The sequence below is a fragment of the Pinus tabuliformis genome, chromosome 9 (genome assembly GCF_031772625.1).
Source record: "Pinus tabuliformis cultivar Carrire ecotype Pingquan chromosome 9, CPIR1, whole genome shotgun sequence".
Classification (NCBI taxonomy): Eukaryota; Viridiplantae; Streptophyta; class Pinopsida; order Pinales; family Pinaceae; genus Pinus; species Pinus tabuliformis.
In genome coordinates, this window is record NC_142307.1 from 568030150 (window position 1) to 568102238 (window position 72089).

Genomic DNA, 72089 nt, shown 5'->3' on the forward strand with positions numbered 1-72089 from the left:
ATTTGTGGGTAGGATTGCTTCTTTTCCATATACAAGATTAAACGGAGAAGTTCTAATAGAAGCTTTCTATGTTATCCTATCAGCCCATAATGCAAACACTAGGGATTTGTGCCAATTTCTCTGATTTTTTTCGATAGTTCGCTTGATGATTTTAATCAGATTCTTATTAGTGGATTTCGCTAAACCATTTCCTTGGGGATAGTAATTAGCAGAATATTTTAACTTAAATCCTCTTTTAATAACGAAATCGAACATAGCATTGCCTGAAAAGTAAGATGCATTATAAAAAACAAGAGCATTTGGAACACCAAACCTGGTAATAATGAATTGATCTATGAATTCAGTGATTGCTTCAGAATTTGTTTTCTTTAAAGGGATTGCCTCAACCCACTTTGTAAAGTAATCGGTAGCAGTAAGGATATACTTATGCTGTTTGGAAGATGCTGGAGTAATCTCCCCAATGATATCCAATCCCCATTGCTCAAATGGTTGTTCAATATTGATTGGTTGCAGAGGGAAAGCTGATTTACGTTGTCTTCCACTAGAAGTTTGGCAATTGAGACATTTCCTTACATACTCGTGGGCATCTTTAAACAAAGTAGGCCAATAGTAACCAGCATGAATAATTTTGTGAGCTGTTGTGTCAGCTTCGAAATGTCCTCCTGCTGGTCCATCATGTAACTCCTGCAAAACCTTTTGGGCTTCAGGTTTCTCAAGGCATCTTAACAATATAGAATCATAATTTTGCCTAAAAAGCACGTCATCAATAATTGTAAAATTTTTCGCTTTTAACCTAATGGCACTTTTGTTTTTTTAAGACAAATTCGGAGGTGCATAACCATTCTTTAAATAAAAAATTAAATCTGCATATTGAGATCCAGAATCAGTAACACTTATCTGATTGATTTCTTGTGTTTGATCTGTATCGCTTGATTCTGGAATGTTGGATGCTCCTGCCAATATCCTGCAAAAACCTTGACCCCTAACAATCTTTGCTGGCCTAATTTCTAAGTCATACTCTTGAAGCACTGTGACCCAATTTGCCCTTTTTTCACCCAACTCTTTTTGGATTAATAGTTGCCTAACTGCCGGGAAAGGAACTATCACTTTTGTGTGGGTTTTCAAAAGGAAGGGTCTATAATGTTTGACTGCTTTAAAAACAGCAAAGGCTTGTTTTTCTACATCGGAGTAGTTCAATTCGGCACCCTGAAGATTTGAGCTAAAGAATGAAATGGGTGCTTCCAAATTGTGAGCATTTAGCTGCGTGAGAACTGCAGCATAAGACACGTCGGATGCAATGGTATACAATGTAAAATGATTAGAAAAATTTGTAGTATTCAAGGCTGGGGCATTGATTATTGATTGCTTGATTATATCAAAAGCTTGCTTTTCTGCTGATCCCCACTTGAAGACTGAATTCTTCTTGATCATTGTCTGAAGTGGTAATATAATTTGAGAAAAATCTGGAACAAATCATTTAACAAAATTGATCTGGCCTAAAAATGACTGCATCGACTTTTTATTGTGTGGGAAAGGGATTTCAGAGATTTCCTTGATCTGATCAGGATTGATATAAATGCCATCTTTCGATACAATAAAACCTAAGAGTTTTCCTTGATCAAGAGCAAAGAAAGACTTTTTAGGATTTAGAGAAATACCATATCTTTTGCAGCGCTGAAAGATTTGATTTAGATCATGCAAATGATTATACCTCTTCTTAGAGAATACAGTAATATCGTCTAAATAGATGACTACTGTTCGATTAATCAACCCTCTAAAGGCTATATCCATAGCTCTCTGGAATGTCGCTCCTGCATTTATAAGTCCGAAAGGCATTTTCTGATATGCATATGTTCCCCATTTTGTTCTGAATGTGGTTTTAAGTTGGTCATCAGGATGAACCAGAACTTGGTTATATCCTGAGAATCCGTCAAGAAAGGACATCAATTCAGAGCCTGCTACTGATTGGAGTATTTGCTCCATAGTAGGTAACGGGAAGTTATCTTTCAAGCTCGCTTTGTTTAAATTTCTGAAATCGATACAAATTCGAATGTCGCCATTTTTCTTTCTAACTGGCACCATATTAGAGACCCAGTTCGAGTGTCGGACAGGAAAAATAATCTTGGCTTTCAAGAGCTTGTTAAGTTTCGACTTTATCTGACCCTCTAAATTTGGATGTATTTTCCTTAACTTCTGCTGAATCGGTTTCTGATCAGGAAGCATAGGAATGGTATGCTGGATAACAGATGTATCATATGTCTTCAAATCATCATACTTCCAAGCAAAGACCTGTTTGTTTTTTCTTAACAGTTTAATAAATGCTTCCTTTTCTTCCAAGGAAAGTCCTAATCCTAAATTAATGTTTTGAGGAGCATGATCAGTACCTAGATTTATCAATTCAAACCTAAGGGTAGAACTTTGGAGCTTTGCATTGATTACAGGTTTAAACCTATCTTTGATATCATAAAGATCTTCGAGCTTTACCACTGGTTTAGGAATTGAATTTTCCTGAGGTGTTCTTTCATTTGTAGATCATGGTCATTTTCCTCAATAATTTGATCTTCATAGGACTTTTCAGAAGTTAGAAATTGTAAAATATCTTTATCATGGTTAAATACTCTCCAATTAGTGACATTGTCGGGAATTGAAGGCCTAAAAAGTAATTCTACAGAAAATCTATCAGGGCTGTAGTCTTCAGAAGGTAGAAGCTTGGAAGCTACATTGGCTAGTAGGTCGGCTGCCGAGTTTTGCGACCTAGGAATGGAGGAAATGTTAAATGCTGAAAAGTGTGAGGTAAGATCCTGTACTAGCGATTGATAATGCTTGAGGTGATTTGAAAGACAATGAATTGCATTCCTTACTTGTTTAAAAATAATTTCCGAATCACCGAATACTTTTAGATATTGCACTTTAAGGCCGATTGCTTTATATAATCCCTGGATCAAAGCTTCATATTCGGCTGTGTTGTTAGTGCATTCAAATTCTAACCTACAAGACAGCATTGTCTTTTCTCCTTGTGGACTAACCAAAATGAACCTGCTCCTGAGCCCTCACTGGACTTAGAGCCATCAAAATATAAAGACCAAAGTAAAGAAGTATTAACAAAAGTATTTACATTTTCTTCAGCATCATTAAAACATCTAGACTTATCAGTTTGTGAAAAATTTTCAATCTGAGATGTAAAATGATTGACTGAAAAAGGAGATGGTTGGGCAACAAAGTTGCCAAAAAATGACTCTGACGAATAATTCCCCAGAATGTTGTTGTTGAATGCTACAGGTTGGTTTTCTTGCTCAAATTCAGTAACTGTGTGGGTCATGTGCTTCTCTCGATCGATCCTTATTTGATTTGGCTTTCCCTTGTAGGGAAGCCACATATGTGACCAATCGGTGGAAATATACCCATGCAATTTCTCGGACCAATCCCTACTCAGAATTAAACCGTAAAATTCAGGTATATCAGCTATTAAGATGTCAATCCTCTGTACAACTCTAGGATCGGCAGACAACCTGATAGTTACAGAATTAATTTCTCCTACAACCTGTACTTTGGTCCTGTCCAACTGTACAATATGAATAGCAGACTTCTGGGGTTCAATGTTCAGTTTAGAGCAAACTGAAGCTGGCATTATGTTGGATGATGCCCCTGAGTCAATTAAACAGTTGTGCAGGTTTCTGTTATAAATCTCATAGGTTAGCAGGAAGGGTAGAGTATGAGAATTCGATCTATCCCCAATTAGAACTGAATCGGTAGCTTCAACCATACCTGGAGGAGGTTGGCCTGAATCATTAGCAGCTTTTGCACTGGGAAGGGGTGTAGAGGGAACAACATTCAATTCTTTAAGAAGTAATTTTTGCTGATGTTTTAATTTACTAAGTTCAAACATAGTTATGTTTGCTTTAGTTTTCTTCATGTCATCAACAATGTTATATTCCATTGAATCGGATACCACTAATGTTTTGGATGTTGAAGGAGAATTAGAAGTTGAAGGCTGGTTTTGGGGAACTACTACAGGTGATTTCTTTAGAGGAAGTTTTTCCTTTGTTGTGGTAGCACCTGCACTCCTTTTCTTTGAAGTTGCCTGAGCAGGTTCAGGAGTACTTTTACTTCTTGTAGTGACCGGGAAGGCTTCTTCTTCATTATCGGTATCAGAGTTAGGGAGTATAAAATCCCACATTCCGTGGCATTCAGCTACTTCTTCTTCATCATCAGTTTCTGAGGTTGTTTCCTCTTCCTCTTCTTCTTGCTCTGAATCTGCGTTAGATATAACATTCGGTGGCTTTGTTTCAGTTTTCTTATAAGTCCTAAATGGTCTTTTGTTTGAGGTTTCGGCCACCTGCTTCTTTATTTCAACCATTTCGTTCGACAAAGTTTTCAGGACCTTTTGCAAACCCTCCATGTCGTATGGGTCTTTTGGGGTTTTCTTCTTAGAATCGTCTTTAAATGAGACTTTTTTGGCTTTTCTGTCTTCCAAAGCAGCTTTCTTCTCTAGAGCATTGATGCGCTTTTCCACAACAAGTGCTTCTCTCATGTTTTCAGCTAAGGTAGGTTTCCCAGCCCTGTCTACAAAAATGGCTATATTGGCAGGTAGGGCGGTAATATACCATTCGCTTCGAATTTGTTCACTTGGTTTGGAAGCTGTAGGTATTTTATTCAGGAGTTTATTAAATCTAGCATTAAATTCCTTTATTGGTTCCCTATGATCTATTCTCAGATTGGAGAGGTCGTTTATTAAAGTAGCTAAGGACCTATCATCTCCATATTTGGTAAGAAACTGCTCTTGGCAAGTGTTCCAACTGGTAATTGAACCAGAGGGTAAGGAAAAATACCAGGATCCCGCTGATCCTTGCAAGGTATAAGGGAAGAGTCTTACAACAACATCTTGTTCTGTCACTCCTTTCAAGTTAACTGCTAACATAAAATTATTAATGTGTTCTTCAGCCTGGGTCCCGTCATCTGGATTAAATTTAGGTAGCCATTTTTCAGGAGCATCTGGTAAAGGATGCAATGGTGCAGGCATGTTGACTGCACCTGGCTTGGTCCATGGGTCTGCCATTATAATAGCAGCAGTAGTTGATACTACTGTTGGAATTCCAGATGTTTGGGAAGAAATTAACGCTGAGGAGTGAGCGGGTTGGGATGTTGAGGCTTCTAATCCCTGGTGAACGACAATATGTAATGGGGAAGTGGATGGTTGACTTTGCAGAGGGGAAGATGCAATGGAAGATGTAGATGAAAGCTCTCCACTATCAGATCCTTTAGTAATTTTCTTCGCCTTTTTCCTTTTGGGTAAAGGGAACTCAGTGGGTTCAATACCGAGTTTTTCGCTCTGAAGTCTGGTGAGAGGATGAGTTAAATTGAACTGCGAAGTCGCACTCCTTTGTGATACCTCAGATTTCTGTGGTGAAATCGAGAAGCTCTGAAGTTTATGGATTAGAGACTGGACTTCAGGTGATTCAAGACTTAATAGTTCTGGAGTATGGTGGGTTTGAGCAGTGGTAGTTGATTCCCCTTCTCCTTGTTTAGATACTGGCGAACCAGTATGTAAATGGGGAGATCTAGGGGATACGGAGGGAGAATTACTCTTGGAATGGCTTATAGGTTTTGACTTATGTGCCATTCACAGTTGAGGCCCTCTTTCTAGCGCCAAAAATGATGATGCCTCGAAAATCGCTGCAACAACATCGGGGATAACCACCCGGTCCAGACCTTAGTACAGCTCCTTTTCCGTTTGGAATAGTGGCTCCGACTGGGGATAATGGGACCAGTTTCCCACAAGTGGATAAATGGGATGGATGGATGATTATAAACTACGCTAGTGACGAGCGAATAACTAAAACTATCAGCAAGAATATAATAACTGTGATCTATCCCGGGAACTTATTGAGCTCTAAAGCGTGGCGTTAGGTGGTCTGTGTCTAAAGACAGGCATATAGATGACTCCATCTTTAAGGCATAGATGTTAATTCATTCAAGATTGCTGTGTCTAAATAGTTAAACAAAGCGATTAAAACAAATTACCACACTTTATCATTTATATCATTGTCACATGCATGATTGAAAGGAAAGGCACATCATAAAACATCCAATAGTGGAATGAATAAGGATATGCTGTTACAGCGCATGCATATAATCAACAATAGCAAAAATAATCACACAACAATTCATATAAAAGGAATGAATTCAGACATAGATAGAAATACCATATGAGCTGCGTGACACTCCCAAATATCAATCGCTATGTCGCAGTTCTTCTTTCGACTCAGAAAACATCCCCAACAAAAGACAGTAGTGCGCAATTTCATAAAGAAACTTCCTTGTCAAATTAACAACGATTGGTCGAGCTTCATGAAACAATATAGGCTGAAGCACAGTAGTGCAAACTTCAGTCTTTAAGTCTATTACAAAATTTTACGACCCTTTCCAAAACAATGAAAGGGTCTATAAATACTAAACTAATCGAAATATCTAATAAACAGAAATCCTACATAATTGGCATCAATAAATATTGATCGTATTTCCTGGAGCGATCTGGCAATCGGCGACATGATTCATCAGGTAGGCTGCTTGCCTTTAAACCTGAGCTGACTTGTCGCAAGCATTGGCTCTACTTCAGGTGGTTTGTTGAGAAGCGAACTGAGCTGGGCAGCATAGGTGGCATCCTGAATGTCGGGAATTATACACCCGATTGCATCTGTTAAACACTTAAGGGCAGCTCTCTGTGTGTGTGGCTTAATCAGGAAAAGCCAATATGCATCGAAGGTCAAACTGTTAACCCCAGCGATTAATCTCCCCTTTTCCTCCAAGTCAGGATAACACATTTGCTCCAGCAGGTTTTTTGTTGTTATCTTTCCAGGCGTACATTGGGAGATCATATTTCCCAAGTAGAGAGTGTTGTTAACCAGATCAACTAGGTTGCTGGAGGTTGATTTACACCTTGAAGCTGCCCTTTCTGCTTTCATTACCTGTGTGTGCCATTCTGTAAAAAGTATGTCTTTATATGTTTCTGAAATCTTGGGCAAATTTGCTTCTCTCCCTTGATCAGAATCTTGCCAGTCAAGATATCCACTTATGATCTCATCGGCCTGGTCTAACTCATTCCTGGCCTTCTCTACCTGCTGATTAATGGATGTAGTTAACTCACACAATGGCTCTGCTTCAGTGAGTTGTTGACAAAGGAGCCTAATTTGTGATATCAGTGCATTGTTTATTAGTGATGCTTCCTTTCTGAACTCATCCACCTGTGGAGCGCCTTTGATTATTTCAAGTTGCGATGACAATTGAGCGATTTACTCATCCTTTGTTTTCATCATCAGCTCATTTGCTGTCCTCAATTGTGCCAATGCTTCCGACAATTCCTTTTGTTTCTGGATCGCGCTTTGGTCGATCCTCTGCCTCTCTGTTTGCAATTGCTGGGTTAATGAATTGTTCGTTTGCTGTTGTGCCAGCAACTGCTCTTCTGCTTGTGCTGCCCTCTGTTTTGCCTCGGTCACTTCTGCCTGTAGTGCAAAAATTTCTTGATCCTTAGTCTTCAGTAGAAGACTTACCTCTGATGCCTTATCAATAGTCGCTGCAGAATAGGCACCTACATATTGTGACAGCTTTGTTAGGTGATCGGAGGGGTCCAATTCCTCCTTCCATACTACATTACCTGTGACTGTTTGCTCTGGAAAGATAGAAGGTTGATCAGTCCTTCGTCTTTTCCTTGATCGTTTTACAACTGCTCTATGCCTTGGGCTGTAGAAAACATCCAAGGGAGGAATATATTCCACCTCGAGAACGATTTGATCGGAAGGGTCTTTAGGAATCACCTCAACATCCTTAGAAGTGGGTGGGCTGCTGGTTCCGCTTAGAACCTGAGGAGAAGTGATGTCCTATGTGTCATTTGTTTTGGAGGTGTCCGTATCTTTTGAACATTCCAATCCACTGATGATGGAATGAAACTTCTGCCATTCCTGGAATAATTTGGGGTCTATGGTAGTGTCCATATTGACATCGGTGGTGGTCTGTTTCTCCTTTTCGGCTTGGGACTCGCTCCGCTCTTTTTCCTGTTCTTTCCTCTGCTGCTCCTCTTGCTCTCTCCTCTGTTTTTCTTCTTGTTCCCTTTTCTGCCTATCTGCCAGTTCTTTTTTCTGTTTCTCCTCTTGTTCCATTTGTGCTCTCTGCTGTTTTTCTGCTTGTTCTTTCTTTTGCCTTTCCTCCTGTTGCTTCTTCTGATCTTTTGTTATAACAGGAGGCTGGCTTGACTGTTGCCGACCAGGCTCGCTTGAAGATGTCGCTGGGGTTGTTGCCAGTAAATCTAGAGGCAGAGTTTGCAACCTCTGCTCTCTAAGTTTATTGAACTCAGTTAACCCTTCATCATTATATTTCAGTCGAGCGAGTTCTTTAGCTTGACCTATTGTTTCGACTGAAACGAATAGGTCGTCAAACCAATCCTCTTGATGGTCAAATTTTGTTAATTTGGCCTGTTCCAATGCAGCATAGGCAGTTTGCTTTGGATCATATAGCCTATTTGGGATAGTGGCCAGGGTTAAGGACTGAATCTTTGTGGCTTCCTTTTCTGCATGTTTGAGATCATGCAGAGTATAGACACCAATTCTCAAGGGAAAAGAGGGCCAGCCCCTCTTCTTTTCTTTCTTGAGAGTCTGTGTAGTACTCTCTGCCATAATTTGATAGGCGATTTCTCTTGCTAGCAGTTTATCTGGAATATACAAAGGGAGAACATGCGGATTGGCTTGGCTGCCGAAAACCCTAATGTAGGTAAATATCTCTTCTCCAAACCAACTCGCTACCGCCGGTAAATCAAAGGAAGCTAGATAGGAGATTTTGGGAATGGGCTTATCAAAATAGAATAATGAAAGGGAACCATAAAGCCATTGCAGATTTGGTACAAATGGTGCTTGTAAGAAGATTTCCACAATTTCTGGTGGTATATATGAATGGGTGAGGGGTCTTGGGCAGTCCACCTCCAACCAAGGACGGGAAACTCAGAATTGAAACATAATGTATCTAAAATATATGCACTGTAATAAAACATGGGAATTTTCCTTTCAGTGACAACATAATTTTTTCTAAAATCACAAACAGCTACAGCTAGCTTATCTGAGAGAATAGTAGCCCAATCCATAATTATGTTGTTTACTGCTGCTTCCATTAGAGGAACCATCTCTATGGTAAAGTTAGCAGAGTCATGTAATCCCCATAGCCTACACATCATTATTCCCGCATAACAATAGGGGGAAGCCAAAGAATCGACTGAGTACTTACCGGAAGACTCGTGCTTGTGTTTGGCTGGATTCCGCCTCCAATCCCGGATGGGTTCGGATTCCACTTCATTATCACTTGCAAATTTCTCCAGGAACGTCTTTTTATACACTTTCTCTGGCTCAGGAAAATGATACATTTGCCTTAGATGCTCTGGCTTGAACGATCCAAAAATCATCCCATCTCTGGTGCTAAAAGTTCTGTCGAGGATTGGAATTTACTCAATTGCCCATCGCACAATGTCTGTGTAGGGGAGAATCTTTTCTCTGGCCGCTATCCTGTGAAGGAAAGAGTCGGCTAAATCTTTGAGAGTGCAATCAGACTTGCGAGTAGGATCCGTAGTAGCTTCCGTCACTGTCTTTTCTGGTTGTTCGGTTTCAATCAAATTGTACGTGCCTTTCCATGTAGCTCTGGTAAGACCCGTGCATGTAGTATCTGATATTAAGCCCTTCTTTTTATCTGTGGCAGCTTGTCCTGTAACTGATGTAGTGGAGGTGCTTGCGGTCTTCTTTGATTTCTTCCCCATCTTGTTTGAGTTTTCTCTTTCGGATGGATTCTGCATAGAGAGACAAATGTGTGTAATACAGAGACAGCAATGAAAATTTGCAAGTGATGGGAACATAAGCATAGATGCGTGATAAGGGATTAGCCTTTAAAAATGGGCGCGGACACAATCCATGGAAAGATTTTAAGAATTATGATTTCATTGATTGGCCGTTTAAAACCTGCTACTCCTTAAATGCTTATTACACCGTTATCCGGCTGAATGACTCCCTTAAGCATGCAATGGATATTTTGGCGGTTGAGCGTAGGTGATCGTTAATCGAAGGGGAAAAACTTTAAATACGAATACATCACCTTATCCCTGCATTTAACGGCTTTTTCGAAATCCGCACTCTATCGATCGGATATCAATAATACTTTAGATCTTCAAGCTATGCCTTTTGAAATTCCGATCGCCGATAGCGATATCGCATTGCTTTAGGAGAATAGGTATTATATAATCATAAGCATAGGATCCTCCCGAATGCCAATTGCAACGTCACATCGGATTAGTGTGAAGAAATATAACAAGGTGCATTTAGAGTGAATTGCCGATTCCCCGATCGCCGATATCGCATCGCATCGGGGGTATGACCTGGGTGCCTTAATGATGTGCACGGGATGTTGCCGACTGCCGATTGCGCAATTGCATCGGATCGGAGTAAATGACTTAAGATGGCTTTGACCGCATACGAAGTATTGCCGATAGCCGATCGCCGATATCGCGTTGCGTCGGAGCTTATGTTATGTGCGTTTTTAAGATGTGTATGGAGTATTGCCAATCGCCGATAGCGAAATCGCATCGGCGGAGACCAATGTGACACTTATATGTGTTTTCTATGTCATTGCGATATGCAATCTTGCGATCGCTTTATCGCAATAATAAAAGATTGTTTTATTTGTTGAAAAATAGTTGTTTGAAAGGCTTAAATAAATGAGCTCATTTGATTATCAGACCCTTTTGAACTATAGAAGTATTGATACCAATTAAACTTTCAAAGGGACCCATTCCATATGTTAACCTTTATAAATAAAAAATGATATGAAATGGGGGGTTGTTGTAGAGCACAACAGGTTACTAAAGTTTAATCCTGACGATGGAATCCCCGCTGCAGAACATATCCATAATTTTTTGTTGGCCATTGATCTCAATTGAGCGGTAGAAGAATATTGTGTAGTAATATTACTTTCATATACCCTTGAAGGATGTATATGTTCATGGTAGTTCTCATTACCATCAGCATCTATCACTAGTTGGGATATATTTGAAGAATGATTTTTGACTAAGTTTGGTGATGATCACACAACTGATACTTTGATCAATGATCTCTCCAATATTAAAGCCAACCCCAATTAGAAAATAAAAGATTTCAATTCTAGGTTTAATAAATTATTAAACAAAATACGAGATACCTCTAAACCTGGTGTTGATGTCTAAATCGAGTGGTATATTTCTGCTCTTCCTTCCAATATCATAATTTTTGTAGATAAGGCTAATAGAACCACTTTAGTTGATAACATCAAAGAGTCAATATCTATAGAAAAAAAGGATTGTTGCCTTATAAAAGAAAACTTCTCTAGAAGAAAGAAAAACTATGAAATTTACCTTCAAAGAGGAACCACAAAAGAAAACTCCCAAAGATCCTTTTGGTCTGGAAGGATTACAAAAGGTTCTCAAGTCGATGTCAAATGAAATGGTACAAATCAAAAAGTAGGTAGTTGATTCTTCTAAAAAACCTTTCAGATCTTTTAGGAGAACCCAAATATCAAACCCTCAACCCCTAATGTCATATCAAATGTTGAATCTGATTTAGAGGGGGATGAAGAAGAAACAACATTATCTGTTGATGAATCCCAAGATGAAGAAAAAAACAAAATTCAAGGATTATGAGACTTTATTCTTCCTTATTCAGATAATGAAGAAGAACATGAAGCTTTGCCATTTAGTACATGGAGTAAGGGCCCTACAGATTCATCGCAGTCACCCCAAAAGAAAAAATATTTTACTCCAACTACTAAGGACAAAGCTGCACCTAAGAAATCCACTTCTACATCTTCCAATTCAATCCCATCTTCTTCCAATTCTCCATCTACATCTAAAACTAGGGTTGTTTATGACACCATAGAATGTAATATAATTGAGAATATGAAGAAGGTCAAGGCTAACATTTCCTTTTATGAAGTAGCTAAATTAAAGCAGCAACAAAAGTTGTTTCTTAAACAATTAAATGCAGTCCCTGCATCCCCAATGCCTATTCTTATTACATATAAACCTTGTAAAGGAATAGGAAAACCCCCCATTGATCCTTTAGATAAGATTGATCCCACCAATGCCATCCTAATTGGAGATAGTTCAAACTCTCATACTACTCCTTTCCTTCTAGTGTTTGAAATCTTCAATAAGAATGTACATAATTGCTTAGTAGATTCTGGGGCATATTCAAATGTATTACCTTATTTAGTTTGTTTTAAACTGAACATTGAACCCTAGAAGTCTGTTGTATATATTGTTCAACTTAATACAACCAAAGTCAAAGTGTTAGGGGAAATCAATTATGTTCTCACTAGACTTTCTTCTAATGCTAAATTTTGTCAAATCATTGATGTACTAGTTGTTGATATTCCTAAATTTTAAAGTTTAATTCTAAGAAGAGATTGGTTAGAGAAGTTACATGGTTATATCGCTACTAACTGGTCTCATATGCGGTCTCCTTAAAATGGTAAGCTTAATCAAATTCACATCGACTGAGAAAATGACATGAAATATTCAATAACTAACTTGGATGAGGAAAATGATCCGACGATCTCCACCAATAACATTCTCAGGAACTACTATTTAGAGTCATTCTTGGATAGTTTCAATGCACAAGAATCTCCTTTCGAGATTGATTCTTTCACCTCTCAAGTTGATTTTTTTTGCACATAAAAACTCATCTAGATGTGTAAATATTGCTGATAAATGAGTAGTTAAATATCTATTTTGGACTTTATATTTTGATGGTTCTCGATCTAATGATGACACGAGAGAAGGATTTATTTTAATAAATTCCAAAGGAGAGAAGACAATGATAACATGTAGATTAGATTTTGAATGGACCAATAACATTGTTGATTATGAAGCTCTAGCTCAAGGTTTGTACAAAGTAATAATTCTTAGTGTAAAATACCTTCAAGTGTTTGGAGGCTCTAAAATTGCTATTAAACAAGTGAGAAACACCATAAATTATGCCTCGAGTCACTTGAAATGTTATCAATCGCTCATTCAAACTCTTACTTCTGATTTTCTTGCATTTAATATCTCTCCCATCACAAGACTTCAAAATTCTAGTGCTAACTTGCTAGCTAATGTCACATCTAGAATAATCGCATGAGAGGATTATAGTCTAGATATATTTTCCATTGAATTGATTTTTCGCCCCTCAATTCCTTACAATCTCATTAATTGACATGTGTTTAATGATGATGAGGAAATTGTAAGTTTCTTAACACTAGAAGGGTCATATACTAATCAAGTAATAGATGAACATGAACATGAAAAATATATGAAGCAAACAGTTGAGGAAATTCCTTACCAAAGTCTGTAGTAAAGCTTGAAAATTTATATTACTTAAAAGAAAGATTTAAAGAAGTCATTAACTTCAAACTGCAAAATTCAACTTTGAGGTTTAAATTTATAAACCTTGTATATGATCTGAAACCTCAAAATATTAATTTAGGCCCAGGAATTTCATCTAATGAGAGATTGGCCTTTATTCATTTGTTAAAGAAATACAAGAATGTTTTTTTTCTTGGAATTATGATGATTTGAAAACTTACAATTCCTCTATCATTCAACATACTATCCCAATGGTACCTAATGCTAAGTGGATTCAACAAAAGTTAAGGAAGATTCATCCCAATCTTGAAAATCAAATCAAGAATAACTGAAAAAAACTCCTTAAGGAAAAAATCATCTTTCTAGTCAGGCACTCTAAGTGGATTTCAAATTTGGTACCTGTTAGGAAAATCAATGGTGATATTTGCATTTTCATCGACTTTAGAAATTTAAATAAATCATGTGAGAAAGACAACTTTCCACTTACACCAATGGAACAAATCTTGTAACCAGGTGTAGGTTCTTAACTCATATCTTTTCTAGACAGATTCTCAGGGTATAACCAAACCCTTTTTTATCCAAATGGTAGAGTAAATACTATTTTCAGGACTAAATGGGGAACCTATGCATATCAAAAAATTCCTTTTGGATTAAAAAATGCATGTACAACCTTCCAACAAGCTATGGGCATTGCCTTTAGATGTCTAATCAATAACATTGTTTCTATTTACTTGGATGATATTAATACATCTTTCAAGAAAAGAAACAATCATTATCATGATTTAAAACAGATTCTTAAAATGTGTATTAAATATGGGATTTCATTAAACCCAAAGAAGTCATTCTTTGCACTTAGAGAAGGGAGACCTGTAGGATATATTGTATCCAAGGAAGGGATTTGCATAAATCCTCACAAAATTAAGGCAATTTCTGATATTCCTTTGCCTCATAATAAGAAATCAATGCAATCTTTCCTAGGACAGATTAATTTTGTGAAAATATTTGTTCCAAATTTTTCTCTAATTGTCTTTCCTCTACAAGTTATGATGAAGACAAAATGAGTTTTTAAATGCAGTCATAATGAAAGAGAATAATTTCAGTCAATAAAGAAAGCTATTATTGATGCTCCCTCTTTAATAACTCCCAATTTTTTTTATCAATTCATTTTGTATACATTTGCTTCTGAGTTATCCTATTTTTCAGTTCTAACATAGATCAATGATAAAAAATATAGGCCCGTGTCTCCTTCTTCAGCTCTAACTTACAAGGAGAGAATTTCAACTCTTCAGAAGTGGAGAAACAAGACTTTTCATTTTTTAAGTTCGTTAAACACTTTAGGCCTTTTCTTTTGAAAAATCATAATGAAGTAATTGTCTCATTCCTGGCAGTAAGATGATTTCTTGTTCAAAACGAATTGGGAGAAAATTGAGCAAATTGGGTCACTACTCTGCAAGAATATGACATTGAATTCAAACTTGGTAAAATTGTAAGAGGTCAAGGTTTTTACACCCTGATTATTCAAGCTTCTAATATATCAGCTGATGATGAATTGGGTAACATTGTCTAGACATTTGAGGCATGCCTTACTAACAATGAATCTCAATATGTTGATCTCATATTCTATTTAAATAATGGTTATGCTCCACTTGAACTCAATTACAAAATTAAAAGGGCTTTAAGGTTGAAATCCAATCAATATGAACTCATTAATGATGTATTATTTAGAAAATATTATGATTTGATTTCATTAAGGTGCTTAGAAAAAGTTGAAGCACAAATGGTTTTGCAGGAATTACATGATGGACCAACCAGTGGACACTTTGGAGGAGATACCACCACTCACAAAATCCTACATGTTGGATACTACTAGAAAAATATTTTCAAGGATACACATGCCTATGTTAGAAAGTGTAAAATTTGCCAAATTTTTGTAGGAAGATAGAGAAAACTAGCCTTGCCTCTTCAACTAGTCAATAATGAACAACCCTTTAAACAATGGGGATTGGATATTATTGGTGGGATTGTTCCTCACTCTTCCAAGCAACATAGGTTTATCCTTGCTGCTATAGATTATTTCACAAAATGGGTTGAAGAGATACCAATTAAAGCAGCCAGTTATGACAATATCACTAAATTCATTGATCAACACATTATTACCAGGTTTGGTTTACCCAATGCACTCATCTTTTATAATGCATCTTACTTTTCAGGAAACAGTATGAATGAGTTTGCTTTAAAAAAGAGGATTTAAACTTAAATAATCTGCTAATTATTATCCCCAGGGAAATGGTTTAACACAATCATCTAATAAAAACCTCATTAGGATTATTAAGTGAATTGTTGATCAAAGCCAAAATAATTGGCATAAATCTCTAATTTTTGCCCTATGGGCTGGCAGAATAACTAAGGAGGCCTCCTTCAATACTTATCCTTTTAATCTAGTATGGGAAGCAAGCCATTCACCCTACTAATCTAGTTCTTCCCTCATCACGTCTGGTACAATTTGTCTAAGAAGAACCTTCTTCCTCTCCGCAATTAAGAATATCACAAATAGTCAAATTAGATGAAGAAAGGGAAAAGGCCAAATAAACTAATGCTCACCATCAACAGCTAGTAAAATCTTCCTCTGATACAAGATTAGTTGGTAAGAAAAATTTTCAAATTGGAGACTTAGTCCTTAAATAGGATAAGGAACATGAAGACGAAGGAAAACACACTAAATTTCAAAAATTGTGGTTTGCACCTTTTCAAATTGTTGAGAAATTAGGCCCATCAACTTTTATTCTACAATATTTACAAGGAAAGAGGGATGCTCTTCTTGTTAATGGGCTAGTTCTCAAAAAATTCTCTTCTTGAAAGACATCAGTTATAATGTAAATATCTAAATACTCACATATACATATTGGTACTTGTATTATAAATAATTTTAAGTAACATACAAATGACTTTTTATCATTATCTCGAATCATTATATGATTTTTGACTTTTCAAAGTATAAAATCTTTATGAAATAATTACAAACTTGAGGAGCTGGGTAATTATTATAAAACTATGAAATATTTTTCCATTGAAATTGAAGCCTCTTTTGACCTAAAGACACTTATAAAATATTTGATCTAGTTACCAGTCAAGAAAAATTTTCTTTAAAAAAGTAAATACTATTTGAAATTTCAACACCTTAAACTTCAATTATCATCCAATACTCTTAAGGAGTTAATGAACCTCCTCATCCAATAGTCATAATTTTTTAGTGTAATTCAAAAATATAATAAATTTAAAAGAAAAGACATCTCATCAAGAGCCTACCTACCATGATCATGGGAAAATAATAGGTTGACATTGTCACTACTCGCCACCAAACTAGGATAATGGCTTATAGTTACATAATCATAAGATAAGGAGTCACATCATGAGATAACTTGATCAACTTTATTGCAACCTGTGAATGACATTGTCATCATCTAAATATTAAACTAGGACAATGGCTTTTAAAATATCTTCAAAAAAGAAAAAAAAGAAAGAAAAAGACACACAAATAAATAAATAAATAAATAAATAAATAAATAAATATATATATATATATATATATATATATATATATATATATATATATATATATATATATATATATATATATCTATATATATATATATATATATATATATATATATATATATATATATATATATATATATATATATATATATATATATATTACCTCTAAAGAGTACAAGTAAAGTGGATGGGATCCTGGTTCATTATCTATTAAAAGGTAACCTTGTCAAGGCTATGGACACCTGCTCGGAGCATTGGCTCTACCAGTGACAAAAAATGCTTCAATAGCCCCTTGCTTTATCTTTACAACTGAATGATGAATGATGTAGATAGTGAATATTTTCATCTATAAAAGGTTGTAAGATAGTTACAATGAAATGAGTTTTTTTAATTGAGAGTAATCTCATATAACTAATATTTCAAAATTAATTTTCTTTCCTAATCATTTTTTGTTCTGATTAAGTTTAAATTTCATTATATATATATATTTCTCATAGATAACTAGTTTTTCCATTGAATCACCAATTATTGTGTCACTCAACAACCCCATTTATAATTTGATAAGCTAACTTAGCCATAATGGGACCCTCTAAAATTTTTAGGATAAAATATTTTAATAATTAAATAAAACAAGATTCCTAAAAAACACAAAAAATATGTTATCCACATTTAGGATTAAAATCTATTTGGAAATCAAGGATCTTAAGCAAAAATTTAATATGATCCTTCGCATATCGCATATCAGAAATTGGATAGGCTAAAGCATAATAGGCGTTTAAGTAAAAGCGCGATGTGATTTTCCTAAGATCCAACGAACTAGCGATAGGTGTTATATAACTTTAATAAACAGAAAGCCCTCAATGCGTGCAAAAGTCAGAATCGGCCCCGCTAGCAAGGCACATCATTTATCACAAAAAAATAGTGCAAAATTTATATCAGCATTTCCCATTTTTATGACAACTCCGACCTCTCAATAATACTTTTTACGATATCATGAGAAGTACTCATCGCAGTTTTCACTGTGAAACACTTATATAACATCACAAAACTCAAGACGACTCTTGTGAAGGGAACTCCTGATGCGTTAATCCCTGAAACTAGAATTTTTCTACATATCTTAAAGGTTAATCCATCACATATGGACAAAATAAAGATTTCACAAATTAGAAAATATGTGTGCCGAGGAAACTTGTGATATGAAATGAGCTAGTAAGTAGTTGACCTGTAGAAATTGTGTGTGAACACACAATTTTTCATTTATGATTATTTATAATGGTATTGATGGTTCTCAGTAATGTAAATTATTTGATATATCCCATTTTGTGTTTCAATAATTTGTGTTAAATGCCTATTTTCATGTTATGGTCACCATTTTAGCCTTAAGTTTCTAATTCTAAATTTTCCTCCTTATTCTTTCTGTTTTCTCTATTACGTGGTATTATCGTTAAACAAAACTCAGGTGAAATGTTAAGAGGTTCTAAGAACAAAAAGAAACCCACAATGCCACCATAGCCAGCTCCACCTATTGCAGATACTGAGATGCCTCCATTGTTCTTTGATACGACATGAACTATTGACTCTGGGTGTTCTTCTTGGGAAGAAATATATAAACTATTTAAAGAAGAATAACCCAGAGTAGTCATGAGACAAGTCATGATGCTATATGACACTACATCGACTTCAAAAACCACTTGAGAAGATGTCGGGAACTCCCATCTCCATCGAATTGTGGCTTAGCCAAACATTATGCCATACACAGATTTGGTTAAATGGATTATTGACGATGTAAAAATCACATATATAACCTTAATAACCCTGTAGACAAGTACGATAATTGGGTCATTTAAAGCTTAAGATTTGAGAAGAATGTATCATCCTCCATAACTGCAAAAAATCTATAATGCGCAGTTTCTTCAAGAGTTTTCTCAGAAAATGAAGTTCAGTGGAACCTAAGAAGGCAGTGGAGGAGAGAGCCAAGCAAGCGCAAACATGGAGACAAGGGTATGTATTCTCTTGCCTCCCTTGTTGGCCCTCATTGTTACATTGCTGCTATGATGTGTATATTGTTTAGGAAACATAATATATAGATATTCACAATAGAATGGGTTCCCCTATTGGAGGCTACCTCTGAAGGCTATATTATTGATTGGACCACTATCCTATCCATCAATCTAGTCTCCCAGTTCGTAGCCTACCAAAGAAAGCACAATACGATACGAAGACCATGCCCTCTTTCTACATGAGTGTTTATATGATGGATTCAATGTGTTTCACCTATGACTTTCCACCTATGGGATGGAAATGTACCCTCCAAGACCCTACCTCGACCCATAGTTACCATAAAATCCTTTGGGAGTCCAATTACCAGCCCTAATTTTATAAAATATGCCATGTAATGAAGTTACCATTGTACCAAGTCATTTTTGATTAAAGAACTCTTAGGTTTTCAAGAGAAGCTTTGGATGACCTTAGAGCTATAAGAAAATTCTTTGGAGAGGAATCATTCACCTATGTTAGGGTTTATGGAAGCCTAGCCACCCATCATGACTTCCCTATCTATGTGCTTGATAAGCTCCTAGCCTGAAGGTGCCTATCAAATTGTGGGAAATGGCTTAACAAAATCCCTAAACGAAGCAAAAAAATCTATCTAGCCATATTTTCCTATTCGTTGTGGAGTTTTTAGTTTAGATAATTTTAGGCATGCAATGCTTTAAATTGATAATATACTTTGTATGAAATTTCCCACTTTTCTACCCAGGAAGCATGATCTAGACAAGGTAGCCCAGGATTTCATAGTTGAGGTCAAAGTTGGGCGATTTCATTAAGAACTTGATGATTTCAATGACATGTTTCAAACAGCCCGAGACTATCAATAGGTAGAAATGTTAGCCAAATCTTGCATGAAGCTTGAAGAGTTATTCATGTTCATAGAGTACATGAATTCAAGGTTGGAGAATCTTCCCCTAGATATGTTGGGGATTTCGCAATAGGAGCAGGTCACAACCTAGATTTCAAAAGATCCTACGACCAATGAGGGAAATAAAGAGAGCGCAACATTGACACAACAGACTGAGGCGTCACCATCTACAAGCAATCTAAACAAGGTATGGGAACAATTTGATAAAATTGTTAGTATGAAATAATAGGATGCAAAAATCTCATCCCTGAAAGAAACTCTTAAGACTCCTAAGATTACAAAGAAGGCCCCACTCACTATTGAGTCTTCAGATAAGTAGAGAAATACTGATGAGTTAAAAATCATTTCAGCTCACCATACATCCAAATTTGTGCTCAAGGTAGAATAAATCCCTCCCCCAGATGTATTTTACAATCAAAAGCATAGGGCTATCATGAGAAGACAAAGGAAGAGGAAAAGAACTAACATTCACATACCTTAGTTCCGGGAAATATACCATTGGATATTGTTTCAAAGGATCCAAAAACTGAACTTGCCAATGATCTAATAAGGCTATCGCAGCTTGTAGGAGCATATTCTAGAACCACTGTGGATAAAGCCTCAGAAGTACAACAATTGATCAAAGAGAAGGATGAAAAGATCCTTCAACTAGAAAATTAATTACTCAATGCAAAACAGAGTATTGATGAGGGATGGCAGGCACAATTAAATCAACTATATAAAATATTTGATGCGATAAAGCTTCAACATGAAGCTAAGATCAAAAGCTAAAATGATAAATTATAAAAACTCCAACTCAAGATTGATCAACTTAAAGATAATCCTAAGCTTGAATATTCCAAGAAGGAAGCAGGGGAGCTGAAAACTCCTCTGGCTCAATAGCAGGTTGTCTTCTGCCAGAATTTAACAACAGTTAATGATCCATGTAAGACAAGCGATTGACTCATGAATCAGTTATCTGATCTGAGGAAACACTTCGATGACATTGAAGAAAATACTTATGACTATATTTCCTGGTAGGACAACATAGAAGGCATAGCATCTGATCCTCCAAGGGTTCAGGAATCATAGAAGGAAATCCTTCTTTTAGGACTCAGATATGAAAATGAAACAGGCTAAGGTAAACATATTTAGAGGGTTCAGGAATCATAGAAGGAAATCCTTTTTAAGGAATGGGATATGAAAATGAAACAGGCTAAGGTATCCATGTTTAGTGTAAGGGACTTCACAAGTAACCTCATTGAAACCATTCGCGATAAACTTTTCAATGCTAATTTGATTCAAGAATGCATTGTAGATGCATTTCCTGATGTCAAAAAACTAATGGAAAACTAGAAGGATTGGTCCATGACAAAGGTGGATAACATCAAAAATTTATTTCAACTAACTTTTGAACATTATTTGCAACACTTGGTAAAACCACATAGCCAATGGCTTATGTTATGGTGCTTAACTAATACAACCACCCATATGCTCCTAGTGCTCTCCGACGCAGTTTATGTGGGATATATGCGGTTAAATCCATCTCATCCTCCATAATTAAAGCTTGTGCTATATATTTATGAACTTAGGTAGCAAATGAAAGGACAATAGGCTTCTATCAAAAATCTTTTTCTTTAATACCAATATGGCAATCCAAAGGAATATTTCCAGAATTCTTGGTTTCCAAAGGGATGTCCTTGCCTCAAAATATTTGGGAATCCCTCTAATAGATAAACCAATGCTCAAAAGAATTTGGGAACCCTTGATGAATAAGTTGCAGGATAAAGTTAGTAAATGGACCTTCAAATCTTTAAATCTTGCAAGAAGGTTGGTTCTCACTAAAGTTGTTCAGCAAGCCATCCCTATTTTTATGTTATCTGCCCTCCCAGCTCTGAAAGGAGTCGTTCAGCAACTCAAAAATATACAAAGAAACTTCCTTTGAGGTAAGGAGGGGAGGAAGAAGAAATGGGCCTTAGTGTCTTGGGAGAAAATTTGCAGTCCCAAAGACCATGGAGGGCTTGGCTTGGATGATCAGGAAATACTCAGCAAGGTTTTAGCGGCCAAACTATGGTGGCACTGGGTTCAGAATCCAAAGACTCAATGGGAAAATATGTGGAAAGAAAATTATGCTATATCCTGGCAAACTAGTGATCTCATAAGAATATCAGGAAACATTAAGGGCTCATACATCTGAAACAAAGCCTGGGAAAATAGAAGATTAGTTCAAGACAATAGTTTCTAGGAAATCAGAGAAGAGGATCAAGCTCTATTTTGCGAAGATAGGTGGCAACAGGAACCAATATTGTTAAAAGACAACTTCCTCGATCTTAAACATGAGATAGATTCACAAGGCTTAATTAAAGTAATGGACTTCTGGGATAATACTCAACCAATGGAGAAATGGAGAATCTGGAAGAATATTAATTGCAGAAATAATATCCACTTGAAAAATAAAGCAGAGGAGCTAAGGAAAATGGTGCAACAAAGGATGATCTTAGTTTCTGAGGGGCAAGACCAACTAAGATGGGGTAATAATAAAGAGGGCACCTGTAATCTCAAAGAAGCCAAAGGCATTCTCCATGAGCTGAATCCGCAGGTCTTGGACAAAATCTGGCAGAAGTTTTGGAGGCACCAGGGGTGGATGAAAATCAAACTCTTCATGTGGTTGGTTTACCACAGGAAATTACTGACTTTGGACAAAATTAGGAAGAGAGGTGTTTTGGGGCCTTCTAGGTGCCTTCTCTATGGAGAGCAAGAATAAACAATGGAACATCTTCTCAACAACTGTTATTTCACCTCCTGGTTATGGAACATATTTGCCAAAATATCTCAACAATCTGACAAGGACAAAGGAAGCATCTTCAATACCCTCATTAGTTGGACGGGAAATTTCTCAAATCATAAAATTATCAACTCAGCATGGGCCCTTACACCAATCGTTATTATATGGAATGTTTGGAAGGAGAGGAACAAAAGAATATTCAAGGAGGAAAATGATCCCCCATATCTCCTATTTGAGACTATTTTGAAACAACTTAAGGAGACAGTGGGCTCCACAGTTTGCAACCACCATAATAATCCTCCCTCAGATTTGGAAAGGAAAATTCTCAGATAGCTAGGGTTACAGGAACAAACTCCTCAAGGTCTTAATAGAAAGGTTACAATAAGGTATAGAGAGTAGGATTTATGGCATCCTCCCCCAGAAGGATATCTAAAATTCAACATTGATGGAGCGTCTAAAGGAAACCCGGGAACGACTGGGTATGGGGGTGTACTCAAGGATGCCAAAGGAAGTATTATCACTGTTTTCCATTGTCACCTAGGTACAAATACTAATAACATGGCTGAACTAATGGCTTTGGAGCAATTCATGGCTTTTCTAAGTCAGGATAATTGCTACAATGTGATAGTAGAAGCTGATTCAGAACTAGTTATTAACTTAGTGAAACGAATTAATAGTGGAAAAATGCCAGAGAAAGTCTCCAAACACTTGAAATTAATTAGGGTTTTCCAGAGAATTTAGGATCACCTACAAAACTTGCACACTATTAGCTTCTAGCATGTTCGTAGAAAGGCCAACAAGCTGGTAGATTTGCTAGCCAATCAGGGGGTCAGCAACACAGAAGTCAAGGTTTCAATGGGATGGAAGGGGTTGAGACAAAGCAGATTAAAATTTCTTTGCAATGATCAAGAGGAGGAAGATATTAGAGTGTTCAGACACAGAGCCATGGAGGCAAGCTCTTAATTTCTTGGCCTTCGCATGTGTTATCAGCTTCAAGCTAACAGGTCCTTGAGGAGGGGACAAACACTGATGAGTGATAGATACCTGAGTAGCAGTGAGATAGTCAGCATTGTTCTTCAGGGAATGCATGTTCAGGCTAGAAAGACGAGAAAAATTGGAAGGGATCCCTATTTCATCGGCAGTCGAAATCTTCGTTTTTTTGGGTCTCAAAGAGAAAAATCGCTTCCTTGGCAGTTTTTGGATGTTCGCACAGCTTTAACAGGGAAAGTGGTTTTAGCGATTTTGCAGCGATCCCATACATCTTCCCACACGTGGCAGAGGGAGGATTTGGAAAACCACCCTTTATCACACATTAACGTCTGGTTAACTTGGGCGATGCGATATTATGGTCAACCGTTGGATCCCGCTGTTTGGATCAATGGTCTTGATTGGTCGTGCAGATTTGAGGAGTAGCATGTTAAACCTCGGTCGACTTTGTTGTGCGATATCTTCCAGGACTATATATTTAGGTGTCAGAATACAAGGCTCAGATCAAAGAATCTCTTCAGGGGTCTGTTGGGCAGAAGATCTCGCGTGCTTCTTAGAGCGGGTTGTAATGGCAGAGCACCCGATTTTTGGGTCAAGATATATGATTATCTTCCGAGCATGTTGTGCAGGGAGGACGACTTAGAGAGATTTCAGGTAGACCATATGTGTGATGTTTAGTGTACATTGCGCACCTGAAATCAGTTCAGTTGGGTGTTTATTTTTTCATCGGGTCCATTTTTGGAATCAAAGAATATACCCTTCTCTGACCCGATATGATTCTCAATAGTTAGTTCTTTCCAAATAGTTTGGTGGGCTGTGGCTTTGGTGTGGCTTTTCTGGTAGTTAATGGGCCCTTAGCTTGGCTCCCAAGACCTGAGTGGATGGTTAATGTTTAATCCTCAGCCCTCACTAGGTAGTTGTTATATATGTAACTTGTGTCTTTGTTTATAATGAAAAGAAGGTACGACTCTTGCTTTAGCAAAAAAAGAAAGGACAACAGGCTTCTCATGTTATAAAATTATATATTACAGAGAAATGGGACACATAAAATATATTGTAGAAATATAAACATATAAAATGCATAAAAGAAGAGAGACACATATATGCGTGGTTCACTCAATTTGGGCTACATCCATAGAGAAACAACTAGTCCTTCCTTTATATTATCGAGCAAAATGAAGAGATACAACCTACAACAAATCCACTGTAATCCCCTCTTATCTCTCACACAATCTCCTCTCTCTTTCTTGCTCAGAATACAGATACACATAAATGCAATACAATTTCCTCATATATAGTGAGGTGTTGTCTTGGAGGGAAAAAATACATAAATTAAACATAACTTCTACCATCATATATCCACCTAATGAATGACCCAGATTGACTACGAAATTACAACATTTTACAAGGAAACTTTACATCTATTTTTAGCTCTAGGGGCGTTGCCCCTGATCCCTCGCCAAGGGGGCCTCCAAATAATCACTGTCACCCACCCTCGACCCCCCTAGAAGTGTATATTTTATGGGCGGTGTTGATGCCACATTAGAAAATGGGGTCCAATGCAGCGATACCTATGAATAAAGAAGATAATCATGCTCCACACCCAACATCTCATTATGGATGACTTGTTCCAATAGACTCTACTTTTGTCTTTTAGTTTTATTTTAAGATGGTTTGTTTGAACTTCCTCAACATTTCTATTATTTTTTATTTTTATAGTTAAACCTTTTATTATAAATACCCTTTCGTTTCTTTTAGAATGGGGTTCTGAATTTTTGTAAGAATATTTAAGAGAGTTGCACTATTGTACCTTTTGAATTTTCTTAATAAGAAAGTTGAACCAAGACTTGTTTTCTTATGAGAAGAGCATTTATATATTAGGTACTATTATCTTTGTGTTATTTCTATAAAGCCTTTGAACATCTTAAAGAGGCAATGTGCCAAGCCAGACTTCACAAAAACCTTTATTGTGGAATGTGATGCCTCACGAAATGGAATTGGTGTTGTTTTAATGCAGGAAGAAATATCCATTACTTTCAAAAGTCGTCCAATCAAAGGAAAGTATTTACACAAATCTATTTATGAGAAGGAAATTTTGTTGCAGATGCACTCTCAAGAAAGGATGAGAATGTGGAAGAATTGCTTTGCGCCATTTGTATTATCCAGCCAGATTGTATAAACGAAGAAAGAGATGAATGGAAGAATTGTTAATTTTTGTAATTTAAAGGAGGTTTCCCCCTCAAAGAGGTTGATTTTGAAGTCATTGATCTATCTTTTCTTCTATTTTTTGAGTTGGTTGCATAACAATTGATCTGATTAATAGTTATACCTTTTCTTTACTAGTTTTTTCTATGTATGATCTTATATGTGGTTGAATACTTATTCACTATTGAAGAGTATGAAGTTTTTTTATCTTTGAATGCATTGTGAAAACAATGAAGTCTTATATGCAATATGTATTAAGAATTATTTTTATTTATTATTTAATTAAAATTAATTATCTTTCTTGTACTTACTTCTTGAATCACTAGATGATCTATATTGTTTATCATTTTAGAGAATATTTTAATAGCACATATAAAGATAAGTTAAATCTCCAAAAATATATAGCTAGTAATATATATATATATATATATATATATATATATATATATATATATATATATATATATATATATATATATATATATATATATATATTTGTATTTCTATATTTCTATTCATCGCAGCCATTTCACCTACATTATATCTCAAATTCCATTATATACTCTTAAAGGGAAATTATTCCCATTATCCCTAGTCGGAGCCTCTATTCCAAATGGAAGAAGAATGGTTTTCAAGTTCGAGACTCGGTGGTAATCTCGAATGTTGAGGTAACGACATTTCAAGGCTTCAACATGATCATCTCCTAAAATCTCTTTTGGTGGATCTTCATATTTTGTAACATATATAGATGATTACTCTAGAAAGGTGTGGATCTATTTATTAAAAAGAAAACATGATCTATTTGATGCTTTTAAGTAGTATATAGCTTTGGTTTAAAAGAGCACTGTTAGGTCAATTATTTGTTTGATAATTGACAATGGAACTAAGTTTAATTCAAAGGAATTTTAAAATTATTCCAAGGGATCTAGGATCGAAAGGCATAAAACCACGATTTATACTCCTTAGCAAAATTGTGTTGTTGAACCAATACATAGGACTCTTCTAGAGAGAGCAAGGAGTATGCTTAGTAATGCCAAGTTGCAGCAGGCATTTTGGGTAGAAATTGTTCTTACAGTGTGTTATCTTTTAAATTAATCAACACCAACTACAATTAACCATAACATTCCTGAATATGTATGGACAGGTTAATCTTGTGATTATTCAAATCTTAAAGTTTTTGGTTGTGATGCCTATTCTCTTATTTGAAAGAATCAACGTTCTAAGTTAGATCCAAAATAAAAGAAAGACTAATATTTGTTGGATATGGTGATGGAGTTAAGGGATATATATTGTGGGATCGTACTACCCACAAAATCATCATTAACATAGATGTCATATTTGATGAATCGTCACTCATGAAATCAGATGTATTTGGTGAAATGAAATAGGCAAAAGTACCACAAATTCAACAAGTTCAATTGGAAACTCAATCATCTTCAAGGGAGGGGGATAATGAAGATGTTCATGAAGAAACTCCTATAGAAGCATATGAGGATACAAAAATTCCTTAGGAAATTGAGGAAATACCGCAACAAATTCTATGAAGGTCTACACGAATCAAATCTTTTCATAATAGGTACGATGATTTTGCTACATTTGTTGCTTTAATCGCTAATGATGAAGAACCTAGTTGTTATTAGGAAGAAATGGAAGTATCTGATAGTGATAAATGGAATGTATCAATGAAATAGGAAATGGATGGCTTAGAAATAAATAACACATGGGATTTGGTGGAACTTCCAAAGGATAGGGAAATTTCCAGTTGCAAGTGGGTTTATAAATTGAAGAAAGGAGTTGATGATATTGTTCAAAAGTACAAAGCAAGACTAGTTGCAAAAGGATATTCTCAAAATGAAGGTATTCATTTCCATCATATTTTTCCGCCAGTTGTTAAGCTTGGTTCAATTAGAGTTTTGTTAGCGTTAGTTGCATTACTTGATCTAGAGTTAGAGAAACTAGATGTTAAAAAACGTTCTTACGTGTGGATTTGGATGAGGATATATATATGGAACAACTTTGTTCAAAATCTAAATAAGAGGTTTGTTTGCAAACTCAAAGATTCATTGTGTGGACTAAAGTAGTCTCCCAGGCAATGGTACAAGAAGTTTGATTCCTTCATGATCAACTACAGTTTTACCAAAAGTGAGTATGATCATTGTGTTTACTTTCAAAAGTTGGAAAATGGCATATTCGCTATTTTGGTGTTATATGTCGATAATATGCCTGTAGTAAGAAAAATCATGGTTGAGATCAACAGGTTAAAGGCTCAGTTGGCTAGGACTTTCAAAATGAAGGATCTCGGAGCAGAAAAATAAATCTTGGGCATGGAGATACACAATGATCAGAAAATGCTAAGATGTGGTTATCACAACAGAAGTATGTGGAGAAAACAATTTTGATATTTGGTATGAATAATCTCAAACCTGTTCAAATCCCTTTAGCTGCCCATTTCAATATTTCTTCAGGTTTTTGTCATATTAATGATGAAGAAAAGGAGTATATGTCTCGTGTGCCATATTCTAATGTAGTGGGATGCTTAACGTATGTGATGGTTAGTACGAGGCCAAATATTTCACATGAAATTGGTGTTGTTAGTAGATACATGGAAAATCCAACTAAAGAGCGTTGGATAGTAGTGAAATGGGTGCTTCAATATCTTAGGGGCACAACTAATTGTTGTATCACTTATGATGGTAGTAGTCATTTAGTCTATTGTTATGTTGATTCGGATTTTGCAGGTGTCTTGGACAGGAGGAGATCCACTTATGAATATGTTTTTAATCTTGCAGGTGGAGTTATTAGTTAGATATCAAAACTTTAGAACGTAGTTATTTTATCCACTACTAAGGAAGAATAAATAGTTGTCTCACATGCTTGCAAAGAGGGAATTTGGTTAAATGGTTTTCTAAGAGAGTTTGGAAGGGTGTAGGACAAGTTGAAATTATTTTACAATAGCCAAAGCACTATTCATTTCGCAAGGAATCCAACTTATCATAGTAAGACAAAACATATACATGTTAAATACCATTTTGTAAGACATGTTATTGGTGAAAGTAGAGCGGTGGCTCTAGAAAAAGTCCATACAAAGTAAAATTGTGTAGACATGTTCACAAAAATAGTCTTATTAGATAGGTTAAAATGGTGCCTAGATTCTCTTGGCTTGCAAAGAAGGTGATGAATATTTTGGGCATGATATATCTTGTAAATTTTTGTCAAGGTGGAGATTGTTAGAAGTTTCCATATATTGCCCTATATTTTTGGGATAATAGCCAAGATTAGTTCCTTTGGCTTAGTTTGTTTTTCCTAATCTAAGTTTTTTCGAAAAAACATATAAAATGAACTTTTTTGTTTTATGAAAATTGTTTTGTATGTAACTGCTTTAAATGTTGTGGATGGAGTTAGAAAAAAATTGACAGTTTTCTATTTATCAATGTAAGCCTATAAAGACAATATAAAAAACATAAAACACATGGAGAGTGGGTTGAATGATGGGATAATGCATGTCTTTGATTTGGCTATTATAAATCTCCCTTGAACAATAAGAATACCAATTGTCATCTCCCCGTGGATGTTTCCCTCAGAAGAAGGGTTTTACCACATAAACCACTTTGTCAATTTCCGTGTTTGATTATTATGTTATCTTGTTTATTTGCCAATTTTTTTTCCTGCAATTTCAATTTATTTGTTGGTTATGCCTTCATTGCTCAACTCAATAAAACACAAGGTAAAGTGTTAGTGATGTTGTTTTCTTTTTTTGTTACACTCATTAGAGCTGGTTTTCAAATGGAAAACCCATAAGGCATAACATAATACTAATAGAATTTTCATCCACAGGTTGGAGGCAATTAGAAATGATCACATATCTTATATTTATACAAATTCGATGGATCCAATATTAGGTTAGAAGCAACAATATCTGTCTCCATTCTCATTTTCAAATTTATTCAAGAGGTAAAGTGGAGATACTCATTTCCAAAAAGACATAAAAAACAATGCAACATGATAGTTCATAGATCAATAAATTAATTATTTCATGATCAACTTCACTTCTAGTCATTGTGTTTAAATATATATATTTTTAAGGAAGTTTCAATAAGTTAATTTACATTTGATGATCATTCTGTTTTTATAAAAAGTAAGCAATTTTTAAATATTTAGTTACTGTTGCAATGAATCACATTTGCTTTTTAATGTTGGTAACTGTTGCCCACAACACGACTCTACCACTAAACAACTTTGAATGCATTCATGGTAACCATTGGCCCCACCACGGCTCTACCACTAAACAACTTTGATTGCATTCGTCAAAGACACATAGGCTCATGGATAACAATTGTGAATTGTTCATGGACAAGAGGCTTGCTATATGAAACATCTGGCTGCTCTTCTTTTATAGTTGTTGGCACAGGCTATGTGTTTAAGAAGACTAGGGATTGTGTAGGTCATAATATTAGAAGGCCCGAAAGGCTAGAGAGTTTTCAGAATGAATGAAGGTTAGTTAGTCATATTATTCATTAATTGATTAATTGATTTGTTTTGTTTTGAATTTTTTTTTTTATAGTCCTTCCAAAGCCACAAATTTTTTTCCTTGAAAATCTAGAAGTAAATTTCCATCGGTGATGCTAACTCACTCGTAGCCCATTTTCATTTCATTGAAATGAATTTCCCTTGCAATAGCCCATTGTTAGTTTATTCAAACATATTTCCCCTATAATAATAATGTTAGGATTTTGTTACAAAAATATTAGAATCAATTACAAAATATGTAAAGCTTATTATGTAAGGAATAAATGCATCCCTGCCCAGTTTCAATCTTCTATGTATCAACTATTTTTGCATATTTTTATAGTTACATCTATTTATGATAAAACAATGAAATTTGTCCCTAAACTTGTAACAATAAGAAATTTATCATAGAAAAATCAAAACTATCTCTCCTACGATTGGAAAATTGATAATAAGTTCTTTAGACACTATAACCCTTCAATTTTTAATTTATTGCTATAGTTTTAAGACTCTCAACTCATCAAAAACACACGTTGGTAGAAAGACAATAGGATAATGGTTCAAAAATATAAAAAATATATAAAAAAGGAGGAGATCTACATTCATGATGCACAATTTTAGTTGCAGCCTCTATCTAGCTTTTATGCGCCTATCGCGTGCCTTTGGCTTGTTTCTCTGCAATATTGTAGCATTTTTCCAACTTTTATGTAGAATTTATTGCTTTCTATAAGATATATTTTTTGTGGCAGATTCTGGTCATCTACTACAACATGTTTCATTTTTTGTGACACCCTTTTGTCAGCTACTGCAACACATTTTCTAGCTTTTCTTCAGCTATTGCAACACATTTTCTAACCCACTTTTGTAGGAAGAGTCTAGACGGGAATGAATTATTATTGCCAGAAAAGAAAGAGGGTGGTGTGATATAGGGAAATATAGCATGAAAAGGTTTCACATGCATGTAGAATATCCGACATCAACAAATATGACAAATAATGGGAAGCAACAAGTGCTCATCTTATATAAAATCAACTAAACTATTAAACTTTATTAAAAATTCAAATATGCATGTATTATTTATTTAAAGTAGTGAATTTGATTTAAATTTTGGAAAGAAAAATTGACATTGGATATGCAATTTACTTTCCATTTAGACTTTGGATAAATTCCTTTTGGATATCTAAAGTTTCCTTGGCCACGTGAAGCTTCCAATAAGATGTCCAACTGGAAACATTGGTTAAAATGTTGCTGGAAACTTTGGCTAAAATTTTGGTGAAGCAAAATTCTTAATAGAAATTTTGCTTAAATTTTGGTAACCAACGAAAATGTATGTTTGATCAAATAATGAATTAATAGCCCATCAATGCTCTAGCAATCACTAGAGTCCCTGCAGTGCCAAAGTAAGGTACTAATAAGTTATGGGAAATTTAAAAAGGTGTGGAATATTAAGGAAGATATTATTCTATATATGCCTTGGTATAATGGATTTGTAGGAATTATGAATAGATTGGTGAAAATATCATCAGAATATTCAGTAATGGCAGTGGATATTTCTTATTCATTGTTAAATCAATGAGCTACAATAGTATTGGTCAATATAAATCTTCATGAGGCATGGTAAAGTAAAAAAAATTTCAAAGAATTTGGTTGTAATGATTATGTGCATCTTCTGAGAGTAAATAGGAATAAAGGAAGAATTAAAATAAAAAAACTATATATCTATTAGTTATAGAGACAATATAGAAAATAATAATAAAAGTAGAATTAATATATAAAAAATATATATCCATGGGTAAAGAGATGGTATAAAAGATTATAAACAATGGAGCCTAGTAAGAAAGATGTTTTTTTTTTTTGTAGTATTTAGGGAGGGTAATAATGTGAAATAATAACTATTGATAATAGAGTTTTATTTGAATGGTGAAAATATTAAATCAGGATGGGAAGACGAACTTGAAGGGGAAGAACCTTAGACTCTAGCCATGAAGAAATTAGTTTGGTGTAAAAGGAAATTAGGAAAGTATCCCTAATCTAATTTTCATTGTAGTTCTAATTTATATATTACTAATGATGGTCTTAAAACCCTTAGAGAGGGAATGGATTCAAGATATAGTGAATTTTTGAAGAAGCAAATACTTAAAGAAATAGATGGCATGGGCAAAAATGGAATTTGGGATTTAGTTGAGTTGTTACCTAAAATAGAAACCTACTGGTATAAAGTAGGCATTGACTAAGAAGTTGGGAATTAAAGGTATGCTAGACAAGTACAAAACTTCCCAAGTAGCTAAGGTATAATCTTGGATGGATAGAATTGGTTCAAGTAGATTTTTTCGCCTATTCCTAATTCATTTCTATTCTAGTTTTTTTTTTTTTTTTTAATCTATATTTCTTGTGTTGATCTTAAAGAAAAGAAAATGAATGTGAAAATAACATTCCGACATTAATATATTCAAGAAAAAATCTAGATGGAATAGCTATAACGTTTTGTAATGAAGTGAAGGAAATAATTAGTTTTTGATCTACATAGTTACTGCATGCACCAACAACAAATAGGGTGGACCCCCCTTCATTTTGGGAACATTACCAAAAACCATTTTGGATGTCACTAAGTCTAACTATAAATCATACAAAACATATCCAACATTATCCCACTTTCTGAATACTTTGCAAATACTTAGGGCAAGGGGAAGCCATTCACATAGCCATGTTTTTATATTATAAATTAGTTTTAGTTATATATATATATATATATATATATATATATCTTTTAATCTGATATAGGTTTTATAATGGTAAAATTACGTAAATATTATTACGTAATGAGCTTGATCATGGTGCATAATTCAATTAGGAATTAACGGTTTCTAAGGTAAATACTTGTGTACTACGTTTATGTTCCATGATTATTCTGGTGATTTAGATTTTTGTTAGTGTTGCTATTGGATCAAAGGTTTATTAAACTCTTCATCATGCACCTAATAGAGAGATGCACTACCTTGTTCAAAGATTTCAAGCAAACTTTAATAACGATTTCAAAACTAGAAATTTATTATGGCATTTGTTATTGTGAATTGGTGGGAAAGAAAATTACTAATCACGTCAATGAATTTGGTTATTTATTAAAATAAAATCATTATTTTATGATGAGATGTCTAAAATTCATAATTTTTTCTTAAGTGAAGATACACCAATGCACTTACAACATAAAGGAATAATAACTAAATAACTAAAGTATGTTTTTGAAAACATGACAATGACAATATGAATTACAACAAACTAGTGTACCCTATATGGTGATCCACCAATAAGTTTTTTAGGTTTTAAAAATAAAATGAAAATATTATAATAAATGGTTAATCCCTATTCAATGTGCCTTATACAAGGACGCATTCTCATAGTTATAGTTTAAAGATGAACTCATGATAATTTTATCATGAAATAATTAAAAACGATCTCTAGTGCACCTATACTAAGAAATCATTAGAGAAACTTCTAGGTTTTAAGTGCACAAATATGGTTTTACAAAGTTGTAAGCCAATTCTCTATTTATTATTACTCATGGATGAGTGAGAAAATTGTTAAGAAAATTGATTACTTAATTAAAAGTAATATTTTATAATGAAAATTAAATCTTAATTAATACATATTATATAAAAACATATTAATACCCATAAATTTTAAATGTATACTTATTAGAATTTTATAATTCGATAATAAAATAACCTATTATGCACCTAGACAAAGAATGTGTCAACAGACTCTCTATTATAATGTAATGATAATTATATATATATATATATATTACTGACCAAAATTAACTGTATTAAGTAACGCTTCATTGTACTTACTATTTCAAGAAGTGTCAATTAAAACAGGCTTAGAATTGATTTAAGAAAATATTTTATTATAGAAAAGAGATAAAACACTCTCATGCACTATATACGTAAGTGCACAATAAAACCTAAAATGAATTGTCTGCATTGATAAAGAAACCTCTACTAAAACCTCTAGATACTTACATCTATTAGTAATCTCCACTATAAAAATTAAAATGGCAAAAATAATTAAGCAAAAATAATTAGGGCTTTCTACATAAAACTCTCCTTAGAAGATATTTTTCTTAGTCTAATAATTGGAAAAGCGATTTGTTAAACATGTCACATCCATTGTTATTAGATATTTTTCTTAGTCTAATAATTGGAAAAACGATTTGTTAAACATGTCACATCCATTGTTATTAGACCTAAGTTCCCACTAAAACACATGGGAAAATGAAAAAAAATGGTCGTAAAAATTCGTGATCCGAAAAATACCATTTTCATGACACTTTTGAGGAAACTCTCGATGGCCACCTTTATAAGTACTTCCCCTTAGTTTGAGTTGGCTCCCATTGTGTCAATTTTCTATACCTAATGGGGAACATGTGTTGAAGTGCTTGTGAAATTACTAACCATCCTAAATGATCTGTCTTACTTCCAAAATCTACTAATGTTTTATACCTTTTTGCTAGGTGATAGACTTCACCTTGTTGTCGATGATATAATAAATTATACATTCCAAGTCCTCTACAACATTTAAGGTTTTGAATTAAGGTCAATTTTGTGTATAATATTCTCCACATTAAATAAACATTGTAAGTAAGAAAGGGCGGATGATTAATTTCAAAATTATTCTTACCTACATTAAAGTTTGCAGAGTGTAAAACCCATATTAACATTGTATAATTTTCCTGTGGAAGCACTTGAGCCAATAACGTTTGCAGAGTGTAAAACCCATATTAACATTATATAATTTTCATGTGGAAGCACTTGAGCCAATATTTGTACAAGTACAACCATGTTTTAATCAAACCCACTCTAACAAACCCACATTGATCGTGTTGCTACATACACTTACCATTTTCTTTAAAATGAACTTTTTTTCCCAATTTGTTGGACCTATGCAGAAAAATGTATTAATTTATTTACCTCAATATATGAATGTGGTATTGCTTGATTATTGATGCAACGGGTAGAGCCACATCAATTAGAGTAAGTTGATGAAAATCCAAACACAATTACAAATTGTTCTTATCAATAAAAGAAGGGTTTCATTGCACATATGAGTATTGTTGGAATCATACATTTAAAAGATATGCACAATTATATAGTCCCTCTCGGGGTTGAGAATATGCACAATTATATAGTCCCTCTCGGGGTTGAGAAACTCCAGTTCGGCGTGCGGTATTCATATCTAATTGATTTCCTTTCCTGCCACTTTCTTCAATTGTGTCTTTCCTGTTTCTTTGACTGTGTATTATGAGTTGAACACACATCTGCCACTTTCTTCAATTATGTCTTTCCTGTTTCTTTGACTGTGTATTATGCGTTGAACACACATCTCTGGCTATGTCTTTCCTGTTTCTTTGACTGTGAACACACATCTCTGGCTATGTCTTTCCTGTTTCTTTGACTGTGAACACACATCTCTGGCCATGGACTTTAGATCTTTAGATTGGCTCTTAGCTACATGGTATGGCTGCATCTTCAAGCAAAATGGCCATGGACTTTAGATCTTTAGATTGGCTCTTAGCTACATGGTATGGCGGCATCTTCAAGCATATTTTGCTGTGCGTGGAACACTTTTCCGGACATAGTCTTCGATTCTCTGGATCGGCTCTTGGCTGCGTGGCAAGGTTACAACTTCGAGATGGGTTTCAGGGCAAGATGATGACTTCGTTTTGTCACTCTTCCAAGCGATCGTGTCACTTCTGGATTGCATCTATTTCTGATCAATGAAAATGTTGGAATGTACCGAAGAGGTACTCTCTTCGGACTTCTGCTCACTAGGGCTGGCGGCTGCACCACAATTACTTTCTGTGACGAAATGTATACGGATGGTTAAGGTGGCATATAGATTCTGTACTGGTGATTTTTCAACCATGGCCGTCTTCTATGATCCAGCAGAAAATCTCCGAGCTAAGTGAAACAATATTATAATACATAAATGTAATTTTTCGAGGTTTAGTGTATGTTCACCCATGACACATTCAACTATTGCTTGAATAGGTGCTGCTACGAGCTTTAATATGGGAGGTACAAAGCCAATAAACATTTTGTATCTTAAATTATAATTAGTTTTTTATCAAATTCCTTAAAACAATACCGTCAATCAATAAAGATCCAGGATTATAGAATGGTAAAATATGATTCTAAAATCAACAACAGAATTGAAAGATTCAGCAACATAAATAAAGAACGGCATAACTCATCGTCAAGGAAGAACGGCATAACTCATCGTCAAGTAAATACATGCATAGGTAGCCTCCTGCACACAGTTTAACCCCTGGTGCTCGCAGATTGTAAAGAAGAACCGAAAAGCTCTGAAGTCACAATCACGATGCAAGGTGACGAAGGAGGGTAACAGCATATTATTAAGGGCCGACGTCGAATAGAACGACACGGCTGTAGGACATGCACAAAGAAACGTGGTAGGCATTACGAGAATAATATAACCAAGAAAAGAGCCAGATGTCTCCACGAAGAAGGATCGGTAATCGAAAGGATTTTGGTCATGGAGTTAAATGAATCGCAACCATTCCCCCAAAGCGCTTATTCGTAATCGAATGACTCGAGCTCGAGCAAGCTTTAGTTCATTGTAGAAGTCGAGTGTCAGAGCGTTACTCAACATTGAGATTTGCAATTTAAAAATTAAATGATACCTAAATAAACTTTCATGCCTCAAATCTTAGTTTTAAAACTAAGACATAAAATCAAAAAAATAGTTTAAAAACTAAGACATAAAATCAAAAAAATTGATTCGATAAGGTTAATATCTTTTAATCATTATTCATTGCATATCTCTGTAATTTTAAATAATAAAAAAAAAACTTGTATACAACTCTAATATTTTATATATTAGAGAATATAACTTTTATTTGTTTTTGATGTCATGAGATGGGACATTTTATTATTGCCCGGGCTTATTTTTAACGATGCAAATTTAAGCTTCCTTCCACTGATACCTTATCTTATTGATCTACTAGAGAAGGAACGGGTGGAACAAATAAAAGTGGTTGTGTATTCTGTGACATTGACCTCAAATAGCCAATAGGACAAGAGGCAACGGAACCCTAAAAGCCATCGAGGCAATGAAAACCTGAAAGCCATCATCATGAAAGTGTATGAGATTATTTTATTATAACATAACATAAAAGTAAGATTCGAATGTACATTATTTTATATCATTTTTAAAAATAAAATATCAGAGTTCACCTCCAGCATGTTTTATGATACTTTCATAATTTTTATAATTTTTCATACTAAGGTTTAAAGGGAATTATTTATAGTTTTTGTAACACATTTTAATGACGATAACTTCTTTGCATAAATGAACTAAATGAACGATGATAACGTTGTGTATAGATCACTCGTGGAATAAAAAACCCGGCCATTCGGACAGCCGTCGAATAGAACACTCGTATTGGGCATTTGGACACCCAACTACAATGGAACCACCTGCATGTATTACATGTGCTGGTTCCTGCATATGTTACGATGAATCTATTTTCTTCAAAACAAGATGTTGTAGCATGCTGTAAGGGTTTTTGAGATCTTGTATGGGCAAGTTTTGTGCAAAAATTTACAGTGAAACATATGAATTCAATCATACCTGATTAGAGCAAATGCTTTTTGATTTGAATCGGTTTCAGCATGAACCGTAGCTGGAATTCGACAATTTTTGTTTCAGTATGTAGAAGGCAAATGCTTTTTTATTTGAATCGGTTTCAGCACGAACCGTAGCTCGAATTCGACAAATTTTGTTTCAGTATGTAGAAGGATTGTTAATTCTGTAGAAATTGACATCCAACGGGAAAATGTAAGCAAACCCTAAAGCTAGCTAGAGAAATTACAGGTTGATCAAATTTGATCTGTGTGTAACATTATGCGTAACGAGTTGTGCACGTTTGTTTTTCCATAAAAGTCTTACGGAAAGAATGACGTTTTGCTAGGATCGGGTCCGTTACAAACGTTGGGCGGAATCCGAAGAATTGGCCTCTTAGGATGTGTAATTACAGTTCGTAGGTTTTGTTTATGAGACTCATTGCTTCCGAACGTAAAGCCCTGGACAATTTGGGATATTTATTTTGTGCATATGTGGAATTTTTAGAATTCTCTTATTGAAAAGGAGGATTGTCATATTTGATGAAGAAATTATGTGAAATTCTTTTAGGTCCGAAACTTTGATTTGGGTTTGCGAGCGAAGGAAGCAGGGTTTAGGGCTGAATAGAACAATTGATTTTGTTGAGAAAACCAATAATTTCTGTCTCAGTCATGGCTCTTTCTGTGGATCCTGAACCGTTTGTATTTTTAGGGTGAGCGCGATTTCATTCTGCTTAATTTTTAAATTTTTTTTTTTTAAGTTTTTCGTGTAAATTTAAGGATCACTTGAAAAATGAATAAAATTGAATCATTAACATTTTTATAGACAGGGTAGTCTGTAAGACCTTTAAGTTACAAATATGTCAATCTTATTTGCTTCTACTGGATAAATTATATTTGTGCACTATCATCCCATAGGTGCTCCATGCATGTCTTTTCTGCTCTTTTCTGTAGTATGTATGATGATTATTGTACATCTTTTCTGCTGCAGGATGAGTACGACAAAGAACCTTTTTTCCTATGATATATGATGATTATTGCAGGTCTTTGTCGCAAGTAAGTGAAAGTTGAACTGGATATTTCTTTGCAACAAAAGCCTGTAAGTTTGCAACTAAGCCAAGTTAGAGCGCTCAACCAAGAGGTAAGTACAGAACTGCCAACCCTGCTCTCTTGAAATTATAAGAGTAATTTTTTATTTTTCTATAAATAAATGTCTGTCGAAATTTATGCATAATTTTTTTGAAATGATTTGTATTTGTATTTGTGGAATACAATGCAGAAATTGTAAAAGAAATCATTTTTTTATTTTTAAATAAAGAGACGTCTCTCTATTGGTGGGAAAGAAATAATGCCTATGATGTGAATGAAGAAAATTTGAAATTTTGCATTTCTTTCTTTTGAAATTTAGAAATCCAAGTTAAGTAAATTCTTTAGTAACTGATTATTTTTTCATTCTGAAATACGAGATATATTTCACATTTTACATCAGTAATTGAATTTATTTTTTATTTTGAAATAGGTTAAGTCTATGCGGATGATGCAAGATTCACAGAGGACCTTTCCTACCTGACATGGAAGCTTCTGAGACCCTTTAGACTGCTTAAGAGGCCTCGGTCCTCATAAACTGCTTCAGGTTGCGAGAAGCTATGCGACTGGCCTTTCATTGGTTCATGAAGCATTCCTAGCGCGTGGCGGAAGCCATAGGGATTTTGATAAACACCTTCGAGCAACTGGAGGATGAATAGATCAAAGCATCGAGGGATGGAAAGGTTGATCCCACCGATGTTAGGCCAATGCCCCAAATTTATCTAGTCGAGCCGCTCATATCGTCCTCCCCCTTTGAAAATGAAGCAGATTTCCTCAATGCAATGAAGAGAGGAAGAGGGCATAAGAGGGTGGTCAAATGAAGCTGGCAGCTGTAAACAAATCGTGGCAGCTGTAAATAATCCCGGCAGCCAGCAGTGACAAGTGTAAGCTTGTAAGCTCGACCGATTTATGTAACAGTTAAAAAAATTAGGATAAAATAGCTTCCCATCACTAAAAATAACATTGGGTCACCTGAAGCTTGCAATAAGAGGCTAAATTCAGAAGTTTGGTTAAAATTTTTAGAACACAAAATTGTTAGAATAAACTTTAGTTAAAATACAAGAAACCTCAAAAAAAACTGGTCAACTAATGAATTAATAGCGGTCAAATGTTTGATCGAACGCTATAGTCCCTGCTATGCGAGACGCAGGGACTAATAGATATGCGGTTGGATGGAAGTTAGTTTTTTTCCTTTTTTTTATTACAATGACTGAAAAAAGGTTGGACTAATAAATAATTATGAACCAACACAATAGTATTCATAAATCCAAAATAACCCAACTCATAATCAATCAAGGGAAGCTGGGAGGCAGCAAGTCCCTGAGTTGAGTGGGGTAGGAATCTCTTTTGCCCTGGTGCGACAGAGCCAGTAGGAGTGCACAAAGAGCTTTCTTTTTACCCAGAGTTGTGTAGAAACAAATCAAAATATATGCAAAGGAGTTAAATGCAGATGCTAAAGATAGATAAAGCCCTTAAAGAATAAAGCATGTTCTTTGCTTCTTTCTGCGTTTATTTTGCTTTGGCAGTTGAAGAACCACCTTAATTGGGGCATCAAAAACAACCTTAACATTCTACAATAATGGTAAAACTAGAATATCTTCAGGAAATTTGAAAATAGAAACCAATGTCAATCTGATCTAGGAGTGTACTCGAATGGAGGGAAACTGATAAAAAGGTTGTCAACGAGAATTTAATACAAACAACAAGGCACATGTAATTAGATTATAGGAAAGGAACAACTTCGAGACAGCCATAGAAAATGGCATTCAACTAAACACCCCAGGCTAATCTGTAACAGAAAGGGAGAGAATAACAATTTCCTACATTATGTTCAGCGAGTAGTTGCATGGACTTCAATGCGATCCTAGGGTTTGATTTCAAAATAGGCTTGCAGATAATGATTACATGCACCTAAAGATGACCCACTAGGCCCACAAAAAACACAGAGCATGATTTGAGTTCTTTTTGGTACTGTTAGATTGACAGGACTATTTGGTCTGTCTGATCTGTGCTAAGAAGGTTGTGATTCCCATTAAATCAACTGTCAGAAAAGTTCTACAAAAGAAACTATAACTTCCCCTCTGACCAACTTAGTACCTCAAGCTTTGAGACATATGAGGTCAATTACCTTAGGAAAAATACCACTATCCCCATTCTTTGTAATGATGTTGCAAGTTTATATGTATTTGTCATTTAAAATTAATGCATTTTTCCCTTGATATACCTGCAAAATCTCTCTCCATGGGCATACCTGTTGTGTTTTAGAACTGCATTCAATGTATGCTGCAGCCCCGATTTGCTTCTTCAAATCTTCAACTTGCCAAGATAGAGATGTATATTGGTGTAAGTTATTCCTTGGAAATAATAAGGTATAGAAAATGTAAATCCTATAGTCAAATGCCAATGTGATTGTTCTCACTAGGCTCCCAGAATATCAAAACTTATAGGGAAGTAATTGGATAAAGTATGACAACAGTATAATGAATGATAGATGCACAAAACAATCAACAGGGCCATATTCTACATAGGAAAAAATAATGCTAGAACCCATGTAACTCACTTTTCTTACTGGCAAACTTGAACGAAGTTGATGCAATAACAAGACAAGCTTGCCAGGGATGAAAACATGAGGAACATAAGCTTGCCAGGGATGAAAACATGAGGAACATTTATGTAAAATGAGAGATAGTCAATTGGGGTTATCTTGGATAGTTGGGTGGAATGGTTGTTATCTTCCATACCCAGGTTCAAGCCCCTGCAAGTGACTGAGCTATAATGCATTGATAATTATTGTTGTAACAGTTTTGTGCCTATGAATATTGTTGTATTGGTTTTGAGACTTGTGAACAGAAACAGTAGTTCTTGATAACTTATAAGATACTTTATTGAAATCACAGGTTCCTAAAGAAAGAACAAACTTGAGCTATCGAGATTGGGGCTGCTCTGGGATGATCAACAAAAAACTATTTGTCTTCTCGTAAATCTGTAGCCATAGAAAATGAATTTTCAGAGAAAACCAGGAAACAAATTAGAACGATTTAAGAAAAAAATCCAACTAAAGATAGTTAATTAGGGATGCACAGATGGTGCGCGGTGTCTCAATTCTAGAATCCCTTCACACATAAGAAACAAGAACCACAAAGCAAACAAGAAAAAATCTTGAGGATCATTTTCAAACGTTCAAAAAAATGCAAACCTAAAGTAGACATTTCTCCTTTCAAGAACCATGTCCAATATAATCTACTTCAAAAAAAAAGATGAAACACAAAGCTATGGTAAGCAATTACCTTTTTGAAAATGTTTTCATAACTGGCCTTGTTGATCAAGGAGAAAGCCAGGAGGAAGACATCTGCACCTCGATAACTCAGGGGCCTAAGCCTGTTGTCTGAAACTATTAACCTATGAAAAATATGCCATACTCCCCCTTTCTGCCACCAATATAATCTACAAGTCTCTCAGAAGTAACCGCTAATATGCATCCAGAAGAGTTTGATAGGAATATGCAACATGCCAGAGGACATCTTGGGAAAACTTGTTGTATAATCTATACACATTTTCATATCAACCTAGAACTTTGCATAGTTTAAATCTCCAACTGAAGACAAAGTTTTGCTACCCAAGAGGTTATCTCAAAGGAATTGTACAGTCGTAACGACATGTGAAGGAAACTTCGAGAATATATAACCCAATCTTTAAAAACATAAACTTCTCAATCTTTTTTGCCACAATGCAGTCAATCTCCTGGGAGTTAAGGCTTTGGGGATACCCACGTGGCTAAAATAGGTGCAAGAGCTTACTCAGTATATATTACCAAGTGATGAGAGTAAGGCAAGCTCTGGTTGAGTGAGATCACTGCGTATGGGTGGGTGGTGCAATCCAATGCAATGCGTGCTAAATTAGAAGCCTCTTCTTTTGAGTACTCCTTTCCAAGAGTTATATCAATGAATTCATCCGGCCTCCCAGAATGTACAAGAGGCCTTATTGAAGAAGAGTTTATCCTTGTTTCTCCAGTGAGAAGCTGTAGCAGTATGATTCCAAAAGCATACACATCACTTTCCTCTGTAAGACGACCAACTGTGGTGTATTCTAGGGCCAAATATCCCATGCCTGCAGAAGATTTCAGGATTGAATACACTATGTCATCCGCTAAAAGTTTATGCAGACCGCAATCTGAAAGAAGAGGATTTAAGTGTTGATCAAGAAGAATCTTCTCAGCTGAAAAGGTGGATTTACAGGTGAAGCACCACACTTCTGAAGTGCCAATTTATATTCTTACATGTTTTAGTGGTCTAATAAAGTGGAGAATTTGCATAGACTAGTATTCTTTTGTAGATAGATGGAGGCATGGGCTTGTGGTCTAATAAAGTGGAGAATTTGCATAACACAATTCTAGAGCTCCATCCTCAATAATGACAGCAACATTCTTCCTGCTGGCCATATATAAGCTAATCTAGGTCCTTGTGCATGCTACTGAGTAACACTGTTCTTGCAGCTGGCTGTATACAGGCTAAGCTAGGTTGTTGTGCATGCTTAAGGGTCAATATCTTTTTTTGTAAATTGTAATGACACTGTGTCTTGGTAATAAAGGAAAATTAACTTCACCTTTAGATAGATAAATATACTTTCTTTTAGACTTTATGTTTTTATGAAATAGATGATATGGGTATCTAATTTATCAAAATCACCCATGACATTTATATGGTTTTTGTCCATTGATTACACTGCACCCATGGGCTGTCAATGTAGTGGGACTTGCATCTGGTGTTAGTTCAGCTATCATATTGTTTTCTTCTCTATGAACATGGCTAGCACATGTGCACATGTAGTTTTGAACCTTGGTACACTCCAACTTGGCACTACACCACAGCCTAAACAGAAACCTTGTTTGAGTTTCTTGCTAGAACTATAATTACCAAGTTTTGATCCATCTCAGAATTTGTTGATTTGTTTGAAATTGAATCTCTTTTTGGGAATGAATTAGCAGAAATAAAATAATGGTTTTGAATAAGGATCGCAGAATGTTTAAACTTTACAGTTCTCTTTACATTGCAGTTTAATATTTTGTTTGCAAGAAAACATTTGCCAACTTTTGTTGGACTTAGAAGGGTAACTTCCAGTTGTAGCATTCTGCATTTTGATTGGAATGGTTTTCAGACTGATGTCAGAGTTCAGATAATTTTCATATATGTTTTTTCAATACCCACATAGGAACCTAATTCCCATTAAATACAGAGACTGGACCATTCATGAAATTATGCATTTTAGTAACTCATTGATAAAATATGGCTACTGAATGTTGTAGAAGTTGGGTCAAATCAGTTATGTTTCGCCACATAATCACAGCCTCACTTGTGTCAAACACATAAATTTTTGAATTTTTTTTAATCTCAAGCTTGCAGTTCTATGGTATCAAACAATATTTCTCTTTTGAGTTGTTTGGAAATTACCAGCAGCCAAGATTTGTTCTAATTGAGCTTCTATTCTATTATCAGCTAATCAATACCCATATAATCCTTGTCTTCCACTCTCAATTCATTTTGGAAAATATATCTCCTACCTTGGTCTAGTCTTATAATATGTCTAAGATATTCAGTGAATCCTTGACTTTGTTTATATAAATTTCTACATGCCTTTCCTTGTCAATGCCAAAACATTGACTGGAGTACAAGAGGTTGTTTATGTAGTAGTAGATAGATATTGATTTTGGCTTTGTGGCCTATTACCTACACTACAGTCAATTACATTACTTCAGGTCTGGGATCCATTCATATACATGCAACAAATAGAAATTCATTTCAGATAGCTTCACATATGCAAGATGGGGCATAAATTATAATCTATAACATGATAAATATTTGAGGAGAAATGATTAATACATAGTTGAAAAAGGATATGGCTGTGATTGTGTCAATGGAGATAACTGAGAACTACTTGCAGGAAATTGCTATTGTGATTGAAGACACCGGTTCTGTTGCTGTTGCTATTGTTGATGCTGTTGGTGGTGCTTCTGATGTAGTAGGAGAACTACATGCACATAGGCTTGATTATGGTTTTGACTTTGAGGTTGAGGATACTGTTGGTTACTATGCCCTTATTGCTGTTGACGCTTCTGAAGATGATGTTGACCAGAAAAACTTTGATTTGTTGAAGAAACCATCTGATTAGAGTAGGCAGTGTTCACACCATTGAATGAAGAGGTTTTCTAACCATTATTCTGGCTGGCCTAAAGTGGAAGCTCTTGCATAAGCATCTGTCGCTGCTCTTGACTGGCGTGTAAACCCAAGCATACACAAAAACAATTGTGAATTATCACAAGTATGCCTACAATATTAAACTTCAACCTACAGAAATGGAAGGCAAGTTCTTGAGATATCAAAGAGAGCAGCACTTATAGATTCCACTTTAAATTTAAAGGTATTATCTGCTTATGTTACAACTAAATGGTAACAACATTGTGCCCATCAGAAATTGTAGCTATAAATCCTAGCCTTGGCAATGTCATTCCTCTGCCAAGTCCACACATCATTATAGCGCCATTTCCTACGATTGGCACTGCACAATCATTTGAATTGGGTAAGACAATAATTGGAAAACCATCAGAAACAGTGACAATAGATGGTTGTAAGCTTCTTCTTGCCACTAGTCGATTTAATGTTTCAACCATTGTTGTTTCTCATCAATCGAGACAGAGATGGACCTTCCTAGAGTGTCTAAGAAGCTCCAATGGGATTTGGTCCTGATAGATAGTAATGACCATTGTTAACTTATTGATCACATAACTGGGCAATAAGGCACATGTAATAAAGTCATTAATATGTGTAATAAATGTAATAAGGAGTCAGATCAAGTAAGGCCCTCACGTGCAGTTGGAGATTCGAACAACTTGTTGTGTGACTGTTATTTTCATTTCAAGATATGACAACTGTGAAAAATAAGATTCTGCGTCGTTTTAATTCATATACATTAAGTTTTTATTAATGTATATGAATTAGGGAGTTTAGTGAAATTCCCTTCTGTAAAACGCTAATGAGTTCATTTCAATACATTAATTACCAAATAGAGAAAACATTTCATACAGTTTCCATTGGAACAGGAAAGAGGAAAAAACTATGTCCAGATTTTATAACTTCACTGGTAGGAATTTAAGTCCAACAGTAGTCTAAGTATCAACTGCTCTTTAAGTGCCGATTCGGCCTAACATTTTAAGAAAAATTTAAAGAGGATGACAGATGAAATCATCAAAAAGATACAATACATGTGATACGTGGAGTGTGAGACTGTAACTACTTGCTTTACATTAATCTTGCGAGTAATAAGCGGTAATTAAAATTTTGTTACGTGCCTATGATGCTGCGCCAGAGGTGACCTGATGGTTAACTGTGTGGTGTGGGTGGATGGATCTGTGATTCTCGCTGTGATGAAATGGGATGGAGAAAGATCACAACTGGGAATTATCGTAGGCTTTGGCATCGCCTTTACCATTTTCTTTCTTGGAATAAACATCTTCGTCATCGTCGTCAATGAGGTCGGCATCTGTGACAAATCTCTTCCACAGCCAATGTTTCTTCTAGACTCTGTCCATCATCTCTTCAATTGGGATATTCTTCATCTCTGGAAGGAGAAACAACACAAATACAGACATAACCAACACCCAGCTGGCAAAGAACAAAAAGATCCCGTATTTGAAATGGCAAAGCATTGACAAGAAGGCCTGTGCAATCACAAAAGTGAACAGGAGATTCACACAAATGGTCACACTCTATCCAGCAAACCTTGTTTCCAGGGGAAAGGTTTCACTGGGAATCATCTATCCTAGTGGTCCCCATGACCAGGCAAAGGATGATATGAAAATGCAAACCAGCAAAACTATCACAGTGCCATGAGGAAGGTCTGTAAAGTGCTTTAAAAAAATAAAAATATAAAGACGTCCATGGAACATGTGGGCCCTCCAATGAGCGCCACATGCCTCACCTCCTTCATAATGTAGCATGCATGGCTTAAACCATGCCCAAGAGAAAAATAAATATCACTTGGCACCCATGGCGACCATTCGGAGGACCCACGTGCACCCAACTACTCTGGACCCACTTGCATGTATAACATGCATTGATGTAACAATCAGAATCAGGAAGCTGGGACAGTTGAGGAAGGGGTGGGCATTTGAATCATTACGCTCGCGGGGCAGAACAACAAGCCACCATGAATTTGTCGAACAATGGAGCCACCATGAATAAGCCATTTCTATGCAAATTGATATGCTCTGTTAAAGTTGTGCACGCTAAGGATTTTGATAGTGTGCAATTGGGTTCTGGTTCAGTAGCTTCATCGGTAGGTCTGAATGTTGGAGCCACTGCAATGTAATGTATCATTATGTGCCTAATATGGCTAGATTTAATTTCTTTCATACATTCTGGATGCACACTTATTTTTGTTTTGTTTTGTGGCAGGATTGTGCAGAGATTTGCTTTAGGAAGGTCCCTCTTTGTCTCCATTGATGAGCAACAACAATGGCTGCAACATTATAATTGACTGGTGGCAGGAAGAAGCTTGTAGCCCACAGGAAGCTTGTTCAGCTCATTCGAACACTTGCCTGAAGCGAATGTGATGGAGAATTCAAATACAGGTTTAAAGGAACCCCTACTCATTCAAAGGAAGAAACATCCTCAAGAAGAATATGAAGAAAATGTGTACTGAGGAGACCATGCTATTGGTATTATTGAACATGAAAATAATGAGAAAACTGATGAGGTTGGTACTCTTCTCCTAGCTTCCTTGAACGACATGAATGTGCTTGCAGGTCGATACCTGATCACCCTTGTGAGTTATCCTGTTATACAGGGACCAAAACTATTCATTCGTCTCATTTTCAGAATCCCAGGAACCAGTCATTCGTCTCATCTCTAGTAGACGTGATAGAGAGAACCAGACCTTGCTACCGAATGCTACCAAACCTTGCTTATGTATTTTTCCTAATATAGAAAGATGTGGAACGAAGACATCGTATTATATACGCGCGTCAGCAAATGGAGGTGGGCTTCCTCTTGGATCGATCCTCGATGAAACAAGTTGCCCTCGGGAAAAGAGAGAGACATGCATTAAGGTTCGAAGCTACAGGGACAGGAAACAGAAGTGAAAAAATGGCAGAAGGGATTGGAGACAGCAACAAATACCACCCTGAATCCATTATGCTCTCTACAAAGAAGATCTCTATACATGCTCCGCTCAGATGAACAAAGGAAAAGTGAGGATAAGTAGAGCAAGGAAGCGAAAGGAGCATACTGCCTAATCCTAATGAATGAGGAAGAAGTTGCGCCTTGACGTAAGGATTGAGAAGCCTTAAAGATTTGCCTGGTGGTTCAACCTCATGGCCTTCTGTTCTAGTAAGTATTTCATTCCTTTATTCACCTATGAAATATTATTGCCTATGGAATATTGTTGCAGGCATGGCAAGGCTAGCAGCTCCATAAATCAAGCAATCCTTAACTGAATAAACCTAGGCCTATATGGATGGAAGGGGAGTTGTGGCGTTTTGAAATGTAATTCAGCATGCTCCTAGACATGTCTTCAGTACAAAAGGCGATAGAAACCTCCTCTTCTGCCTAGACAGATGCAAGTTATGCTTCTGCCTGGACAGACAAAAGTTACGACGGAGGCTACAAATAGGGAAACTCGCGGGGAAACTCGCAGCTCACCAATAAAAACATCGTGACTGTGTTGATTCGCCATGTCAATTCGGTGAACTAACCTTAATGTGCCTCTGAGTTGTTGCAAGCTACATTTTGTTGCAGGCTGTGTGCCCTTCCTGTGATTCACCATCACACCGAAACCTGCCTTTGCCACTGGACAAACATGCACTCACATGCAATATAGATGTGGGGTGCAATCGCCATGTGTTGCAGCAGGTCCCTGCTGTGCTTATATGTTGGTATATACCAGGGTGTTCCTAAATGCTGAGATAACATTTAATGCCCTCCAATAATGCTAACATTAGTTTAGGTTGTAGGGACTAAAAATTTGAAAATATCAAACAAACAAAAATATAACCTATTGTTTTCGCTTCGGATTAGCTTTGGTTTTTGGCCTCTAGCTTTGATTTTTTGGGAAGAGGCCAAATAACATGAAAAATCAATATCTCTCTCAAAACTTCTTAAAACTTTGTTTATAGCTAATGAGCGAGGAATACAAGCAGCTCAAATAATGATATATTCTTCGCTTCTGATTACTATAGTCCATGCCTAAAGGCAGGGACTAATAATGATACCACCATTAGGTTTTACTATTTAATTATGTGTCGTGGAACTTTCTAGGATTCTCAGGAGTATTGAACACATTGAGAAGTGTATCATTGTTCACACTACATTTCCTTGGAACAAACTCTTCCACCATAAGGATTGGTAATTTGGGATTTTTGAAAATGGGAGATCTTATGGAGTAGTACATTTCTGTTATATCACATTGCAACTCATTTTATCATTAGTTGGTCATGTAAATTATATTATGAAGTATTGATACAATGAGATGGGAGAGATTAGTTGAGAATGAGTAGATTACAAGTATATCTTGTAGAGGATTTAGATTGTTAAATGTATGATAAGGTTAATCTATTGTGTAACAACCTGGAATTAAAATATACAACTGATAATGTCAATTTATGCTATAATGTCAATTTAGATTGTTAATATTTATATAGGTAATAAATTTTATAATTAACTATCAATTTATTTTATAATTAATTATTTTAATATATATTTATAACTATAAGTTTGTAAAATGGTCCCCTTACTTTTATTTTAATTAAAAAATATAGCTAATTGAATTAACTTTTTTATTTGAATATAGGTTTTTCCACTAATCCAGTCCATCTAACCATTTCCCGGTCAAATTTAGCTGGTAGACAATATATCTATTACCTGGTCAAGAAATATAGTTGTTGGAAGCTCTGCTCTAACTATTTAATATGCTAAGCTAGATCTGTTTCTTCAACTTGTCCTCACAATGAACCAGACTGGTTGGTTCAAAACGCATCGACAAATGAAATATCATGTGATTTACGCCAAAAAAATTCTCATAAACTTGATATGGAATCATAGAAGCCTCAATTCAACTAAGGCACAACTATTCAACTAATAAGCATACAATTTTTTAAAAACACAAGTAGATACAAGTTATCTATAGATACAATACTCCTTATTTGTGATTTCAGAGTTGAACAGTTTTTGAATCCTGCTAACCACAATTTTTTTTGGATGACTCTCCACCTAATCGTAGGCTCAACTACACATGATCTTTCTACAGCTAGCCACCCCTAAACCCTCAATCAACATACCACTGATAGGGAATCCTTTGTCTCACAACAATTTTCTTCCAATAAAAACACTGAATAAATGAATCATCTCATCCTTCTCATTGTCCATTAAATAGACCAAACTGTTCAAAAAATGGAAAGGAATTTACATGCACACATTCCATATGTCAACATGCCAACTTTTATTACTTTATTTTAAGTTTTACTTAATTCAATACTTCTTAATTTAACTCTTTCTTATTTTCTTATTTTTTCACTTTTTGTTAAGTTTATTTACTTTTACTATTTTACTATTTATTTTTTATATAGATTTATTTAGAACTCTAGTTTATTATTTACTAATTTATATTTAATATTATTATATTATCTTCAATTATTTAATAATTTATTTATTTAATATTATTATATTCTCTTCATTATTTATTATTTGTTCACTATTATTATATTTACTTATTATTTCTTATTTATTCACTTGTATATTAATATTATTTTATTTTATTTGTTGACTATTATTATTATTATTATCATTGTTATTACGGGACATTACGTACTCCCCTTTTTTAAGGAGCTTTGTCCCGAATATAAGTTGAATCTTTTAACTTTTTATTTTATTTTATTTAGTTATTTATTACTTCATGTTTGTTGTAGACTTTCTGTTGAAGTAGTATAGCCAATAGGCATTTAAATTTTTCACATGACTAGCGAAATCCTAAGGAACCTCTATCCTTTTTTGCAACTTTCGGAGCTAGGCATAAAGCCTCAGCGGTATGTACGATAACCCAAGGTTGGTGCCAAGTCTCGCGCTTAGGCTCAGATATCATCTATGCTAAGGCCTACACCTAACTCAATACTTCATGTAGTAGTACTCCACGAATCTCAAAAGGTTGGCCTAATCTCTCCACATTCAATAAGGTGCACAACCCCATGTGTTGAAGTCCTTACACCCCCACTATACTTCGATATCGAAATCCAATATCAAGACTTTGCCTCCAATATTAGGCACTTAGCCTCCTCAAGATGGTCCCATAGTCCCTTAAGGGATATCTATGAAGAGCTATACAAGAAAAAGGAACAACTGACATATGTAGTGTTGATTGAGTCTATCCCCATCCCATATTGTGTTACATATTCTCCCTCATAGGTATGGGCTCTTATGAGACCGTCAAATAAACTAACCCTCTAGGTCCATTTGCAGATTTCCTGTCAATCACCACATCTCAACATGCAACCAATGCATTAGTTATCGTCATAGTATCATAAAAAATTAATCCACATTCCAAGTATTGCATGTCATAAGGAGAATATAACATCATTGTTACCACAACATTTTGAATAATGACGAACTACATGCTCGTGTATGTCATAAAGCCTGTACGCAATTTCCACATGCTTCACTTCATGAAATACCATCATAAGTTATAACATCAATATCCCTATATCAAATATATATCATGAAATTACATAATAAATGGAACCACATGTCAATATAACCTCATATTGTAACATCATAAATATGAGAATTATCATTGTATATATCAAATATAGAGCAATAATACACTATATCATTCTTCTTTTAAGGCATCAAAGGAACACAAATGCCTAAGCATCCATTTGTATGTCCATAATTCACATATATAGTTAGTCGCATATGTAAAACATTACATTGTAACTCTCTTATTAGAGAAAAAAATATTATAGATGCAAAGAACATATCTTCCTCCAATTGGTGATCTTTTTTTTTTAAGTATCCACTCCTTTACTATAATGTCACCATGAATCCAATATTTCAAACACCCTGTTAATTCGAAACTCCAATCCAACTCATCCCATATAATAAACATTCATTTTATGAGTTTCATTCCTTTCAATACCAAATTTTATCATAAAGCCAACTATAATAACTCCCAATCCATATATACATTAATTAGAAATATTAAATACCCTAAATATATACAACAATTGAAATTATGATTTTTTATACTAATAAAAAATTTGATAAATAATTTCAAAAATAATTATATATAGATTACTATATATTATGATAAAATTTATTTGAAATTAATTAATTTCTTTATATATTATTAATAAATTTATTTTCTATGTTATTAACAATTACATAATTTACAATAAAAAAGAAAAAAAATCACAAGAAACCATTATACACAACCCACACAAATTAATCTATCCTCAATGTAATGAATTCTTTTAATATCATTCATATTACTCCTTAAGCTATTTATAAATAATTTAAAATAATTCAATTATAGAATATAAGAGACACTAATTTATGCTTTCAAAATTTAAATAAAATACCACAAAATCACCACTTTTCTTATCATTGCCATATGTTGACTTGATGTTATCATGAGAAAAAAAAACCACTTCCAAAAATGGTTTATACCATATATCTTCATGCTTGAATTTATGACCATAAAAGCATGCTAAACTCCTCCATACAATTCACCTCCTTATTTAATTAGATAACTCTAAATTAAAAAATGAACACTAACTGAAATGTTGCCCAAGTCAATTCGAGATTGAGAATAGAAGAATGGTTCAAGATAAGTATGCTGCCTTTGCTTGATTTCTAGGCTAGAAAAAGTTGAACTGTATGCTAATAATATCCCTTCCAATAATACACTTTACTATTGTGGATATCAAATCCAAAGGTAGTTGAATATTCCTACAACTTAACATGCTTATTGGAGAAGCCATAAAGTGATACTATGACAGTTGGGAGTTCCAGACATTGGAGGAGTTTTTGATTTAAGATATCAGCTCAAATACTCTTGTAATTAGGACAGCTGGTTAGTTCTCTAAAAAATATTTCCAATGGTATGTGGAAGTATAGAAATGGCCTCCTCGCCCAAACATTATTGAGTATAGAAGTTAGGGTTGTGAAGTACTTAGAAGGCTGAAATATCAGGGCACATGGAAGCCTATCGAGACCTTGGGATGACCAAATATCGGAGGTCACAGTTTCATGGGTTTTGGAATGAAGGCATGTCATAAACTCAGAGAAGAGGGGATATTGGAAGGATCATAATATTGGAAGGCTCAAAAGATCAAAGTTTTAGAATTTCGGGATTGCAGAGCATCGAGAATTGATTTCAAAATATCAGAAGCATATCAGGACATCAGAAAGGCCGAGTATCGGAAGTAAGAAGAAACACATGGAACCCTTATCTATCTGGATTTCAAAGCCCCATATTTTTGTAAGTCCTTATGATTTTAATTCCTTAACATTCACCGAGGTTGCGAGGATGTTGGGATAGGGTCCCCTAGGGTCAATTTTTGGGTTAAAAGCCCAGGTTTTGGGGTAGAAAGCCCAAGTTTTTGTATGAAAAGTGTAAATTCTCTGCAATTTCTGGTCGCGAAGCATGTAGATGTAACTTTCATAAAGGGTTCCGCAATTCTTTTATGTAAGTGGTGTCAGCTTTAGAAGATCCACCTATCATCCATGGACCATGGGGTTGTATAAAAAGGAGAGTCTTAGAAGAGTCTAAGGTAGTTAAGTCATTGGTGGGTCAGTAAGGGCTAAGAATGAAGAGTCTTAGAATAGAAAAAAGGCTTTGCAGTTGTGTGCATAGAGGCCTAAAGTAGAAGTCCCCAGTTGAGTGCGCAAAACCCTACAACTTAGTGTGTAGGGTACTTAGATTCTATAAGAAGATCTAAAGTACTAATAAAGAATATTACTCTAGAAATATATGTGTTTGATCTATTTACTTCTGTTATGAATAAATGAGGCTATGTTATGCTGAATAATGGTTTAATGATTTAATGCTATATTGATGCGCGAATCTATATGTTTTACATTATTATCTGTATGCAAGTAATAATATCTGTTTACGCGAAGAACATATTAAAGCATATTAAAGTTATCAGATACTTAAGCCGATTGGGTAAATACAGATGTAAGAGTAATTACAGAAGCAAGTAATTGGTTAATTCGCTTGGTCAGGGTCTGCAAATGGCAGTCGTAGACCTTCGCGAGGGTCTAGAGGTTGATTAAGAGAAGTATATCGATAAGCCCTAAATGGCTTATCGATCATCATGAAGGAAAACTTAGGGTATAAAATGACATCACTACATATCTAGGTGCAGAAACATGGTTCCAACATCGCCCCATACTGCTTCGGGTGAGACTTCAGTTTGTGCTCCGCGGATCGATACCGAAAGGACCAATAGTGTAGGGATTTGTTTGGCTAAATCAACATTGAACCTAGGTCGGGGCCCACTAAGCCAACAAATGGTTCTGTTGCTAGGATTGGGATCTGCATAAAGATATGTGTGATGTCACATAACTGGAATCCGACTAAGAAGGAAATTGAAGGCTGGTTGGATAGGAAGATCCACGAATTCATGACGCAAGAAAATTGAAATCCAAAATTGACGAAAGAATAGTGGTTGGATAGATACCTATACACAGAGATACACAAAATCTTCTTCTGTTCCTTCTTAGTTGAATTATACGAGTGGATCACTAAATTGGAAGATGACCAAGGAAGTTGGAGGCTTGACGGTCTGATAGTGTGTACCCCGAAGTTAGTGCAGAGATTGGAAACCTCAGAAGATAAGATCGCATGCACCATCAGTTACTAGATTGATCGTATCATAGGAGGATTCATGACAGAGTTCGTGGTTGGTACTTTGGTGAGTTACAACGAAGTAGAGCGTCGCTTCTTCAAGGGACTATGAGGTAGGTATTTAAGGTCTTTAAATACTTTGATTAAGATTCTCTTGTGTGAAAAGCCGTTTATGGAGTTACCTTGATGTTTGCAGCTACACGAAGTGGAAAGATCTTCAGGGATAGAGGGAGAACGGGCCCTGAATATAGCTCATTGATCGAACCTCCTCTAAGTGACGATGAGGAAACAACACATGCTTCATTGCATAGCACTGTTCAATTAATAAGATGAGGGTTCCCATGAATGGCCCATCCACCCACCCGACATCCGCAGTCACCTCCATAGCATACACCTTCGCCCACATAGCCACCACCTCCGCCATCGTTCAATATGGAAAATGCAGTAAACTTTTCCATTTTCAAGGGTTCAGGAAATGAAGACCTGGACCAATTCTAGTTCATCACGAAGGTCGTACGGGAAGCTCAGGGTATAACAGATGATCAGATCAAGAAATAAACATTGGTCTCTGCTTTACAACAATGCACGCTGACATGGTACATTAAGTACTGCATTGATAACCCAATGGCTTCATTAGCAGATATCCAAACCGCGCTGAACAAGTAATTCAGTAGGCCTAAGTCTGAAGCACAATCAATTGTGGGATTCAAGGAGATCATGATGAAGCCTCGCAAGACACCCTAGGACCTGGATCAGAGATTGAAGTGCACGATCCATGAAGCTAACATGAATGTTAACGATGGGAAGCACTATGAATGGTTTGTGGCTTCGCTCTTGCCTCATCTGAGCGTTGCTTTATCACACCAAGAGATTTGGACCTAGGCAGAAGCCCTAGAGATTGCGATGAGATTGCATGAGACACCAATGCAAGATGCTAATTTAGGAGTTCAGTAGATTCACACATAGTTACAGAACCTTTTCCTAGAGTTTCAGAGTCTAAATAAGGATAGAGTTGTTTGGCAGGAGGTGCGCGAAGACGTTTGGTGCCTGAAATGCAAAAGTTAGGGGCATGACAAATATCACTCCTCAGTCTTCGCAAGTTGTGTTGTAGCAGGGGAGTCGATGCCTCTGAGGCCGAAAGCTCAAGCAGGGTCAAGTACAGGGCCTATGCTATGGTGTTCTATCTGTAAAGTTGCTAAAAAACATGTGACAGACAATTGTCACCTGTTGCAGAAATTTGTACAGACACCGCAACAGTTCTTTTGCAACTTTTGTCAATCAGTGGGTCGTGATGAGCATAAATGTCATAGCTATGAGCTAATGATGGTTAGAACCCCCACATATAGAGTGCAGGTAGAAACTCGATGGCTGGATCAAGGAATTGGGGGAGGGTGGAGAGGATTTGAGGGGCGTGAGCAAGGCTGATGTGGAGGAGGACCTGGTAGAGGACGCGAACAAGTGATTTGCCACAACTGTGGGGGACGAGGACACTACGCGCAAGAATGCATGAACCCAATGTGCCTATCGTGCAAATATTGTACTTAGTTTGAACATACGACATAAGACTGCCATGTATTACTAGCTAAAATATGTGAGAAAGGGATGTAGCCTCAGCAACCTACCCAGAATCTGCAGATGATGAGGGTTGAACCCCGCAAAGAGGATCCTAATGTGAACATCATGCTGTGAAGTGGAATGATGACTGGTGAAGACAAGGGAAAATAGCCTGAAGAAAGTGAATGTGTCAGCAAAGCTCCAGAAAAGGATGTTGAGTTTGACCTGAAGCGCGTGAGGGAAACATTTATGGAAGCAAAGAGAAACTTCGCTGAGGCTTCTACCTCAGGAAGTCAGGATAAATAGTTTGGAGAAATGGACCCATCCATGCTTAATACATTTTTGGAGACTTGCATAAAGCTACTTCGAGATAGCAAGGCCATAAAGGGATTACAAGAGTTGATCAATAAATGTGCTAGTAATACACTTGATGGACCACATGTGGTCACGATAACTAGTAAGCATAAGGCAAGAATAGGGTGGGAGATGAGACTCACCGCGCAAATAAGAGAATATGAAATGGACCAAGTTATTCTGGATATAGGGTCCGATGCGAATTTTTTTCGTAAACAGACATGGGAGAGAATGGGGAGAACTACGCTAAAGTGGTCTCCTATTCAGTTGAGAATAGCGAGTTAGCAAAATATTATTCCATGGAAATGGAAAGATTACAAGGAGTCACGGTTGATATCAAATGTGTGAGCTCATTGGCCGATTTTGAAGTGATAGAGATTGTGGATGACAAAAATCCCTACCCTATGCTCCTTGGTATCGATTAGGCTATTGACATGAACAAGGTGATCAATTTGAAGAATTGGACGATGTCATTTGAAATAAAATTACTCAGTGTAGTAGTGCCATTGGACCCTGTAGAAGGACCGTGCTACACTAAACCTGTCCGCAATTACAAAACTGATGATGATTTGGACCAAATTTATATGATAACTACTTGAGATCAAGATTGGGTGAATTTGAAAGTTGATGGACATATTACATGGGACCGCGAAATCTCCTACACATCAGATTCATATGAGGAATTGAAACACTAGCATAATAGATTGCATGAAGTGTCTACACTACGATGTAACATGATGACCAAATCACTGCATTGTGTATTGTCGGAGGTAAGAAGTCTACCTTATTATGATGGTTTAACTCATGTTGATAAATTTCTAGATGCATTTGAAATGGAAGTGCCGAAGACGGATCACTTCCAAGCCTTGGACTTGGCACTACGTGCTATGCCTACAGGAGGGTGGGGTATGCATAAAGGAAACTTTGATGGATGGGGAAAATACAGAAGAATGATGAGGGTGTAGTTTCATCACCCAAAGGTATGATTGATAGAGAAATATGATGGAAGGAGTGACTCGTGTGATCACTAAGCCCAATGGACCGATGCTTATGGTGTAGAACCACAACCAAAGTGGGTGCATCTGTTCTGTCACACCTTGGATTTAATACCTATGAATTGGTACAACCCATAAGACATGGGTGCATCTGGATTCATTGATGAAGCACTTGGATGATCTTCATAGGATCCCTATGAATTGGTACTTGGAGCCAGAGCTCCACCATGGTACGGACGAATGGGATATTTTGAGACATGGATTCTTGATTACATTCATCTTTGAAGATGGATTTGAGTGCATTGATGAAGCACTACAGAAGGTCAAAGCCATGATCTTCAGAATCTCCTAGGATCCCTTGGATTTGATTCAATCGATTGGACCACCCAGTTGCTCCATGTGCTAGAGTGCTACAATGTGACCACTAAAGAGGAAGACGAGGATCCAAGGAACATTAATATCCCAGAAACAGAAGGTCACCATGAAGTTGAGGGACCAAAGAAAGAAAATCCAAACATCACCGCGCCACTGAAAATGAGACAAGTGAACATTGGGAGAGAGGAGGAGCTGAAGTTTGCGAAGATAGGGGACTACTCAGATGATGCTACGGTGGATAAGGTTGTTGAGTTTCCCCACGAATACCAGGACTTGTTCCCTACGAAGTTCTCAGACTTAAAGGGGATAATAGGGTACTTTTGATTTATGAAAATTACGTTGAAATCAGATGTGAAGCTGATCAATAGAAGGCCTTACCGCCTCAACCCAAAGTATAAAGAAAAGGTTTGCTTATAGTTGGATAAAATGCTTGCAGTAGGTATTATTGAACCAGTGGAAGAATCTGATTGGGTGAGCCCAATAGTAGTTTAGGAAAAGAAGTAGAAGGATGAAATAAGGATATGCATAGATCTCAGGAAGCTAAATGATGCTTGCGTGCATGTTCCTTTTCCAACAATGTTCATTGATGAAGTGTTGGATAATGTAGAAGGATAGGAAGCATATTCATTCACCGATGGGTTCTTAGGGTACCATCAGATCAAGATCCCATGAGAGGAGAGAAGTATGATGACATTCGCAACCGAGTGGGGATTCTTTTAGTATACTTTAATGCCTTTTGGGCTGAAGAACGTGTCGGTGATCGTTTCGCGCGTAGTCATCCCACCATTCAAGGACTTCATTCACAAGTTTATGGAGGTATACTTTGATGATTGGAAAATATTTGGGCTAGTGAAGCACCATGTAGCTAGCCTACGCTTGATGCTAGATACATGTCGGAGGTATCAGATCGTGCTCAATTTGAAGAAATTTTTTTCTGTGTTCCTTTCGGAATCTTGCTAGGCCATGTGGTATGTAGACAAGGATTAATGGTGGACCCAACTAAGATAGAAGTTATAATTAATTTGGAGGCATCAAGAAGTGTGAAACAGTTGTGTGCAACATTGGGGCATATGGGATGCTATAAAAATTTCATCAAGAGTTATGCCCAGATTACCATGCCAATGGAGAAGTTATTGAAGAAAGATGCTAGATATGTTGGAATGAATAATATCAGTGAAGCTTAGATGTGTTAAAAGAAAACATGGTCATCACACCGATCCTAATCTTCCTAGATTGGAAGAAGGAATTTCATGTGCATGTGGACGTGTCATGTATTGCGCTCGGACTAGTACTGACATAGATTGGTGAGGGAGAGTTGGATCACCCTATAGCATTTGCAAGTAGGAAGTTGTCTAAAGCTAAGAAGAACTATTCAACGATAGAGCATAAAGTTTTGGCTATGGTGTACATGCTCTAGAAGTTCAGACACTACCTGCTAGGCAGACACTTTAAGGTGTATACAGACCATTCTGCATAGAAGTACCTATTTAACAAGACTATATTGGGGAGAATATATGTAGATGGTTGTTGCTGTTTCAGGAATATGCTTTCGAAGTCATTGTGAAGTCAGGACGATTGAATTCCAGATTATATCATCTATCACACATTGAAACATCAGAGGAGCCTACTAATTTGGAGGAAGGATTGCCTTATACGCAAGTCTTTGCAGTGCACGTAGCTGACAATCATTTTGTAGATGTCATACACTTCCTGATGATGGGAACGACTCCAAAAGGGTATACTAGTCAACAAAAGAAGGAGTTTGTTGTGCGTGCGGCAGAATTTTCTATCATTGCAGAACATTTATTAAAATGGGCTAAGATAAAATTCTACAACGTTATGTACCTGAGTTGGAATGGAACAAAATCCTCGTTGAAGCTCATGGAGCAGCTGTGGGAGGAAATTATGCAGGAAAAGAAACAATGCAGAATATTTTACGCACTGGGTTGTGGTGGTCGACACTGCATAAGGATTTCAAGGCTTATTTGAAGGCATGTGATGCATGTCAGAGGATGGGCATGCCATCACGGAGGGATGAGGTGCCTCTAAATCCTCAAGTGTCGTTACAACCATTTGAGAAATGGGAAATTTATTTTGTAGGCCCGATTCAACCTCTAGGAAAGAAGACAGTTGTGCGGTATATCATCACCACGATGGAGTATTTGACTAGATGGACGGATGTGTAGCCTATAAAATATTTTACACGGCCAACAACATCGAGGTTCCTCTTTGAATATTTACTGACTAGGTTTGGTTGCCCGAATATTTTGATGAGCGATTGCGGTATGCATTTCCTTAATGAAAGGATCAATGCACTGATGGAGGAATTCCAAGTTTATCATAAAAATATCACACCATATGACCCACATGCTAATGAGACAGTTGAGACATTTAATAAGATTTTGGAGAATGCGGTGAAAAAGGTTTGCAATGCACAAAGGAATGACTGGGACATGCACGTACATGTGGTGTTATGGGCTTACAGAACTACTTGTAAGAAGCTGACTTGACAGACACCCTTCAGGTTGGTCTATGGCATAGATGTCGTGATTCCAAAGGAGTATACTGTACCTAGTCTACACATAGTGGCTTTTACAGGGATGGCAAATCGTGGAGCCCTGGAAGAGAGGCTCGCGCAATTGACATAGCTTGAAGAAGATATATTCTTGGATACATTCCATCAGCATGTTCCGAAGGAGCGTGAAAAGTCATGGCATAATCGGCACATCAAACGCACACCTTCAAGGTAGATGATTCGGCTTTATTATATGATAGCAAGTTTGATAAATTTCTAAGAAAATTTCAGATGCATTGGCTAGGACCATATGTCATCAAAGAGATTACTGATGGTGGAGCAGTTCAATTGGTGAAATTGAATGGAGATCCATTTCCCAGAAAGGTAAATGGCAACTGATTGAAGCCATACACCGGGGATCTGGCCAGATGACTATATGATGGAAGCACAATCATAGCACTCTACGTAGCTGAAAGGAGTTGCGGGACTATAAAGTACACTGCCTGGGTTGTAGAGCTACACGAATAGGGGAGTGTGTGGGATGGAAGAATATCACAGCATTAGTAGAAGCATGATGGGAACTGTGCTATAGAATGAGAGAGCATGCAGGGTAGCCAGAAAGTGACTGTTAGAGTCATTGTTCATGATGTGACAGTGAAAAAATGGCTAAGAGGAGTGGGGGGGGGGGGGATTTAAGGCTAAAATTAAGAGTGATATCTTTGAAAATATACCGACAATCTAGCATTTATGATAGGATTTTTGGGGGGAACAATCGAATTTGAAATAGAATTTTCCTATAAGTTACAGATGGCGGCCCAAGGTAAAACACTTTTCATTTTGAGAGCTTTAGTGTCGTGCTATCAGTTGTGGATGAATCCTATGGTTTTTGAGGATTTGGTGGCCAGTTTAGTGTTTGAAAAGTTACCTAAGGAAACCTAGGAGCTCCTGAATAGCCTCATGTGAGCGCCCAAAGAAATTGCAAGTGATGGAGGATCTATGGCCTCTAAGGGAGCTCCCTTAAGGTTGTAAGCATGGAAGTGCCCGTCGTGGTGCCAAAACCACCGAGGTTGCCTAGACTGAAGCCTACTCCAGCAGGAGAGGCTTCCAAGATGAAGAAGGACAAATAGAAAGTGACACAGTCAGTGTGCGAGTCACCAAGGAAGCATCAGAAGAAAGAGAAGCCCAACACATAAGAGAAATGCAAGCTGGTAAACCTAGAATTCGATGAGGGCAAAGAAGAAACTGGTATGGGTGCAGAGGAAATTGATATTGAGGGAGTAGACCGTATCTCAAAGTTACCAGAATACATCCCTCCATGCTAGGGTAAGGTGAAGGTCCCAAAGGACCTAGATAAGGGAAAAACAGGCGAGCGCGACCTCGCCGAGCAAATTAAGGACAAGTTTAAGCTTTTCAAGAAGTCACGTGGATATTCAATCTCGAGTATTACAGACCCCAAAGTGAAGGTGACCACCCATATCTTGGCGGGAAAGGTAATGAGGAAGTGTCACGCAGATGAGGTATCGGCATTAGTCATTTCATTAGCAGCCCAGTGCACGGAAGGCGTACAATTCACCTGGGCACGCTATCTATGCAGTGAGTTCCTCGAAAACTATAGGGATGTAGAGGACCATAGAAAGACATTTAACTAATCATGGTTCTTAATTTCGATTGTGTTGGTCACGTGGCAGTTGCTGGAAGATAGAAAATTTCCTCCGATTGCAAAATATTTTCAAGAAGCAGCAAAGTTTTCCTCACTAAGGGCCACGAAGGACATTGAGCGGGTCCACGAGAGAAAGGTATTTTGGGTATTTATGGAGATGAGAATCAATATGGCCATCAACCGTAAACCAAGGCTATCGCCAACTGTTTTTGAGTAGTTGTCGGGATACACAGATTTCAAAGCGAACTTCCGTTATATCTCCATCTTGGCGCGCAAGGAACTAGAACAAAAGTGGTATGATCTACCATATCTTGCGACGGATGATGTAATAGAAGCAACCCTCGATCGTTTGCTAGTCGAGTGGAACATGACCTCATATTTATTTGTTGGGTCTAGTAAGTCTACGGGAAAGCAAAAGAAGGAAGAGGCCCGATAAAAAATTTAGCAGTTGGTAAAAAGAGAAATAAGGAGGCTGCGAAGAAGGCACGCGTGGAAGCAGAGCATGCTACCAAGGAACAGGAGGAAGAACGTGATTCTGACGAAAGTAAAAAATTCACTTCACCACAGATAGAAGAAGAAGAACGATCAGATGATGGTGGTGTAGATCTGGAAATCACCCCCTTCTAGGTGAAGTAGAATAGGGAGTAGGAGAAGGAAGGGTTGTGCAAAAACTCCAAGGCCACCAAGTCATCACTAGACCTGATCACCTTGATAGAGGGTGACTTGGAAAACATCAGGGATAAAGTATGGGATGTGATGGCAGAATTGCGGTGGCAGCAGAAGAAAGCCTTGGTTTCCATACAGACAGGTCTACGCGAGATGCAGATCCAAACTACTCAACTGCAGGAAGGTGTATGTCAGAGCAGCGTGACATCGACTAGTTTGGTGCCGACGACCACTGGAGTAGAAGAGATGGTTCGCTCTTTGGATCCTTGGGCTGTCACGCTACCTGATGGTGGCCTAAGAATGGAGATAGATGTTGAAAAGGCTTCTTTAAGGAACACTGGTCTCAACTTGGTCACACTCCAAAGCGAATTCCTTTACACATTGTGAGTAGGTGTTATCGCAAAACATAGGGCCCGAGAGCAGTGCACGATGAGTGTGATCAACGAGTAGAAGAATAATAATGGACAATTGTTCATTGAGAAAACAACAGTGATATACACCTGGAAGAAGGTCCAGGAAAAGAATGAGTAGCAGAAGTGTGCAGAACCATTCTGGAACTGCACATCCCCGAAGAGGTGCTTGTGGAGGCCAAGATTTAGAAGTTGGTTGCAGGTGTGCATGATTCTTAGACCGAGAAGGCCAAGGTTGAGTTTGATTTGAACCTCAAGATTACAGAGCTCGATTTGAGGGCACAACCATCAAGTCCATTGGAGGCCAGAGACCAGTGCAAGGCACCTATCATGAATGCAGTTGTTGTAGTAGATGCCGCGGTCACATAATGAACTGCGCTCTTTGAGCAATTGATGGAGATCCTCACTAGTCTGTAGGAAGATCCCACCTTTCAGAGGTTGAATACTAAGGCAAGGGAATTACAGCTACAATATGATGAAGCCAGAGCGATGGCGCACACTTTTGCCATCACACGGAGATTGGCCAAGTTGTAAGAGGAAAAGGAACTAAAAGAATAAGAGGAAGTAGCACAGGGCAAAGAGGCAATCCTCAAGGCCAAATTGTCACCTTGGATGGATGAGGCCTATGTACTCTTCACCACCTTTGGGGAGAAGTTGGCCATCCTTCAAACAACACAGTAGAAGATCCAGGTAGATAGTGCAAGACCAACAATGGAGCAGCGTGTAGTAGGTCAAGCAGGCAGCTCTGCAATGTACAATTGAAGTTGCAGTAGCACAAGTGTGGTTGGGAGGTCTTCGCAGCAAGATCTTCATGCCAATAGAGTGACTCGAGGGGCAAGTTACCATATTTGTGTTGGGGGCTTGTTGGGATAGGGTCCCCTACGATCAATTTTTGGGTTAAAAGCCCAAGTTTTGGGGCATAAAGCTTGAGTTTTTGTATGTAAAGTGTAAATCCTCTGCAATTTGTGGTCGCGGAGTGCATAGATGTAAAGTTTCATAAAGGGTTCCACCCTTTTTTTATGTAAGTGTTGTCGGATTAAGAAGATCCACCCATGGTTTGCAGACCACAGGATTATATAAAAAAGAGTGTCTTAGAAGAGTCGAATGTAGTTAAGTCGTTGGTGGGTCAATAAGAGTTAAGAACGAAGAGGCTTAGAATAGAAGAAAGGCTATGCAGTTGTGTGCACAGAGGCCTAAGGTAGAAGTCCACAGCTGAGTCCGGGGACCCCTGCAACTATGTGTGCATGGTAGTTATAGTCTGTCAGAAGATCTGATGTACTAATAAGAATATTACTCTGGAAATATCTATGTTTGATCCATTTACTTCCAATATGAATAAATGTGGTTATGTTATGTTGAATAATGGTTTCATGATTTAATGCTATATTGATGCACGAATCTATATGTCTTACATTGTTATCTCTATGCAAGTAATAATATCTGTTTGCATGAAGAACATATTAAAGCATATTGAATTTATCAAATACTTAAGCCTATCTAGGTAAATACGAATGTAAGAGTAATTACAGAAGCACATAAGTGGTTAATTTGCTTGGTTAGCGTCCGTAAACGACATGTGTAGACCTTCGTGAGGGTCTAGAGGGTGATTGAGAGAAGTATATTATAAGCCATAAAAGGATTATTGATTGGTGTGAAGGTAGAGTTAGGGCATAAAAATACATCACTGCCATCTCTCGGTGTGGAAACTTGGTTCGAGCATCCTCCCATACAAGTTTGGGTGAGACTTTAGTCTGTGCTCCGTGGATTGATGTCGAAAGGGCCTATAGTGTAGGGATTTCTTTGGCTAAATTAACACTAAACCTGGGTTGTGTCTCACTAAGCCAATAGAGGTGTAAGGATTAACAAAGAAATTCATCGTGAAACTAAGGTTTTATTGGGCCCTTTTTCTCTCCTCTAGTAGGACACATGGCAACAGGTGATTGGCCCTGTGAAGTTGACATGTTAGATGACTTCGGCATGAGGTAGCTCTATAGTGGACATGTGGTAGTTTCATTCGATATTTTCAGTAATCTATTGGGGAAAATTCAGGTAACATGTGTCACCACTAAGGAGGCATGATGTGGAGTAATGACGACTGCATGACGTCATCTCAGAGGTTAGAACATCAAAGGTCAAGGTTTTGTAACCTCTCATTGAATTTTTAGGGAAAAAATATGATTTGATAAAGGAGCTCCAATGTGGACTATCTCTTGGTCATAGGAAACCCAAAAAACCAAGGATGTAGAAGTGAGACTTAGGACCAAGGTGGTGTGGATTATTTTAGAGGTTAGAATTTTGAGACTCCTCTAAAATTGTAATTTGGAGAGGAATATCGATACCAGGGGCTCCGATATTGGTTGGCATCTCATCGAGGGGAACCAAAGGATGAAGGGAGTAGAGAAAATCTGAGCACATGAGTGTTGTGTGATGCCTCATGAAAAGTGTTTCGGAGGTTGAAATATCAGAACTCCTTCGTTATTAATTTGAAAAAGTTATGATGCAAAAGAGCTCTGATGTGGCTATCACTTAGCTCAAAGAACCAAGAGGGAGAGAAAATACATAAGGACATAGGCCCCCAGTAGGATCCTTGAAGCCTTAAAACCTAAGCACTAAGCCCTCGATCACAACCTGTGGTCATATGAAAAATCAAGAAGGGGCTAAGAATGAAAGGGCTCGAACCCTCAGGACTGTGCAATTTCGTAATGTCTCATTTAACAAAAGTTACCATATTAGAATCCTTGATACTGTTGTAGAGAGGAGAATGATGCCATCGATCACAACATGTGGTCGTATTGTGTGTAAAGCTAAAAGTAACTAAGCTCTAAGGGGCTAAACGAATCGACATTGTGATATATCATACCTTTGTTTTAATGAAAGTTATGATGACTAGAGCTCTAATAGAACACTGAGTGTATGTGTATGGGTGATTCGGTAGCTAAAGAGATGAGTTCAAGAGAGTTGGTTGTATAATTAATGGTGACTACAAAGGTCATTTGGTCAATATAGAAAGGAGCATGATCTTGTAGGGAAGAGTGTTGGGTCTTCCTTAAGCTGAGAAAGTTATCTCTAATCTTCCTGTGCATGTCTTAGTGTATTTAATGAATAACAGAGAAGCCATCATGAGGTACATTCAAGCTCATTAAGCCATGAATAAGCATGGGAGCCCTAGTTGAAGTTATTCATATTAATTGAGAATTAATTCTTACCATGGAGAAAAACACAAAGAGTCAGTGAAGTACTCAGGTGCCCATATTCAGAGTTTAATATGGTAGTAGAATTGCAGCACTAGATGCAACAATAGCATGGAGGAGCTATACATATATATTTTTGGGATGTGAGGCAACAAGAATAAAGCTAGCATTGAGGAGTGTGCGGCATATGAAAAAAAATAGTGATTTCCATTGTGGTGAGTTGGGGAAAGGGAGTATTGTTATAAGTGTTAAAGAATGAGAGAAGAGTTTGTGTGATCTGGGAATCTTTCCCAAGTGTTGAACTAGAGCAGTGTGTTGCATAGATCATGTGGAATAGAACACAAAAGTGCAAAGAATAGGGATTTTTTACATGAGATCGAGAGATATTACACAATAGTGGAGGATCGAGGGAGGAAGCTTATTCTATAGTAAACCAATTTGGTACTTTTATATATTTGTATGTGCCTTTGTTTTCATCTTGAAAATTGTATTACAAGTATAACAATGGAAAGAAGAGGTGGTGGCCTACATTCATAAGAGGTTGGCAACTATTAGTAAGTAGGTTCTTGCTATCCTATGGGGGTCAGTGCCTCTTGTGAGTGGGTGCTTGAAAACAAATTGATGTAATTAAGTAGGTGTTTAATTTACATCATAACAACAAACATATTGGTGGTTTTTTCCTTTGGGTTTCCACAATAAAATACCAATGTCAATATGTGTATGTTTCTCATGTAATGGATTATATGTACATGTGAATGTTTCATCTTGCTACTCATTTTCTTTATGTATGTGTAGTGTCCCTTCTTGGTGAGATAATGTTAATGACAATTGGAGAGGGTTATTTTGATGCAATGCTATAAATATTATGCATGTTAGACTTATGTATATTCTTGTGTGACATAGACCTAGTTTAGGTCACATGATTGCTATGTGCTTATCATAAAGACTGATTTTTGTAATATTGATTTGGTTAAGTACATATTATCGATGTTTTCTCTTTTGGAATCTTATTTTGGACATAGGTGTATGACATGGATGGTGATCTAGGATTGAGACACATAGATCAATAGATGATCATGGTTATGTGGAACATATGGTTAATTATGATTTTGTGGATGATAATGATCTGTATGATTATATATCCTTAATCTTGTACTGAGAAAGATGTGGCAGGGTGTCTGGTTATTTGAAAATAGGGATGCTAAAATTATAAATGAATGTGGAAGTCATGTTGAAGTCATGATACATGATTTGTATGATTGTATATGCTCAATATTGTACTAAGTAGGATGTGGCAGGGAATGTGGTTATTTCCAAACAAGGATGTTGAAATTACAAATTAATTTGGAATTCATTTCATAAAAACCAAAATGAATGTGGAAGTCATGTACAATTCTTGGTCTTTGAACAAGAACTTACCAATGAACCATTAAATGGGTATGGGATCACAATCAACACCTTAAACTAAACCGTGGAGTTTCAAAGTAGAGTAGATGAGAAGCTGGGGAAATTAGGGATCGATGTCCTAAATCCATGAAAGATAAATACATTGAGTCTTGGATCTATAATAAAAGTATTGGGATGCAGAGTCCTAAATATTTAAAAGATCAAGTTGTGGAATCTTGGATCCTTGGAGTAGATAAAGGCACAGAGTTCGCAATCTACTACGACATAGAGATGCATGTAATAAGGATGTGGAATCCCTACTCTCCGGAAGAAAAATACCACTCATGGGCAACTCATGGATGAATTTCCTTAATAAAATATCATTTCTGAAAATTTTAGAGTGACTTTCTAAAAACAGAAATTCATTTCTAGAATCTCAAGTGTGAATTTCCAAAAATAATAAATCACCTTGCATAAATTGGTAATCAAATGTAGTTGAAGGAGAATCACTTAACCTGTCACTAATAAATCCTAGCAATTAAATCTCGACTTAATCCTCAATATTATTAATATTATTATTATCTTATATGATACTATGACATTATTATTAAAAAGGGAATTATAGTCACCTTCATCTACTCAATCACTTCACACCTCTCTCCTTGATGATTCCAATGGCTCTATGTAACTCTCTCTCCCTCACTTAATAATACATTACACTCTCTTTTAGGCACTTATCAAAGAATGGAATATTCCTCTTACACTCATTAAAGACATGTCATAAAAGATTCCTCTTACACTCTCTTTAATATATATGTTACATCGCCTGAACTAAGGCATGTGTAGCTCTCATTAATGGCATGGGTTACACTCCTCTAAATGGAATACAAGGAATGCACTCTACTCCTCTTTTATGGCAATAATTTGTTGCTCCTCCTATATATGTGTCTCATGTATTCTCACTTGGGGGAGGTGCATGGTGATTCCAATAGTATGATAGATTCGAATAGGATTGTGAGAGGTAGATATTTGGAGAGTAGCCAATTATAATCTAAATTATTAAGTATCTCTATCCAATGGAGTTGAAAATGAGTGGTATTGAGATAAATTAAAATTTATCTTCCTCATATTGCCTTGTACACCTCTCTACTTCTATATTTTGGCACTACTTGTGATCTCTTACAGCTCAAGGGTTCCACAGGGAGAAGTTATCCCTAGATATGGTTGGGTGGAAATCTAGATGGTTCAATTAAGTTCGTTAAGGAATTAGGGATGGAGCATGATTTTAGTTGTTGGAATATAATATTGCATCAGGGATATATTTAATTTCCTTGAAAGTTTAGCATAATATTAGCATAAGGAATTGTAGAAATTTTAAATTTTGTGAGCATGTAACTTTGATTTAAGCATATGTTATCTAGAAGCTTATTTGCTAAATTAAGAATGAAGACAAAGAATAATCTATATGTATGGATTCTTATACTTCAAGTTGGAAATATTATTGGTGTAGTTTATTGTACTAACCTTGGTATTGTAGCAAACTAAAGAAGAAAATCCAAATATTCCTAAGAGTAATTATAATGAAGAATTGCAAATGAGGTTGGGTAAGAGTTTCATTACTTTATGGTTTTGTGTTTTTCTTAATTGAAATAGGTAATTAGATTCATTTTAGAAAGGATTTCAGGGTATGTGTACAATGTGTTTGACAAAACTTGTGAATGAGTAATTCTATCAATTTATTTATGCATGAATAAGTGCTAACTTACAACTTAGAAGAGAAGTAAGAAAAAGGACATGTACCCCAAATATACTTAGAGGAATTACAAAATCATCCCTTAAAAGAACATGCAAAAATAATGGCAACTAAATTATGGTTTTGAAGATCAAATGTTTGAGGTAAGTTTGAGGTAAATTTCAGTTATGGCTTATGTTTCATATTCTTATCAACATTTCATTATTTTTTATTGTTCATGATTTTGTTATAATACTATTATAATTTTGACAGGAAGCCTTAATGGTTGTACCATTTAAGGCTATCATGTGTTTTTCAAATTGTAGCAATGGCTGCAATAAACTTGTCAAATTATATCAAAGGAATTAGCTTATGGGTTGTAAAATGTTTCAAGAACTGATATGGTGGATTTATAAATGTGTGCATTCAATGAAAATATCTTAGTACCATAATTATGGGTTGTCTTCCCTCATGTAGATTTGTAGGTGTTAGTTTGCATTCCATGTGTTTGAAAAAAGTTGTAAATGAGACATTAAGGATCTATTTTTTTCTCGTTTTAAATAATCACAAAATTGGGTGTTGTGGATGTGATTTAGCCCAACATTAGGGGGTATCCATTCCCTAAGGCCCTGTAGCCCCAAATTTGATTAAAAAAAATCACTTTCTAGAACCTTGATCATTAATCTAGGAAATTTTGCAAATTACTGCTGCCAACTATGTGTATATGTTCTCAAGTTTTTGGTGAAGGATTAAGATGATTTAGTTTCTGTTTTAGTATGCCAATATTTGAATATTTAATTTAGGAATTTTATGAGTTAAATAGGTAGAGTAAGAATCTTATATTCATGTTTCTAATGTTTGTCAAAATTGTCTTAAGAGATGATGGCCACCATGTGTTTGAAAAAATGCCTCAATGGATCTATATTGTATGCTTGCAAATTATTTTTCATAATGCTCCAATGGTTGTAGCTATTTACATTTATTATTTATCTGTAAAAAAATCCTAAGTAAAACTAGGATTTGTAACCAAGATGTTTCTTGAATGTTAATGAATATGCATGATAATCCCATTGAGTTACAATTCATGCTGATAAATTCAAATTTGGGTAAGTGATTTGTTGTAATGTCAGCTTACATATGAATTCAAAATTATTGGATACCACTCCTATAGAATCTGAATTCTCCTTTCAAGTAAAGAATTCCTAAACACGTGATTTAAAATAAAATCAAATTAGTCACCCCTGAACACAGTTAATTGCAACAAAAGTAAATGATTAGATTGTTGGAAATTGTGGCTTGTAAAGTTTGCTCTTTATTTATGCCACTAAAGACTCTTTCTTTGAAATATGAGTTTTGAGATTGAGGATCAAGTGATGATTGTTGTTTGGTAGGTTTGCTTTGGGGTTTGACTGAGACGTTGGCTTTGGGCTTGTCTTTGGATTTGGAAACAAAAACAACAAAGAAAAAATATCATGTTTTGAGTCTTAGTGTTCAATATTTCTCTATTATAGTGATGGTTGGTAAGGTGGGACCTTACATGTGGTATTAGAGCCAGCTACAACACTAGGGCCGAATTAGCCAACATGCTTGCTTGTAGGTTGTTGATGTATGAATGTTGATTTTGCATGCATGTTGAATTATTATGTATATTGACTTAGAATGATATTGGTTTCATAAGGGATATTATTATTATTATTATTATTATTATTATTATGTCATTTATAAACTCATTAAAAAAATGTTTTCTTATATTCCTTTATATTTTTGTTAATACAAATTATTGGAAATATGTTAAAGGACAAATAGACATGATGGGAAAGGATGTGATTGAGAAGTTGGGGCTAAACAAAAGAATGTGAATGGATCGATTATCAATGGGTGAGTGAGATATGTATAGTTCATGCATGGTTGCATATACGTTTAATGCATCATTATAAATGTGATATAGGCCTACTAGACATCATTACTAGCTGAAATTGCATCTACCAAGAAAAATATTGCCATAATCTAAACCATAGTATGATGACCTTGGTGTGTATGCTTTGGGATGTTGAATTTCCATGACCTTGGGTCTATGTTAGAATCATATAATCTTCAATGATACCAAACCAAGAATCTCAATAAGAACTACTTTTCACAGTGGAAAACATAAAGCATTAAATCACATATGCACAATTATACACAATTTTTAACAAATGTTGTAGAATAATGTATGACCTAATATTCATTATATTCAACCAAATCCAAATAATAAAACAATCTATGGTATACAAGATTCAATGAAAATCGTTGTAACAA